Consider the following 72089-nt stretch of genomic DNA (forward strand, 5'->3'; position numbering starts at 1 on the left):
TATCCTGCGGTGTTCCACGGGGATCAATTCTCGGCCCAATTTTATTTCTCTTGTATATAAATGATATTGCTAACTCTTCTAGCGTCTTCAATTTCCGCCTTTTTGCGGACGACACAAACCTTTTCAAAGTTTTTAGAGATAATGTTCTTGATCTCAACAACATTACATTGAATTCCAGAAGGTGTGCAACTGGTGCAATGCAAATAAATTGACCATCAACACAGACAAAACTAATTATATGTTCATTAAAACACCCCAAAAAGCAATTCATAATTGTGGTAACGTTAAGGTTCAAAATAAAACTATAGAGGGCGTCTCGTCTACAAAATACTTGGGTGTGACAATTGATAATACATTTAATTAGAAACACATAGAACAAATTTGTAAAACTATTTCACCTAAAATTGGTATTTTGTCTAAACTCCGTCATTTTGTCCCACGATCTATTCTTATCCTGCTTTACAACTCTCTCATTTTACCACATATTACTTACTGTATTGAAATATGGGTTAACACCTACAAAACCTTTCTTGACAACATTATACTACTCCAGAAAAAATAGTTCGCTTGATAACGTTTTCAGATTTTCGTGCCCCCACGGCTCTCCTATTTAAAAACACTAAATATCTATAAACTCAGTAAGTTTCACACCTGTCTGTTTGTTTTTGATCTTAATAAGAATTCGTTTGTCCATAATGTTGACCACTACTTTAAACCTTTTCCTCATAACTATGCAACACGTCAAGCTACTAATTCTAATTATTATATTCCTAGAATGAATCTTACTACTAATCAACACAGTATCACCTATACAGCAGCAAAAACCTGGAACTCACTTCCTGATTCCATCAAAATTATCAAAAGCAGATACGTATTTAAAAATACGTTAAAACTGTATCTCATGAATGTGTAAACGTGCCATGTTCAAAAGCCTGTATATAATTATTGTTCATTTATCTTTAACTTAAGTATGCTATGCATTTAAATAATAACATCGGTATTATGGGGCCACAGACTAGGGTGGTTTGTATGAACTATATCGGTGGTCCTCACCAGAATTACTGTTATTATAATTATTATTATTGTGTATATTATTTATTATATATTTTCTGGTGAAATAAATCAAACTCAAACAAACTCAAACTATGTGACTGAGCTGTATGATGGCAGTCTATTTGAATAACACCCCCTTGTTACGAAGCGAACGGAGGTTACGCTTGTCTCATACGTCGTTCTGATGAACCCATCTACCCACAAACAATCCTAAACCTTATAAACAAAACATAATTGCGCAATCTATTAAATTGTCATAAATTGCTCATAGTTCCAACTCATTGTTATTTCAAAGGTTATTTCGACTGAAGTATTAACCCCATTAAAATAGTTAAGATTGCAAGTCAGAATGGATTAACAGCACTTAATAGAATGCCAAGTCGTATTGTTGTTGTTATTAATGCTCAATTCATTTTCTCCATAGCTATTATTCTATTGGCATGGCCCCAGTGTTGATGCCATCTACTGGTGTTTACCACACAGCTGTGCGGTGGGCGTATAATAAACGAACCCCCACTAAGTTTCGTATAATGAAGAATTAACACACTTAAGTTTCATTCTAAATTGAGACATATAATTTTTAATTCAGATAATATGCCATGATGATGTTTTACTTATTTTCTTTCAGCTCATATCATGTCACCTCCACAACAAATGCTAGTGATTATTTTTCCAGTACATAAACATCTATACCATGTTTTTTGGATTCATAGTAATGATCAAACAAGATATAAAAAATGTGACCTTAAACAATAATGTATAGGACATGTAAATATTAATATATTCTAATCCAAAAAAGTATTCAGCGGATGTATTCAACATATATTATCATTAACCCAAATTGCACAGGTAAATACATAACTTTAAGTGATTCTCATTTTATGTTTTTAATGACACAATCGCGATTTCTTATTACTATCCAATCAGCAAGCACTTCATTTCAGTAATGAGTCAGTAATGATTTGAAGCCAATCATTATTACATTTACAATTTGTTATAAATATTTTTATAAACTGAAGTACAACTTTGGTAAAGTGTACGATATATATTACTAACGTTATCATATATATATATATTAAACGTCATTATACAGGAGTAACATGAGTAAAACAACATGTTAATATAGTAACGTAATGACCATTATTCGCATGGATTCGCTGAAACCGACTATCTTACGAACCCGTGATTGGTCGTGTCAGGAAAAGCTGTATGTGACCTCAGTTAAATTTATAGAATTGATTGGGCACTAATATATTTTCCATCTCACATACACACATGACTACATGTTCGATTACCGATGGCTATAACACGTGTCCTGGTGTTTCATTTACCATGGAAGCGCATCAAAGCAAGTACTTTGTGTTTGATTTTATCCACACTTAATAGACGTTTATTTTGGGGATTCTGTCACTGTATAAAGGTGAGACGACGCCCGAATAAATCAATTTTGGCTGGCGAAGATACACAATATATAAGCTCAGTCAACAAAAGAAATATATTGATATACTAAAGTAATAATAAATTGATAAATGATAAATCATATAGCTTTTCTTTCTTTTATTTGGCGAATGTCAGTGTCTTATGTTTTATTGACAAAGAAATACACGACATTCTTTAAAATTGGTAACAACAATGTACGTCGCTGTACTGATAATCTTTGTTAAGCCAGCTGCTCTGTCGGTCTTACTATTATATCATGAACCTGTGGTAAAAAAAACATTACTAAATTGTTACATAAATACATTCACTTATTTGCATTCTTATCAACAAATGATTAAGAACCATACTTAGAACCACTCTTTAACGGAAACCGTACATAGATGAGTTATATCGTTGTTATGGCAATCAATTGCCAACATGAAAGTTCAAGTTCACATTAGTAGGTGAATATACCTTATAAATATACTTGTGGTACACATATACCACATATGAAACTCATTAACATTTGAAAACTACGAATAATATTAATCAACTAATCTGAGAAAATTTACCTGTACATGGGGAGGCGACTGTAGTACATATTTCACCATGTCAGCAATGTCAGAAGATTCCAACCACTGTTGAAAATACCAAACATCAAAATTATCGATTGCAATAAAGCAAAGTTTCTTGGGTTTTAATCAGATATTATATTCTGTAGATTTTGTCCACAATTTATGAAATGGTTATGAACGACCTATCTTCCAGGATCAGTTCAATTATGTTCTTCATGAATCATATACTAAGTTTCAGCGTGCCTACTTCGAATCTCGGTTGCATGAAGGCGAATGAACCCTGCTCTACCTTGTATCGATAGTTTCTTCTGACCAACAGAGAGCAAAACATAAATAAATTGAACACAATTGTCCGGAAAGTCCGGCTTAGTTAAATTGTTATGATTGTTGTCTTGTCTTTAGTGGTAACCTTATAATGTGTATACAATTATAATTTATGTACAAGTTTGGGTTCGACTATCATATATATATATATATATAAATAAAAAATACATTATATATGAATACTGTAATGGTAACCATTTATTTTGATCATTGTATTGCCATTGTGCTTTATGGAAAATGTACTCAGCATATAAGATACTAAATATTCTCTAAAGTCAAAAAGTTGTTGTTCACCATACAAAAAAGTTGTTTGCTATCAATACTCCCAATATACAGATATTTCAGCACGCAGTGATCGGGAAATGGTCTATTGTTTCGATTTTGTTGTTATTTTCAATCTACAAAATATTTGCTTTTCTTGTATCAAAACTTTCAGAAAACTTGCATTGCCGTTATACAAGTTAAATTACAGACAGGCTGATGCATATCCACTTGGTTGAATATAGTATTAAATGCAGATACATTATTACCAACAATACGGGATTGGAACCCGTAAACCGTACTCCACCAAGCTATAATTACCTTAAACATTGATTTCCTTTTAATTACTTCTTCCTCGCCCATTTTGTTATGAAACCCGGAATCAACTAATCCAGGAGAAATTGCCTATTGAGGAATATTTCATTATTATATATGTAATCATATTACACATTCGTTTGCCGTGGAATAATAACATTGGTATTGTATCCCACTAACTGACAAATATGAAAAGAAGTTTTCTATCAAACCTATTTCGCGGCATTTGTTGGCATTGTTTAATTGGAATTTACACTCGACGCTCCATGAATATTGTTAAATGTCGTGTTGGTACTTAGTTTAATAAACAATCTGCCCAACTACAGTTCATTGAGAGGGTGTTATAAGCCAAAACAAAACTAAATTGAAGTATATACCAACAAATAAAACAAAAAAACTGAAGGGCAGTATATACCAACACATGAAGGAACACACACATATTTTACATCTATGAACGACCACTGAAACTTTAGCATGGCAGTTTGAAATGTGCAACCAACAAAAACTTACGGTGACCCTGATGTGTGAATTACGACCTCGCAATTCTTGACGTAATCCTTCAGTTATGTGTTTCGTGCCAGCATAGAAACTATAACTGTTACTTCCTTGTGCAATCCGGTGTCCAGATGCACTCAAAAAGTTAAAAAAACACATATGTTTAGGTCAACAAAAAACAAAGAAACACAATGTAGTTGGCATGAATGAAAAGCCAATGCTGTAAACCCCACGAAAACAGCTAATGTGTCTTGGACTGATGATATCGTGAAGAACGCCGTAACATGTGCAATTGGTTCGGTTGCATGCACAAATGGTTCCACACATCTCTTTCTTTTTTCATATACTTCAACGGATTTACTGTGCTATGCGTATACCAAAGAAACACAGAAACAGTGCAGCAGGCCTGGCAATCACAGAACGCTGCAAACTGTAGATGTACGAAATCAGACACGTATAATAACAATTTTATTTACTGTTTGTGTCTGCGCAATTGACGTGATATGTATTTCTTTCTCAAAAAAGCAAAATCTCTCAAAACTACTAGTTTATATAATTTATGAATGTCTGATAAGTAACATTTATTAAAATACAATTATACTACGTAAATATAAATATTTCCTAACCTAAATAACGATCATAAATGTCAGCTGCATAATTTAAAAATATGAATGAAAAAAAAAATAATCAAATAAAAGAACGGTCATCTGTTGTAAAAAATACCTGTTTATATGTATGATATATCCGTCATCCACATTTCGTTCACTCATTTGTTTGAATGCTTCTCTGGTACAAATACACAATGCTATCACGTTTACCTAGACGGAAAATACAAGGCATATAGAGGCATATACGTGAGAAAAGAAATCCAACATTACATTGAATATACACTCACATGTAGAGGGGGAAATGTTTAGTTAAACTTACATCAAGTTCTTCCCTCCATTCCTCTGTCTCACCGGTTAACAGCTGCGCCATATTACCTAGCCCAGCACAATTAACACAAACATCAACACCACCATGTTTGCTTTTTATCTCCTCAAACATGTCCAGTATTTGTTTTTCTTTTCGAAGGTCACATTTTACAGGATGGAGAACACCATTTGCTGAACGTGATTTCAGATCATCAGATAGGTCCTGGAAAGAAAAGATTGGCAATGTCAGATGAGGTTCATCCATGATCAAATATAACAAATATAAGCATGGGAAAAAACTGATATTGGATTTATCAACAAAAGAACATATCATACGTATTTTTACATCGTATATATATGTATGTAGGTGGGTTTACCGCAAGTTAGTTGAGATATGCTGGAATTGTTGCCAAATGTTGTCATGTGCTTTAATTGATTGATCTACCAGGTGCACACAGTGTCGTATATTCCTTATCTGTTATGCTGTAACATTCTTATAACAACCAATCACACTATTCCAATCCACACAAGAGGTTTCTAGCCCTTCCAGTCCCTAATCTGAATACTATTCGTTTAACAATTTTAATCACATGCATGATTGGAGTGAAATGTCTTTTGGTCAGTAAGATAATTTTAGAAAAGTGAAAACCAGAGTGACTGTGAAATAAAGGTTGGTTTTAAATATGAAATATCATGGAATCTGGATGAAACAATGAAAGGAAATTGAACGGGTATGAAAAGGCAGTAAATGTGGCAAGAATGTAAGGTCAGAATCCGGGGGTCAAAATACGTCACAATACATCCAATACATCATCATCATCGGCTGTCAACAACTATAGATGCGGTAAAAGTCTTGATTTGCAGTTTGCGTGAATGGTCGGGGATAAAAGTCAATGTGCAATGGAAATTAATTCAAGAAATGCTGTCAAAGGACATTTCCTTCTAGTAAACAAAACAACCCTGGGATGTTTATCTTGAGAAATTGAGAAGACGAAAATATCTTGGGACAGTCGTTGTGAAACAATGGACATACTTCTCCAGGGTATCAAGGGTAGTTTTGATTATTAGAAGAGGGAAACTGCTGCTTTATAGAAGAGCAAATTTTGAGAAGACGAAAATCTCTTGGGACAGTCGTTGTGAAACAATAGACAAGCTTCGCCAGGGTATCAAGGTTATTTTGATTATTTGAAGATGGAAACTGCTGCATTATGGAAGAGCAAAGTTCAATGTCATTGGCACAGTAATGACGTTTTTAGAGGGGTGACTCGCTAGAAGTATTCGCCATGACTCCGGACTTTTCCTTCCGGGGATATACAACACTTACTTGTTACTATCAAGAAGGTTTAATGTCTTGTTTGTATTTGCACAATGTGAATGAGGGGTTTATTGTCAAAATATATACAGGTGCTTGTATGCCTACTGAAACTATACAAAATTCGACCAATGCACATCCGTTTTATGTGGTCAAAGAACATTGCGATGTTCTCATGGAATTGTTAAATCTTGGTATCATTCCCAACTGTCACCAAACTGTACGTTTTGACGACTCGTACGCACTTCTAGGACTTGTAATAATTTTCTGGAAACTGCACAGCAAATCACATATTTTCCTTATCAATTGTTCATAGTTTTTCTAAATTTCAGTTTTTATTGTTCATAATTATTTACAGTAATAACATATTTGTCCCACACACAATAAGACAGGATGGTATGTACGGATATGTGTGAGTATGTTTCATGGATTAATATGCCACTCCTTTGCTTCAATTCCAACTACATCTCTGGAAATATCACTTGCTGTTTATCGTCCATATTTTGATATCCCACAATGTGTCGATTGCGTTATCTGAAAATTCTAACTACTATTTTGCAAAATTTTACCAGCCTTGCTTCTACCAGTCATTTAAGTCAACTCTCTTATTGTCCTTCACAGTGAAGGTTAATTCAGATATATTGTAAATTATACAGAGGTAACACTACAATAAATTTCCATTTACATTCCTTTATATTACATAACAGTCTTTGAGCTGATGCAGTTATGGTTCTACAACCATCACCAGTTCTCTTGTTGTTTATCTGTGTCGATGCTTTAAGTTACTAATGTGTAAGTTGTTCCAGTGAATCCTGACAAAACCTCTTGCTCCGTTTTAACTCAATACAAATTTGCCTGTCTTGTATGACATTTTCGTTTCTAAGGAACTAGATCGGCAGAAAACTTTAATAAAAAACCACATGATCACATGATCAGAAAAAAATATGTCAAAGAAACCATACGAATGTTTTTATGTCAGCCATGCGAAACTTTTAATGAGGAGCCATGATACCACATACATTTTGTAGGAAATAAACAAAATATGCGATAAGATAACTGAAATGACCCGCTTATGCTCTTCAAAATGCATGTAAGCACACCAAATATGCAACAACAGGCAGTTCCAATAAAATTAAGAACGGTTAAAAAGGGCTCGAAAAATTGATTTGGCAAAGAGACTGCTAGAAAGTTATACCGAGAGTTCAATGTGTTCAAAAATTGTAGCGTTGACTAAGACCGCATTTAAGGCACGCTGAAAATTGTAACATAAATAAATTTGCCAAAAAACTGAAATAAGAACAGACAAGAACAATTAAACAGGCATTTTATGAGACTGGCGGAAAAAGTTGAATACATTTTCATCGATTTTTACCCCGCGTCTACAAAAAAGACCTTAAAAATAATGGCTGATACAGTGACGATAAAATTTACTCTAATAAGCCCTCGAATCGCATACAACCGCCATTTGGTAGTATTTTTTATAATATAATGTATTCCAAAATAATGACTTAGGGGTTAGAATTTTCGTCACTTTTTCTTCCGGGAGCCTAGCTTATTTTCATGACAACAGTGAAAACGATAAATGACGATTCTCGATTCTGAATGTTATCACAGTCACAAAGAGTATTCATCCGAAATGTAAATATAGTTCTTCGTAGAGGTTGTGCACTAAACGTGGATATTCTATCGAAAACTGGCTGAAAATTTCAAGTGATTGATACAAAAAGAGAAACAAAGTGGTGACCCTTGAAATCTCAAACAATAGAGGGCGTATAGAGCGCGACACGCATCCTTGAGGGATTAGGCAGATTGACACCTTTTAACAATAGCGTTTCCTAACCGTTCTTTTTAGTAACCGTGAAATAAATTAAACTACATGTATTTGGTACTTGAACCGGGACCCGGAAGTAAAGTATATATGTCATGGACCTAACTGGACGACCACAGATGATGACGTAATTAATCGCATAATAAGATGGTCATTACCTTAATATAGTCAGGAAATAGTTTCCGGAAGTAAACATTCTGGTATACATGTCATGGACCTAACCGGACGACCACCGATGATGACGTAATTAATCGCATAATAAGATGGTCATTACCTTAATATATTCAGGAAATAGTTTCATGATGTAACAACGTTAGTAAATTCAAATATGCTATCAGTTAGCAACATATCAGTACCACTTCAGGCACCACCAGTATATACCTGTCACAAGTTTATTAACAGATAGAATTAATCATTCCAGTGTCGCATCAGAGATCGAGTTACCAAACTATTCGGGGTAACGCACGATTCATTTTATACTGTGATTACCACATACATGTATGGATCTAAAAAGCCATTATATAAGTCTATAATAACGCATAACAATTTCACTATTATTTAGAAATGTCTTAAATACAAAACATTACAACAACTATAAACACTATTATATATTGCGTGTTCAAGTAACTAGTAACTTGTGTCATGCGCACGTCCATTCAAAGATTGGATTATACTATCAGAAGCACGTGCACGGGTGAAATGTTCGTTAAAGAAACAACAAATTGGACCAAATGCCTTATAGATTATCTGAAGAAAGACGGTAACCCGAAGCTATAATCTTCTCCCTTACAAAATGCATGGAAATGTAATTGATGGTGCCAGAGTCGGCAGCAGTGTACTATTTTGTCATTTGCAGCACCCTCTATTCATTTATGTACGACAAGGGAAATCCTTACTGCATAATTTGCATATACATATAACATAAAACACTGCCCGTTTTATGGGGTATTTTTAAAGTGCCTGTGCAATGCCTACCCACACGTTTCCCATTTTAGATCTGTGTCCCACTGAAACGGGCAGTTATTGATTTATTTGCTGAAAATGATTACTCGTATCCAAGTAAATTTGTGATATTTTCCATGCTGTAGCCACGCCCACCTATACTGAAACGGTCGACTGTTTCCGGATTTCCGACTCTCGCCGAAAGTGCGCCACCAAATGTCAAAATATGAGAGGAAGCCATGCCCCTGAGCCCTGGCTGAAAATTTCAAGTGATTGATACAAAAAGAGAAACAAAGTGGTGACCCTTGAAATCTCAAACAATAGAGGGCGTATAGAGCGCGACAGGCATCCTTGAGGGATTAGGCAGATTGACACCTTTTAACAATAGCGTTTCCTAACCGTTCTTTTTAGTAACCGTGAAATAAATTAAACTATTTGGTACTTGAAACGAGACCCGGAAGTAAACATTCTGGTATATATGTCATGGACCTAACTGGACGACCACAGATGATGATGTAATTAATCGCATAATAAGATGGTCATTACCTTAATATAGTCAGGAAATAGTTTCCGGAAGTAAACATGCTGGTATATATGTCATGGACCTAATCGGACGACCATCGATGATGACGTAATTAATCGCATAATAAGATGGTCATTACCTTAATATATTCAGGAAATAGTTTCATGATGTAACAACGTTAGTAAATTCAAATATGCTATCAGTTAGCAACATATCAGTACCACTTCAGGTACCACCAGCATATACCTGTCACAAGTTCATTAACAGATAGAATTAATCATTCCAGTGTCGCATCAGAGATCGAGTTACCAAACTATTCGGGGTAACGCACGATTCATTTTATACTGTGATTACCACATACATGTATGGATCTAAAAAGCCATTATATAAGTCTATAATAACGCATAACAATTTCACTATTATTTAGAAATGTCTTAAATACAAAACATTACAACAACTATAAACACTATTATATATTGCGTGTTCAAGTAACTAGTAACTTGTGTCATGCGCATATCCATTCAAAGATTGGATTATACTATCAGAAGCACGTGCACGGGTGAAATGTTCGTTAAAGAAACAACAAATTGGACCAAATGCCTTATGATTTTCTGAAGAAAGACGGTAACCCGAAGCTATAATCTTCTTCCTTACAGAATGCATGGAAATGTAATTGATGGTGCCAGAGTCGGCAGCAGTGTACTATTTTGTCATTTGCAGCACCCTCTATTCATTTATGTACGACAAGAGAAATCCTTACTGCATAATTTGCATATACATATAACATACAACACTGCCCGTTTTATGGGGTATTTTTAAAGTGCCTGTGCAATGCCCATCCACACGTTTCCCATTTTAGATCTGTGTCCCACTGAAACGGGCAGTTATTGATTTATTTGCTGAAAATGATTACTCGTATCCAAGTAAATTTGTGATATTTCCCATGCTGTAGCCACGCCCACCTATACTGAAACGGTCGACTGTTTCCGGATTTCCGACTCTCGCCGAAAGTGCGCCACCAAATGTCAAAATATGAGAGGAAGCCATACCCCTGAGCCGTACTTTTATAACACTGCGTCATTCAACCATAGAGGGTCTATGATTCAACATACTTTTAAACGACATACATTTTTTTTGATCGGCGTTTTTTGTCTATTTTACTTTATTTTTCAGTGACAGGTTTTAAAAGTTGGTTTCACAACAAACATTTACGATGGTTAAACTTTGTGTTGTGGGCGGTCGCAGTAATATAGTCATAGTGTAAAACAAGAAAATGTTGAGGTGGACTTACAGCGTCATATGTAGCGTTCACTTCACCTCGGATTCTTTTTTTCGGAAAACTGTCCTTGTCCATGACTAAACAACTAGGTTTTAACAAACCTGGCGCGATACAACACGTTTTAAAAAAATGGATGATCACTGAGGCGGATTTCAGAAGAGAGAGAAGTCTGGCAAGTGTTTCAAATGATTTGACTTTTTATGCGATCCTGATTATCGCTTTATAGAGACCATCCGTGTTTTGTAAAAGGTAGCAGTGATATTGATAGTGACACGAAAACGACCGTCGGACAAACAGGAAATGTTCGGTGATTCGTGTTGAATGAAAACCTCCGTTACCCTTACTTGCAACTTGATCTGCGTAATAATTTATGGAATAAGAATCCGGACTTGGGCTGTCAATGTGTTTCCAACAAATAATTTTTTAATATGATGTCACGCTAAATCCATTCTGAATTTGTCTGTATGTGAGTGGCTCTCAATTATTTTTAGTTATCCAATTAAACGCGCCATTCACGCACTTGTCCCCGCCATGACTCGACGCGTTCACTACGGCAACCGAGGTGGCTCACAACATGGCATTTTATAAAACCATTTTTACAATTCATTTACATTTTGAAAACTCATTTTTACTTGTTGATCCTTTTTTAAACACCATTTTTGGTCCTGGAATCTATTTTTAAAACCCACTTTCGTTTCTGGGCTCTGTTTTTATTTTAAAAACCAATTGTTTAAATCTATTTTCATTTTCAATATCCATTTTTGTTTTCAAATTCCATTTTCATTTGCAATATCCATTTTCGTTTTCAAATTCCATTTTCGTTTTCAAATTTCATTTTCAAAATCCATTTTAATTTTCAAAATTCCATTTTCATTTTTAAAATCCATTTGCGTTTTCAAATTCTATTTTCATTTTCAAAATCCATTTTCATGTTCACATTTTGACCTGTAACCTCGCCCTCTGATCCCATATCACGTGACTAGGAATTGTAACTCTGATTCCGGATTTTTTTCCACCGGTAACGTTTCCATGGTAAGGCTTATTTACGTAAGTTCTTCTTCAGACTATACCCTATTTGGCCGTGATTCCACGGCGTTTTTGGATCCATAGGGGGTTCTTAGCTTCATCTGTCGGCTTACGCTGTGGCGTCGAATGCCTGTATATACACCGATGGCGCTGCCTTGTATACCTACAGTACCTTATCCGGTACGATAACACAGCAGACCCACAGCCATAACTTGTTCTAATCTGAGTATCAACGTTATAGCTGATAAAATGAGCTCCAAGGTTGATTAGAATAAGTTATAGTCGTGGTTTTGCTGCGTTTTGGTACCGGGTAGGGTATTGTCGGTAAACAAGGCAGCGTCGTCGGTAGGCAAGTCTGACCGCAAATGCATTTAACGCCAAAATGTAAGCCAACCGATGAAGCCAAGATCCCTTTATGAACTAAAATCGCCACGGAACCACGGCTAAAGTTATAGTCTGAAGAATAACTTACGTAAAGAAGCCTTACCATGGAAACGTCACTAGTGGAAATAAAAAAAAAAATCTATCAGGTCAAGTTGAAATGTATAAACTTGAAGTTTGTAAATTAATATCATTTATTGAGCTCACCTTACTGTATTTTCGCCCCATTATATTCGAGAATACCTCTGTAAAAAGTGGCTGGTACCCGATTACGGATCGATCAGCGTGACGACTACAATATTATCATTGCAAAGTGCATAAACAATATTCGATAATGAAATGTATTCTATATGCACACCAATTATAATTTCCATAATTACCGATTAAACGTGAATTTTGAAGACAAAACACAATTTGTTATATTCTTGATATTTTTGCATTCCATTTGTCTTTAAATATGACTGAAAGCGGCTAAATGAAGTAACAAGAAGCGTGTTCAACAACAACTTTAATGACTATAGTTTTCTTTTTTGGCAGCCCGTGCAACACTCACAAGTCAACCCTGGCGTTTAGTGTGCATGATTCCGTTTCGACGACGGTTTACGAAAAGGACATTGAGTTCATGCTATTTTTAGAGAGGTTAGATACTGCTTAACGCCATGGCTACACCCTCTCTGCATTTAATATAAAATTGGTTAATGTTCATAGACATTTTTGTATTGTGGGAAATTTGCATTGGAACTGATGTTCTGTCTTCATAAGGCAGTAGTCCTCGGCCTAGTTTGCAGAAGCACAGTAACACACACACACACATACACATACACACCCATTGTCACAGATCCGAAGATTGGCTAAGCACGCGGGAGCACATAATGAATGGTGATGACAAAGTGCATACAGTTAACTAAGCTATTTTATTCTCTAAACCTCATCAACAGATATTCATACTCAGAAATTAACATGAAACTTGTCCACCACACAACTCACGTGAATTTACATAACAAAGCCACCTACAAGACGCATGCAACCTTACATTCCCATTCATACGCAAATACCCACATCATACACTGTAAAAAGCAAATACAACACTTGGCTTGGTTATGGTTAGGCTCGACAAGGTTCGCGCCAATTTTATTTATAAATTTAGCTGGCATTTACATAGCGGAAAACTAGGCTGATTTTCCTACAACACCCATGTTGACCCTTCCATATTCAATATGGAGTTTATAGATGGTGGTAATATTGTACAGTACATCTTACCTGTACAGCTGTAACATTCCTACCGCAACCAATCACACACATACCATTCTCAGCAAGTACTTTAGCCGTTTCTGCCCCGATACCTGACGACGCACCAGTCACTAGCGCTACACGACCAGCCCAGCGTTCCATGTTGCAATCAACAGTGCATGCCGAAACTCGTACAGCATGTGGGAGTTGACACAGACCTTGTGGCAGGACTCCACTTTGTGCAATTTTTTAAAATTATGCTAATTTATTCATGACGTGGCAGTTTCTGTGTTCATGAATATTCATTAATTTGTGGATCAATACATTTTAAAAGGGGCGATATATTATTTTGGGGGGAAGAGTTAGAAAGGAGGATTAGCAATCCTTAGGGGGGTCAATACAAAAGAAGGGACCCATTTGGAGAGCAGCATTGATCCTCGTGTCTGTTGTTGCACGTGATCTGCAGCTGTCAACTGTGTTCGTACTTCGACGACTTCGACTGTGAGGTAGTTTCTTGTGTTCTGTTTTTCTGACTTGAGTTCTTGATATACTTAATTGCTGTTATGTTTTTCTTTTCTTTCATATCTTGTCTTGTAGGAGTGTCCTGTCCGTAATTCGAACTTGCAATCTTCGAGTTCACAGCGCACTGTCTTGTCCACTCTAGTAGTTTGCGAAAAAACACTGGCAGGCATGGGAATTGAACCCAGGTCCTCCTGATCACTATGTAGACAACTAAACCACAAGACCACAACTGATTGACTGGATGTGTTTGCATTTGATAGGACTATATAGTGTGTGTATATATATAGAAATACAACATATTTCTATTATTGAGTTACAATTGTCCAAAAAATTGCCAATTTTGTGTTTTTACTTGTGTAAACTATATGCATGCCATAACCCGTTAGTGTACATCTTGCCAATTGGGTGTTTGCCATTTGCGTTGCCCCAACCCTAACCCTAATGCCAAGACACGTTCTTGTTAATAATTCCGTTGCCCATACGTGACTTGACCCTGACCCTAACCCTAATGCCAAGACACGTTCCTGTTTATAATTGCTCAATATCGATACTCCGTTGTGCACTGTCTGTGGGTAAGTTGCATTGATGTCAAGTGATTAAACAAGACGCGTTTAAGTAATTTCCACTATTAACAAGTGGTTAAATTGTGACAATAAATGTGTGGACAAATATTTGAGATTAATTTTGGTGTAGACAGCTCTCGTTTAATTATTTTACACCATTACAAGTTGTTAAATTGAGAGAATAAATGTATGGACAAATATTTTAGACTTATTTTGGTGTAGACATCTCTCGTTTGATTAATTCCCACAATTACAAGTTGTTAAATTGAGAGAATAAGTGTGCGGACAAATATTTTAGACTTATTTTGTGTAGACAGCTCTCGTTTAATTATTTTACACCATTACAAGTTGTTAAATTGAGAGAATAAATGTATGGACAAATATTTTAGACTTATTTTGGTGTAGACATCTCTCGTTTGATTAATTCCCACAATTACAAGTTGTTAAATTGAGAGAATAAGTGTGCGGACAAATATTTTAGACTTATTTTGGTGTAGACAGCTCTCGTTTAATTATTTTACACCATTACAAGTTGTTAAATTGAGAGAATAAATGTGTGGACAAATATTTGAGACTTATTTTGGTGTAGACAACTCTCATTTAATAATTTTACACCATTACAAGTTGTTAAATTAAGAGAATAAATGTATGGACAAATATTTTAGACTTATTTTGGTGTAGACAGCTCTCGTTTAATTATTTTACACCATTACAAGTTGTTAAATTGAGAGAATAAGTGTGCGGACAAATATTTTAGACTTATTTTGGTGTAGACAGCTCTCGTTTGATTAATTCGCACAATTACAAGTTGTTAAATTGAGAGAATAAGTGTGCGGACAAATATTTTAGACTTATTTTGGTGTAAACAGCTCTCGTTTAATTATTTTACACCATTACAAGTTGTTAAATTGAGAGAATAAGTGTGCGGACAAATATTTTAGACTTATTTTGGTGTAGACAGCTTTCGTTTAATTATTTTACACCATTACAAGTTGTTAAATTGAGAGAATAAATGTGCGGACAAATATTTTAGACTTATTTTGGTGTAGAAAAGTCACATTTAATTTACTTCCACAAATTACAAATTGTTAAATTGAGAGAATAAATGTGTGGACTAATATTTGAGACTTATTTTGGTGTAGACAACTCTCATTTAATAATTTTACACCATTACAAGTTCTTAAACTGACAGAATGAATGTATGGACAAATATTGACCATTATATTTGTGAGTAAATACCTGTTGTTAAAATAATTTCCACCTCTACAATGTTGTTAAATTGAGAGAATAAATATGTCGACAAATATTTTATACTTATTTAGGTGTAAGAACTCGTGTTTGACCAAATCCCACCATTGCAAGTTGTTAAAATAATGAAATAAATATACTGGTATCATTGGATATTTGATTTAATTGTGAAACTTTCTAACAAAATGTTAACTGCTGGCTTCGAACCCTCAATCAACAATTCCGCAGACACAGTATAAATTCCACAACACCACAGAAGATATTCGTCTGTTGCCTGAATTGTTTTCGTAATATAGGGAACGCCATTTTAACAAAACTTACCTTGACTTGGGTCTTGTTTATCTCTTGTCACAATCTGGAAACTGTTGAACAAATTGCGCGTCTTCCAGTTTAAGACGTAAGCTATTTTATTATTCATTCATTCAGTTTTGTATGGTGGAGTTTTGTGAGGTGAGACTCGAACCCACTGTCTTTTCAAGCTAATTTTGTTTTATTTTGATGGCAGGCTTGTGTACCACGTCACGACGTTGGTCGTTAAGTGGTGTTCATTTTTCTAACTACTCCATTGTTCCGATGAGTTGAACCTCAGACTAGTAATAGTCTGAGGTTGAACGGAAAAGCCAAAACGATTGCTCGTTTCTGATTGCTTCGGTTATGGAGAGTGTGTATCTAGTGTTATTCGAACCCATGTCGTTTTGTATTGGGCGTTTTTTTATTTCCCATGTTGGCTACGCCGTAATATGCAACCACTTCCCCAGTTTTATTGTGATTTTGAGAGTGTTTAATGATGTCTTCCTCGCCCGTCACGCCATGACCCAGTTTCAACCACACGGCCATTTTGCAACACAGTGCGTGACCCTCGGCGTCACCCGGCTGACTATATGATCGTTCTGTTCAACTGTTAAAGGGAGCCTAAATGCGGTCTTAATTTATAGTTGTGTATATTATAAACTGTATTTGAAATAATATTGCAGTGGTTTAATTTTGTTTTAATTATAACTGTAGCTTGGATAGGCATTCGAAGTGCTTGCAATTAAACACCATGGAGGCCGTTCATGGAGGGGAATAAATAAATAACGAACGAACATATCTAACATCCAGGTACTTTTCAAAGCTATGACGTTTTAGTGTCTGATCGCATTCGTATACGCCATTGTACATAGCCGTTCATGCTGCCAAGCATTGTGTACTACTAGTATAAACTCAACTTTTATATGCACAATGTGCTTTGTGGAACTTGGGTTAGAGCATTATGCGTTTGAACCACAGTATTCTGAGAGTGGAAGCCCAATTGCGTTAAAGTACCGTACTTCCCCGATCGTAAGCCCCTCTCGAGTATGAAGCCCATCCCTCTATTTTTACTAGGTATTTATCGAATTGAGGGCATTCACGATTATAAGCCCAGAGTGTTTTTACTGGGCTTCGACGTTATTCTTTAAAATATGCGTGAAAAAAGTGTGTTTCATTTCATAATAATCGTGATTGGTACGGTAGTTTGGTTCGTGCTTTTATGAGAAAACTCGCATTAATTTCAGAGTGCATGGCGAACGTACACAACGTGGTTCGCATCATTTCTATTCTGTCATTTACTCAGGATGAACCCCGATGTTGCAATACTGGAGTAATCCATATTTCTTTGAGTAGTAGCTTTCGAAAAGCCAAAAATGTGATCGTTAAGTTGTGTATCTGGTTATTGGGCATGGTTTACTCAGCCCCCCGCTTACTTTGACGCTATCATGAAAGGCCTAGGGTTTGAACGATGTGACATGTTGGCGACCGTGAAAGCAGGTGTTTAAATTCTTCCTCCACAATCAGTTTACCCACGGTTACTACTAACCGTCGTTTATTTTTCGGAAATTGTGAATCGCCAGTTTTGAGGGGAAAAAAATCATCGTTTTGTCGTTGCAATCAGTGCTACAGATCCATTTTAACATTGCGGTAATTCACTTCCGCATTGCGTTAAAAAATCATCATTACGACACATCATTTTGACTGGTTAATGAAAGACATGACCTGTTAGGTCAAAGGAAGTTGTTTCAGGTCAAATCGTGCTGAAAAACCTCATGGTGAAAAATTGCTTCGCGTCGAGAGTTTGCGTACGATCGAAAATATACCAAAACGAAGATAATGATAAATGCCTTCGACTGTTTCCCCACAGACCCTACCCATTATTTCACCGTAAATTCAGACTGTATGTAAATCGTATTGTAATAAAATATGTTTCTTTCTTCATTGTAAGTGTCGTGGAATTCAATGACGCATTTTTTTTCAAAAATAAGTGAAATATTATTTTCCAGAGCCCGGCGTGGTGAACGAATACTTTTTTTGAATAATTTTTCGTTGTTGGCAAGATGGTTACAGTGTTTAACCCCATTGTTCGGATGATAGTTTTATTTCAAATTACACGGAAGTCTTTGAACAATCTGCTGGGTGTTCCTGTGACAATTGTCCCATGATTTTCCAGTGCAGCCCCGTGAATACATGGACGAAAATGTTTCCACCGCCATCCTACGAACTCAAGATTGCATACTCCAGCATCCAGACTTTGAAATAATTTGCACGCCGCACAGTGCAGTACTGGTAATAGCATTTATTAGACAGTTAGACAAAAAAAATGCTTGTCTCGATCAATCGCACATCCATAATGTTGTATGTTGATACGCTTGTAAATAATATTAACGTAAAAGTCGAAACAACCTAGACTAGAAGTCAATTCACCAGTACAGCCAACTATGGCTCCCTAAGTTGTTTATATTTAATCAGATAATCAGATCATCATGCTTTGTTACCTTTCCTGTTTATACCTCATGAGGGCGGTTTTTTTATGACAAGATGGCGCAAACGGAAGTCCTTGGCAGGTTTATGGTTTCTCATATTTAAATCATCATGACTATGAAGATAATCATTTTTTGTAAATTTTGTTTTCAAATTTATAATCAATATACATAACTTGATAAATACAAACACCAAATTAGGCTCTATTTAGTTCCCCTTTAAGCTAGCATTTATTACCGTTATTATCATTATATTGTCACATGATTTGTTTTACTTTATGTGTAATGTTTTAAGTATCTTTATTGTAATTTGTATATATTAATTCGTATATACCGAGGCAACGACCCCGATTGAAGGTCATGTATTCTGTGACGCCACCAATTCGTGTGTAGGTACGGCTTCTAGATCCGTGCCGACCTTGTTTGCAAGTTAATGATTAACAAAGATTATATTGCAGTGACCCTCATCATCAAGGAACTTTGACCCCGAAATAACGTTGCCATAGATGGCGTTTATTGAACAATGATTCAGGGGCAAATGCTAATATGGCAACCTCAGATTGTAATTGTCCACATTGATTGTCAACCTTGTAAATTCAATCTCATAAACTGGAATTTCTGCTATGTAATATAATAATATGCAATTGTCCTATAGAGTGTGTGACGTCTTCATGGGTACTATTGATTTAATCCATCATTACATTGTTATTTGTTTACCATAAATAATTTGTTTGCAAATATTTTAACTGAGACATGACGTAACTGTACCTGACGTAAGATTATGACAGGAAATAGTTACATTATAAGGCTGTGCGTGGTTTACAATGGTGCAGTGAGACACCTGATGTGAATGTGGTAAGTGACACACGTGCAATTGTTTTCGTGACATAATGAAGCAGATTATATGGTGTTGTCAAGATACAAATAATTATGTATTATTATAACATTATTAATATGTAAAAAATCATAATGCCTTTGGTATAAATTAATTATCGGATGTGTTGCGTCTGAGTTCTGACCTAATATGGCCTACGCAATACCGTACCCAGCCTTCCTTGTTCAATGTATCTGTTCACCTCATACATATACAACTTCCCATCTAAAAATATGCGCACTCGTTTAGATGGCTGTGTTATATGGTACAAAAGCTAAACACTGGAATCGTAGATTAAATGACAAACTGTTGGCCTTTGAACGTGAGGTTACGATTTTGAATCCAATTGGGAATGTCGCTTCCTAGTATCGTAACTTCATTCTTTTTTTTTTTAAATATGTGCGCTATTGCAGTACGGGTAGTCGATTTATAATTATGAGTGATTTAGAAATGTTTAGTTTCTCACGAGATGTTATCATGAATGTATATTCATTACCAAAATAAATACATAACATTAAAACTTTTAACAAGTATGTGTAGGTTTGTGGGAGGTAAGAGCAAACTCACATATTGTAAGTCGGTTAAATACAGACTAACATAACTGCAAAACAGCGCACGGCAGGCTTTCGATTGTTTAAGGTAGGCAGTCGTCGCGCTGCGCCTGTGCGGCATTTGTGTTGATAAGCATTGAGTTTCCTAGAATCCATTGCGTTTTGTAATGGAAATCAAAGTATAAAGTTTGACCTGGGCGTGACTTTCACTACTTACCGCCGGCGACTTCTTCAATACCTTCCATTCACCTACAAATCCCTATTTTAAGCAAATAACGTCTCAGTATGTACTCTTTGATCTGCGCAACAGTCAAAGTCACCATCTTTGTTTATATGAGACCATATATCTCGGCATGCGTGGCGAGTACCGCCCTTTAAGCCGCTGTAGATAAAACCTACGGTAAATTGAGTGATATAAATACATACTACTATAATAGAAGGTAGGTAGATAATGTGAACAATGTTTTGCTTAACATCACAAGAGATTTTACCATTTTGAACCGATTGCTCATTGTAGATTTTGCAGTTCAATCCCACCTTCGATAAAAAGTCAAATTGGCGTTTTTTAAGGGGTAAATGGGTATTCACATGGGATACAAAGACAATGTATCACATGATGTAAGTATAATCTCCCTTATATTCACCTATATTCACTCTATTGTTTTTCTCCACAAAAATTTCCCGATTTATATAGCATTATCAGTAACGATGTTATATGAATAATAACATTGAAATAAACATATATATATATTCTGATTAAAACTGCACTAAGAAACCAGATAACTTCTTGTACCACTGGCAGCGGCCAGGCCAAAAAAAACAAAAACAAGATGACCGACAATGCTACTTGAGAGTAAAATGTCTGCAAACTTCGAGAAAATGAAACTAACACTGTTTAGATAATTGATAGCGGTTAATAGAGTGCCAAATCGTATTGCTTTAATTAAGGCTAAATTCATGTTCTTCATAGCCATTATTTTATTATCATGGCCTCATTGTTGAATGCCATTTCCTGGTGATTACTGCACAGCTGTGCGTATTGGCGTATAATAATGAATAATCTATTTCACTACTATTTAGAAGTTTCATAATTCCATAACAATATGAAAACTGGTATTGAACAACAATTTAGGTTGCTAATTTTTTTGTATATATACCTATATAAAAAGGTAACTTATGTAATGTGACAAGCGATTGCTCATTTTGAAACTGGACACGAAGTTGACTGTATGCTTTACCCAGGCCTCTAGACTGACTTGATCAAATTAATCAAAAGAATTAAGCATTTTCTTATCTATCTTCAAATATCCTAGGATTAATTGACCCTCAAACTGAGAAATTATTGTCTCTATTTTCATTGAAAAATCAATCTCCATATCAAACTACCTATCTATGAAAGATAATAAAATACATTCTGTAGTTTAACTATTAAATGCAATAATAACCAGAACATTATTAATTTGGAACTGTTTTATCTATATTCATTCCACTTCCCATCGTCTTTTGCTTGAAATATTTTTTAGCTGTATATATGTGTTGCAATAAAACATGCTTAATTCTAAATCATTGGACCACAATTATATTTTATGATGTAACGTAATTACCCTTTGTATCATAAATCATACTCTCAACATGTGTACAGCACTAAAATTGACATAATCCGAAATAATATCCCGTAATGCTATATATTCATGTTAATAAAAAATATTACTTATTCGTCTATTAATTTTTGGTTTGTGGTAGAACGTGTTTTATAAGGTTTTAACTTGCTCCATCATAAACGTCCGTAGCAAAAGAATTAATTTTCATTATGAGTGAAAATTGTAACAGTGTAATAACAGAACAACAACCCAGCAAAATAAACAAAAATGTTAATACACTAACTAGAAGTGATGCACCGAATCTGAGAGTGTTGAGAGCAGAAGCTGAGTCGATAGCTGTTCCACTCGACCTAACTATTTTGAGTATAAGATAGAGTGAAATTGGGCGTTCACATGACAGGTTAGTCTTATCGTACTGTCAGTATTATGAGCGGTATTAAAGCTAGAAGCTTTAGCTTGATATTGTGATGTATGTGTATTTCATTTCCAAAACAATTGTCTGATATACCTCATTCTAGCAGTGAAAGGACCCCAGTGTGAGTTCTGCGGGCGCCCCTCTCAATTGCAATAAGCAGGTATTACACTGTGACATACTGTCAGTACCCTATTGTAGAACTAAGTGTCTCTCAAGTTGTAGATAAGCAGGTAAGCTGAAGGTGAAACACCAGTAGAGCTTGATTCAACTATTAGGAAGCTTTGGGACTGATAGTAAGGCAATGTCAGAACAAAGTGAACTCAAACTTCGCATTCGCTATTCTTTCAAAATAATGCTGGGCAAAATAAAAATATTGAGTATTATGGTTGAAATATGTGACAGTAGATAATTGAGACGTGTTATGAAAATTGGTGATACCGAGAGGCCTGAACGAATTAGTAAATATTATTCTCATGTATTTATGGAAATGGTTGATCGCAAATAATACTGCAACGTGTGATATCTGCATACGTGATATCATTATAGTAACAATTGTTTCGATTTGTTGTTATCTTCGTTTCACAAAATACTTGTTTTTCATGTATCAAAAACTTGACGATTGATTGAGTATGTGTATGATTGTTTTAATATAGTTTGCCTAAGCATCTTCAATTTTCACATAATAATTTATCATATAGAGGCGTTTGCTTTACAATGATTTGAATTCAGTACTAAATGTACTAGTAAACACATGCCTATGCATTTATTATCCGATAATTTCACTCAATTGGGGATGTGTGCTTACTAAATATTAACAATTAACTGAAATATGTGCTAAATGCACTGTGTAGCATGCATTGTCGGGATCAGCACCCTGCAATTAAAAAAAAATGACCTGGCATATTTTCCCGCCAGATGCATGACCACCTGATTGAATATAATATTAATTACAGACAAATTATTACCAACAAGGGGATCAGAACTCGCAAAACGTACTCCAGTAAGCCATAATTAATTTAAACATTGATTTCTTTTTATTTACTTCTTCTTCGCCCATTTTGTTAAGAATCAACGGAATCCAGGAGAAATTGCCCATTGTAGAATATTTCATATGCAATTCTGATTATTCATCCGTTTGCCGTGGAATAATAACATTTGTGTTGTATTTTACAAACTGACAAATAAATAAAAAGATTTCCTTCCAAACCAAATTGTCGGCATTTGTTTGCATTTATTTAATTGCAAAATACATTCGACACGTCCATTTATATTGGTGAATGTTATGATGCTGCTTGATTTAATAAACAATCTAACTATAGTTTATTGACCAAAAGAGGATGTCATACGCCATGTATCAATCTTACAAATCAATGTCCCTTTTGGTGTTCACACAAAGTGAAAACAGAGCTGAATCTCTGCTGAGCTGTTTTTGGAGTTGTTGCAAAAATGAGAAGTAAATAAAGTGGCTTGCATAGGCCAACGGGCAAGTTGCAGAATATGCCAACAAATGAAATAAAGCAAGACTAAATAGCAGTATATACCAACAACTATTCTCCCTCTATGAACGACCACTGACACTTTAGCGTGACAATTTGAAAAGTGAAACCAAAGAAATTTACAGCGACCCTGATATGTGAATTAAGAACTCGCAATTCTTAACGTAATCTTTCAGTTAAACCAGTCACCATGTGTTTCTTGCCATCATCTCCTGCTTAATTATACAGCATATTTGAGAGATTAAATTGCAAAAAAGAAATACTATCCGTGTCGAGGCAGGTCTATAAGAGGGACTGTGAAGGTACACCTATGATTCTCGTTTCTCATTCCACAGCAATGTTTGCCTTTCTTCCCAACTCACTCTTCTCTTCAAAGTATATTTGGTTTATTTTGTTTAATGTAGGTTTTATAGTATAATTTTCTTCACAGGGATGTATGTACCCCAAGCTAGCGGAATTTTTTGTTGGTGTAGTGGCTGTGCTGGCATGCAGCCACAAGCCCACCTCTTTAACCAGTCATTGTTAATGACATATAGTGAATAAATGGCTTGTCTAGTATCAACAGAAATTAGATGTATTAAATTGAAATATATGGTCAGAAATTAAACAGGATAAGCTATTCTTCCATTTTTTGTATTCTAACTGAATTTCTCTTGTCTGGGCTCGTGTACAGAGATATAGTAGTATTGTCAAAAAACAAGATTGCATGCAGTCAACCATCTTTGACCCGACTGTGAAACTTATTGTCATGGACATGTATTATAACATCTAAAATTTGAAGAAAAAAATGTCAACAATACATCATGAAAAAAACAAAACAAGATGGCTGCCGGTTGGTCATTTTCGATTCAAACACGATTATAACGTACAATGCATGTACCAAATTTTAAACAAAACTGACAAAGCATGCATGATACCACATTTTCAAAAAACAAAATGGCTGCTAGCCAGACATATTGCATTGAATCAGTAAACCACTGTATGTGCATATGTCCTAGGTAAAGTACTAGGCACATACAAAGAATGAACAGATTTGGTAACAGGGTTCTGAAATATGTCTCTGGACGGACGGACGGAAGCCGAATTATAAGTCCCTTTTCCAACTTTGTTCAAACGGGGACTAATAAATCTGGCAGTCCTTAATTGCCAAAACTTATATCTTGGTGTGCATTTTCATAGGTTTATTGTTCATGTTAGTTTTAAATCATATATCTTAATGCATTCCACATTACACTGATTCAAGACAGAAATTCACTAAAGATGATTTGGTGAATATGATTCTTTTTCTCATTAACATATTTATACTGTACGGTGGGAACATCTTCCAAAAAGCTTTGGATAAAAGGCTTCTCGATATTTTTGCAATTATTACTAAAATTTGATAGACTAGTAAAATTCAGCTGAATCTCAGTGTTACGAGAAAAAGTATATATCTAGAGTATGTAATAAGAATACAGAATGGAGGTATTGAACATGTGTTTCTCGTATTTTAAAGAATGCACACGATTCAACACACAATACTCATAAAGGTACCAGTAAAATTGTGTATGTATCACCCTAATGTGGTACATACACACTATCATACATTGTTCTCTTATCAAGAGCTAGATTGAAGTAGAAAAGTTTTCAAACGTCAATTAGTATATATATATATAATTTTAATACATGTACTATCCTTACACCATTCAAGAATTAAGTCAGCAAATTTCATGCAAATGTCTACGTAGGGTCATATATTTTTATATACGCGACTTTAACAAAACACCGGCCTACCCCCTTTACTTTCTGTCCAGTTTCTTATGGTTGTGTCCTTTTCGGATGCAAATATAAGAACTCATAACGCAGCTGTAAACAAAATAGTGTTTTGAAAGGTAGTATGGCGACTCTTAAATTAAAATAACAATACTGGTAAAAGTATAATACAGACATATGTTGAACACAATTTTACTCTAGATGAATAACTGAATATGAGACAAAAATGCATGCAATGTCACATACATGCCGCTATTGAGATGGCCTATTCATAGACCCACCACATTATCAACATTACTATCCCCAATTATAATAAAAAAGAATAAACATTGTTTTGAATTTCCTAATCATATCGAAATCATTGACGTATTCTATAGCAATTACAGTGGTGGTGTTTGTGCGAATGATTTTAGGCGATTCTGACGCGATATTTCTCTGGCTGAATTAGAAATAGGTGGTGAATTAATTATTCTCTTATTCTAGAAACCATAATTTCTTCCCACATGCAAACACACAACAGTTACATGAAGTATATATGATAATAACCAATGGTTTAACCTGTATCAATTTAATTCATGGTTAATTAAAATTTAGGAATTTTATACCCAAGAATTTCATAATCCAATCGATAAAACTCGATTAAATCTCTGAGAATGTTTTGGGGCAAACTTTTCATTGATTCGCTGAATCTGACGTTGCCCCGTTGTATATGTATTTCTGGAAAACTGTATTGATCAGCGATATTGATTAGTTCGAGAAAACATTCAGCGTCCTCAGCAAGGGTTTCAAAGTGCCCAACAAAGTCATAATCGTGAAGGCATAATTTATACCCTACTCTTTGATAGTGACTAGAACTTGGAATACTGGCATTTGCTTTGTAAAAAAGAACCATCTGGGCAAACTCCGAGAATGTAATATTGTAAATATCTCCCTTAGGTTTGGTATGCATCACACTGTGATTTCGGATTCCACTTCTAATAATGAGGTCATCGAACTTTTTATTATTCACTGACTGCCCTGATTTGTAATGCATCATGCCATAGTAGTAAGAAACAAGTCGTTCCAGAGGTTCCCGGAAAAATATTGCCTTTTTATATTCTTCTATGGTCTTATTTAACGTGGTGTTCAGCATTCTATATCCGTACATATTTCCCATACATTGTGGATCAACAACATCATGCAATAAATGCCTCCAAGTCGTGGATGAAACTTTAGGCGTTAGCTCAAACATAAATTTGTATTTGTTTGAAACAATAAACCCGTCTAACTTCCTTGGTTTGTTAGATGGCATTATATTGTTGACCATGCAGACATGTCTGGCAGTTTCCATTCGATGTTGACTGATCTTTGTACAATAATTTGTGTTAGCGTTAGGATTTTCTCTCTCATGCTGTAAAAACAATGATAATGATAATAATAATATTATTATAATCATTATTGTTGTTATGTGTTCATCATAAAAAATGATGGGAACTTATAAAGTAAACTAAATCAATACAGTAATACAACAATATGTACAACATAAAATGAACACACAGTAACATACAATACTAAAAAAACTACACAAATACAGTCAGGTTAAACACCTCGATAAAATGTGTTCAGTAGACTAATTAACCAATTATTTAGTGGCGATGAAACGATGTTGATACGAAGCATGAGTGTGCATTCATTATTTGATGGAATGCGTGAATAGAAGACAAATCTGATTTGTATGTCCCTTAGATTGAACATCATCAATATAAGGGCTATTGAAAATAATTGATTTCGATACAATGTTACCGTTGATTAATGAAAAATGAACAATATTGAATAATAAAAATATCGATATAACGGTAAAACGCATAGTGTCTCCATTATGCACAGCCTTAGTATAATACAGATTGTTCGACACCGAACGCGCTATATATTTTTCATGATTAACATCCCAGGCCGGCAGGCCATATTCTAAAATTGGGATCACTAGCAATTTATAATGACAGAACAGGAACAAGCTAGAAGATTATTCTCCATGCTCGAAACAAACCCAAGCTATCTCTTGGCACGAGACACAATACATATACTGATGTATATAAATTATTTGATACAACACATTCATAATGTTTCTTTTTGTGATGATGTTCCAAGCTGTTGTCAAAGGACACAGTCTTTCCAATTCATATTATATATTCCACTGAAGACGCTTTGGAGCCACAATTCAAATCACGTGAATTAAAATAATTTAAATGAAGTCAAATTCAAATTATTTGACAAAGCAGTTTTTCAGAAGATGAATTTGTTCCAAACATCATTAAAATATTTTCAGCGATTCGAATAAAATAAACACAGTTACGATATAATGTGTATGACATGCTACAATATAGAGTGAATCTAATATACACAACATGATATACGTGCTTACTGACTTCTAATTATGCACAATTGCCATATTAGAAATGTCTTATAATCATTCCCTATTTGAAATGTCAGGTTGGTAGCGTGATTATACTACAAATTATGTAATATTTATTTTGAAATGATCAATCACCTTTCGCAAAATTTCCACAAAGGTATGATTTGTTTCCTGGTCTTTTGTAAGCAATTGCTGATCTCTAGTGCTCTTCTGATAACCTGGGACGGCCAATAAGGCTGAAAGATAAATGAATTCTTTATTCAAGCCTCAGTTATCATCAAAATTACAAATGGTCGTCTGGCTTTATTTAGCAACTGTCTCCATCATTACTGTCTGCCTAAACACATGGAAAAGCTTTTAGTATTGTTATAATACTCCTTTCAAATTGACGTTGTTAATATTTACTTATTGTCACAGAGTAAAAGGTACTTTCCTGAAATTTTAAACCCATTACCCTGATTTCCGTTTGTTTTCAACCAATAATATTTATATTTATCTGTACAAAGTAATAGACTGTTTAATTCTTCACACAGAAATTTGACCTTTCCGTTCAGTTGATGACAGAGACATGATTATCACAGAGCATGTTTTAAGAAGAGAAGGGTACGACTTATCGTAAAATGAATACGGTGTTTTGGCAGTATTATTCGTTCGCCAAAATAACAAAGAAGCGCTCTACAATAAAGTTTTTATCGAAACGTATAACATGACAATTCATATAATATACAGTTATGGGAGCATGCTCGAAAGTTATCAAAAGTGCCTCTCTATAAACAATGATATATATAAATTGAATTATTTTACCTAGATTGACATTTGTTATCCATTTCGTATGATACAAAAGCACATACAACAAAGTTAATATTATCAAAATTATAAGTCGTTTCCTCAAAGGGCTTCTGCGTTCTGCCATTGTGTCGTCTGAGAACAAATACATGAAAATACACTTTTTGTTATCAATGTTAAAACAATTAAAAATAGAAATCTCTGGATTATAATTAAGTTGTATTTTGATTTAGTGTTGCACACGCTGCATTTTCTTGTGAGTATTTCCGGACGCGTGTTTGTAAACACGTGTTTTAATCTTTGGTGGATTAGATGAATACGGCTTTTCGGCCCAAGGGAGTAAGGCGCAAGCAGAGGATTGCTATTATTTGGGTAAGGCTACGAAAACGATTACCTATGTTGCAAGAACAATTGGTTTTTCAGATATTATACTACGGAGGTGTATCGTGTGATACTTGTGATCAAATATGCCACCACCACAACCAATTTTAGTTGTAATCATTGGTCGTAGCACTACCTGTCAGTTGCTAGGGCACCGGGGACGGAGTCGGATTAATTTTTTCCCGGAAGAGCATCCCCCCTTAGTTTTTGGCGCGAGGGATGGTTAGCAGATCTGGCCTCCCATGTAACATTTCGTGCCGCCTCTTCTACCTGACCGTGTTATCATCACATTAAACAACGCGTTCTCAGCTTGTAAAACAGGCTATGAACTTGCAGGTTACCGAGAGCGATCGAAAGAAAACTGTATTACATGATTTACTGGGTTGCCCTTAAAAGCCAAGCTAAGACTGTCAATGCTTTGGGTATGCAAATACGAGCATGGGCACCGGCACACGCTATAACGTGATCAAAACACGGCTACTTACCTATATCCAATTAATTACTTAACAGGAAACTGGTCAAATTTAGTAATATCTTCTGGTCACTCTCTTTCAGTACTCTGTCCTTCGTGGCTAAAGCAATATTTTGAATAGTTGTCACCAGCTGTGCTAAAAAATGTTTATTCTCATAGTATTACTGAGGAGAGTGCGTGTTTAGAAATAACTGCATACAAAGAGTTAGCTAGACTGCAATGCTAGCTCACGAACATGTCTCTTGTTTTGCATGAGTGTGTTCAGTACTCAGTGTAGTGACTAACACTTTTTTTTCAATGAATAGAATATTTATCACGCATATGTATATATGAATATAAACATGCTAAATATAAATAATGAACTGCCTGTATCATGTATCATATATATAGATCTAGGGCTCCAATTTGATAGATGACTCAGCAAACTAATAGTGTTATGTTAGTACTATGAGATAAATAGGAGCTACATTTTAAGAGAACTTCACATCACAAAATTACCACGTTCCAGAACATAACACATAACAGGACAACTTTCTGAGATGGGATTTGACATTGAGACGAGTGAGCAGAAATAAAAAGTAATTGTATTCAAACACAGAGAAACGTATTCATCTAAATGAACTCAGGCAAAACACTTATCGCATCGTTATCCATTCTAAGTATTATTCATGTATACATGGCTTGGAAATGTTGTGAAAAACGTATTATTGGAATACAATCCGCCGAGAACGAAGACAGTGTAAACTGTAAAAAAAAGATGTAGTCAACCATCAATTATATTCACCCATTATAAAATAAGCCCATGGCTTCTAGTGTACATGAATCTTATCAAAGGGCAAAACTTGTTGAACAGCCGGACTCATTTCATCAATGAAAATGAAAGTACACAACATAGTCACAGAAAAAATATAGACTAAGTGGGCAGCGTACAAAAAAATTTTGAATATACATGTATATATGAATGATGTAATAAGGAGTCAGAAATGTGTGGATTCACTGAAACACGTCGTAAATCGATTCGCATTCTGCCAGCATGACCTGATTATCTCATTATCTCGTGCAATGCATTAAGGTATGGTCGCGTTAAAGGGCGGCGGTCGCGCGCCTTTCTTGTGCATGCGCATGCGCTCTTAGAATGGAAATCACGAGCACGAATTTTGATCTGAGGGCAACAACCAATAATTACCACCAGTAACTACTTCGATACCATCCAATCACCAAAGAAATTACATAGTTAAGGCTTGATACCGGTCATCTGTTTTGTTTCAGTGCTCGGACGGTTAGTTTCCCAGTCGGCTGTGTTTCGTCGATTGGTTTGTTGGTTAAACTTGATTGGTTGGTTGATTGAAGGGGTGTGTAATGCAATGACTTCTGTAACTGAGCAAACAATCTTCTTATGTTAGTTGAAGGGGATTTACTGTGAACACTGATCGAATAAGGCTGTGGGTTCTAACAATCAGCTGGACGTTTTGGCCAATCATCTGATGTAGCTAGAATAGGGAACCAACTTGAATGAATTGTATCCTTGGTCAGGATTGCGTGAGTTCTAGGTCTGGTTATATTTCAAAAACAATTAAAACTGTAATTGAGTTTTTTTATTGTGTGTAAGTGTGTAACGATGATAATTTGGACTTAAGGTAGAGATGCAGTTTACCTGACAGGTATTTTAATTAGTTAATTAGGCAACCAAGATGACTTCCCTTGTCCACAAAACTATATACTTTCGGAAAGCTTATTGTATGAATTTTAAAATTGTGCAAGTATTTTTTATGGACACTGTAGTTTGAAATATGCACAAAAATGTGTTTTTTTTGGTCAAAAGTGATTTAAAAAAATTAGCTTCTAAACCATGCCTCTGGTTTACGGATACGTGTTCCACTAATGATTTTAATTTCAAATTTTCACAGAGTACAGATGTTGTCAGTTGTCAAGCAATATGACAGAACAAAATACTTAACATCGGTTTACTGCGACGATTGGTAAAAGGTGGCCTTGTGAGTGCACCCAAAAATAAAATATCCTGTGACTAAAATATGTATTGCGCAGATTAGCAATTACCCGCAATAAACATGTGGCACGTAGTTGAGGGTGGTTGACATGTGATCATTCGTGAATAATTCAGCAGTCGCCTTTTTAATTTGAACGCTGTATGGTATATAGGGCGATGTTATGCATTGTTGGATTGGGTGAGTAGCACTCGTGACCAGTGCTTCAGCGGGCATTGGGGCCAAAACGGCAAAAGTTGCTGCGAATGGTATGTGTATCATAGGTTGAGGTAGAAATGTTACAGCTGTCTCGTCGCAATCAGAAATTTCAAATGTCAAGTACATGCCCTATGAGATAAGAGCAACGAAGCTGGAGAGTGGGATGTTGACGATTGCAAAATAAAATAATCTCCATTGTCATACAGTCAGAAAGCCACCCTCCCCTTTCCCTTATTATAATAAACTTGGACGTAGAATATGTAGCCATCTCAGTACAATAACTAAATTTAGCGACTTTGAAAATGAAATGAAGTGTTTAATTATTTTAAAAGATCATTTTCATTAGTAAATGGCGCCCTCACTCAGTAATAATTAGAATGAGTGGTTGGTCAAACGTTTTATGAGTCGGGTGCATCTATTGGCTAAGCTTGTTGTACATACATGCAAATGATATGTCATTTAACCATTTAATGCTGTAGAGTGTTTCGGGAGAGGTGGAAGATTTCATGTTTGCATGGTGGTAATCTCGTTGTTTTCAGGATGCAGCCTGATATTTGTTGCTTTCTTGGTTGTTCATTGTGGAGAAAATTTTTGTGTTGAGTGGAAGCTTAAGTGTCTTTTGGTTGTAGGTCATTGTTTAGACACCCTGTAGCTTGAAATGGTATGGTCGAAATTAAAATTTGATATTGCGATGTCGTCCAAAAACATGGCATCATTTCTGTTTATTCATTACTGTTGTAGATCCCGAAAACTAGCCATTAAATATGATGTCTGCGAAAAAATGGTATGCTGAAGAAAATTTATCAATTATTGCAGCCAATAATTTAATTAGAATTGTGAGCAAACTGTGACACCAAATCTAATCGTTGTATTGTTATAGTTCTGAAATAAATTCTTAAAATGTCTTGAAACAGATATAAATATAGGGTTATGGATTGTAAAATATTAATTTATATATAACAGTCAAGTATTATTGACACTTACGATCATAGTTAGTAGCAAGGACTTTTGAGATTGAGTATGTCAATGTATTTTGTGGTCATTTGTTCAATTTAAATTTTCAAAAGCAGAATTTGGCCAAGTGCATTGTAACAACAGCCCAAATGACTGTCAAATATGCCATGTCCCCGTCCCTCTCTCCCTCCCTCCTTTTTATCTCGTTCTCAGCTCTTGTTACCGGTCTACCCCGTACTTGATGCTAATAAGCACATTGGTGAATTTATGAATTAATTACACATGTAATTGAGTGTTTTAAAATACTATGTAACACTTTAGGAGTTTTAGTATGCCTGTGAATTGTGAAAGTAAAAATCAAATGAAATCAAGCGAAATACAGCTCAAATTATATAGCAAATTAATTCAGTAACATTTTTTTTACATTTTTTATTTGTGAAAAAATTGGTGTTTTTAAGACTGCAAACAATAAAATACTCATAGTGCTAGGCTAATTCACGGAATGTCTTGACTGCGAAAGTTCATGGTTTTGTGACGGACTCACTGACAAATAAAATAATCTCTTTTATTTTGGAGAGTTCTTTGTCGATGTGACGGTGTACTGTATGAGTGCATACTTTGAGGTATCATCATAATAACGTTATTATTATACATCTTTTCCTTCCAAAGATACATCATGAGAATGCCGAAATCCAAAATGTTTAGAACAGAATCAGCGAACTTCTTTGTGTGGAGTCCGGCCAAACCCTGGTGGCAGCCATGTTTGTTTTTATTATTCGAGGAAGCTTACGCCCGTAATCATTCCATATTTGGAATTCACATTTCCTAATATGGTAGGATGAAAATACCCCGTAAAATACCGTACAATTACGGCACGCTGTAACGAGTATTAATACCAGTTCACTTCATATTCAAACTTGATGAATTTAGAGATTGTACTGAGGTGACTAGATATTCTGTGTCCATGCACGTTGACTCTAATAGGGGATAGGGGATGGTGGATTTCAGAATCTATGACAATAAAGATTATTTTAATTTTGCATTCACCAATATCCCACTCTCCCACCTTCATCGCTCTCACGCCACACGGTTTCCCACTTGCCATTTAAAATCTCTGATTGCGACGAGACGCGGTAAAATCCATCACATACACAATTCACGATTAGACAACCGGATTTACCTACAATGTGACCAGCGTAGATCGGCGCACACCAATGATGTATACGATCGAGTGAACTCAGTACCATATAATACTTACCTGTACGGATGTAACATTTCTACCACAACCTATCACACACATACCATTCTCAGCAAGGACTTTAGCCGTTGCGGCCCCCATACCCGATGAATTACCGGTCACGAGTGCAACACGCCCAATTCAACGATGCATATTATCGCACTATATACTATACAGCGTTCCAATGGAAAAGGAGACTGCTGAATTATTCGCGATTGATCATATGTCCACCACCCTCAACTTCGTATCACGCGTTTATTGTGGGGAATTGTTAATCTGCAAAATACCTGTATACTTATATGAGTCACAGGGTATTTTCTGCACTCATAAGACCGTCTATTTCCGATCGTCGCAGTAAATTGATGTTAAGGATTGTGTGTAGGCATATTTTGCTCAACAACTGTTATATTCAACAGTGGGTTTCTAAAAAAGGACAGATGCATTATCAATTTTACAATCATTGGTGATTTGTTGTGCATCAACATATTTATAATCATTAATTATATTTTCAAAGGTATAGCCAGTTAAACTGGCCTTTGCTTCATACCTAAACTTGGCCAAATTTTATGACCAAAAACATAATTATATTTTTTCCAGCACTATTGTCCCACACCCTCCACTTTTTTCTACTACATATACATGGTTTTGAAAGAGACATTGTCTTTTTTTGTCAAAAATATTATTTCATTTTTGTTTGTAAAAAATGACCAATCCTAACATTAACACCTTGTTTTAAACAATGTGCTTGAGGTTAGAATATGATAAAACTGTTCAGATGGCACCAATATAACTTGTTGTATCATTTGATATAGGCTTCCAACAAAAAACATTCGATTAAAAATGATATGTTGTGGGTTCACATGAGAAGCAGAATGTGGTTATCATTTATTTGTTTTTCATTTTTATACTTATATGTGGTGACAATGACTTTCTACTATCACCTACAATAATATTATAATAATTACATAATATTTACCCGTGCACTGCGCCCGACGTACATTAATAGCCCATATGAATGTGGGATTTCGACATGTGAAAAATATAGTTCATGCGTGCTTTACCACCAGCAAATACAATCCAGCGTAGTAATAACTAAGCTAATTCACTCTATTATATAATAGCTGTATTCAATATAGACAGGCCTATAATATTAATACGTTGCCTTTCTCAATTCGTATATAATTTCGTAACTTTGACTACCGTTAACTAAGTATAATCTGCTCTATCTTTGAATTAACTAACTAACTTCTAAAAGTGCAATATGGACGAGAATAAAGATATATCATTTACTAAAAATGCTGCTTTTGCAGAACGCGCAACACTATTCCTTGAATGAAAAATCGAATACACTAGTACGCATATGCAATTACTTTTATTTACGTACCCCCAAAACAGAGCATATACGTATTCGACAATGTCATTGTTGCATCTCAAATGTGTGCAACAGCTTTGTGAGAATCGTGGTCAATCATAATTCAATATATCATCAACATACAGTATCAAACAAAAAAAATACATTTTCTCGTCCATATTGCTTTTTAGGTACGTATACTGTATAACCTTATGTTGCAAACACATGCTATAAAATACATGACACAAGTTGTTAAAATAATCACAGCTGTATTTTCTTGAAATCATTCATACATAATATATTCACATGATGTGGGGAATGACGTCAGACAAGTTGTTAGGTTTCTTGCTCGATCGGTCTTACTATCAGGTCATGTATCTAAAAATAGAATGTTGTTATTAGAACGGGTGTATTTATTCTGATGGTGTAAAACATTTGTCTCATTTAGATTCACCAGAACTATGTATAATATAATGTATTATTAGATTCACGTGAATTGAAACAACATTTACAAGTCGATATCATGATTGAACCACTTTTCATTGTTCACATACGAACATTGGAGACTTCAACCAAATGTGAATTCAAAAGCGTGTACCTGTACATGGGGAGGTGACTGTAGTACATATTTCACCATGTCAGCGATGTCAGAAGATTCCAACAACTGTTGACAAAAAGAAACATAATTTAATATTAACCTGGCTAAAGCTGAATACAGTTACACAACTTAAACTTGTAGGATATGATGAACACCAACCTCAACCTTCATAGCTTCTTTGGGCCAGTAGTTTGTGATTGTGATGGTATTTTAGTAATTTCTGATGTATTTTGTTTCACTAACATTTTAGACATTAAGATTTTTATCGGCGGTTTTCTATCGGTTTCTCTCATAGACTTGCATAACACAGACGTGTGACACGAAATGGCATCGCAAATAGAAGTCGATAAAAGCAGAATATTTTCTCGCAACACACCAATCGATAATATATTTATTAAACGTTCACTCTCACTTTTCCCCTTGATAAATGCTCTGAACAACACGTAGCTCCGGTAAAATCCATTTCTTTCAGGTCGTACGAGAAGAAGGTATTCCTGAAAACTTGTTGGATACTTCCGTAAAACAAACTACTCATCTTCGTCTACTTCAGAGGCATACTAATAAAAGCAGACGACCATTACCTGGCGTTTTATTAATTTTGTCCTCGTTCGACCTCAAGAAAATGGCTGTCACTTGAGTTACGTACGGTTTAGCGAGCTAAATCTCGGGGAAAACAACTTCAAACGGATAATTTTTGTCACGGTTTTCGCGCTGGTTAGTATTTAATAAACATATTGTTGATAGGTGATAGTTTCTGTGCTATATGAAAATGGTGATTAATTGCGACGTCATTTGGCGTGCCATGCAAGTCTATTGGAGCAACCATTGCTCTTCTGTGTCGATAAAAATCTTTAAATAACAAATTAAATGACACAAAATACATCAGAAATGACTAAAACACCATCACAAAAACTAAAGAGCGACACAAAAAGAGATATGCACCCACAGCTACGGCGCTGAAAGCCCCGATAGCGTCCTCTCAGTCGTATTCTAACTATCAATGAGTGTGTTCTGATAACAATTTAAAATCTTCTATAAATTACTTGACAATGTATGGAGTTTTAATTTCTGGGGGAAGTTGTCATGTATTTCGGCCTGTCCATATACACAGTACAATTAGTCATATACTGAGCATGAGTTATTTTCAAAATGACCATTTTGCCTAATTAGTATAATCTAGGGTATAGATAGTCTGTATAAACTGATAATGTTTATGAATGGCATATGTCTAGTATGTTTACTTTTGTCAGATATATTTCCGCTTGCTCAGACTTAAGGCGATCTCGCTATCATACAACTCACGGCAAACTTGCATGCTTTATGTTTAGTTACAGATATTTTTATAATGTATATGATAACCTTATATTCTGATTTCATTTTCTCGGCAATTTCGTCTCCGTACATTCTGTTAGCAAACATGGTGTTTACATTTCCCGGGGATATAGCCTGTTGGTAAAACACAACTTACGTTAGTCACATTATATCAATTAAAACATACTTCGAGTTACTTCCCATAACACAAAATCCAGGTCTCAATAAATTAGAAGCCTTGTTGTGGATGCGGAAGATAAACACTATGCATTACAGCTATGTTGAATCCAGTGTATCGTTATACAATCTGTCTAATATACGCATTGAACTATATATAACACATAACTGTGCAACTTACAGTAACTCTAATATGAGACTTCAACCCTCGTAACTCCTGACGTAATCCCTCAGTTAAACCGGTCACCATGTGCTTTGTACCGACATAAAGGTTAAGGTCATAGTCTCCCATTGCAACACGGTGTCCAGAAGTGCTTTAATTAAAAACATTATTGAGAATAAAGTAGACATAAAAATATGTTCAACCTTAATTATACAAGCCTCACAGGCTTTGTAGCATAACGAATTATCATTTGACCATTTGAAGCAAGGGTGTCGAATATGTCGTGCTTGCATCTATTGGTTTTCACCCACTGTCGCTATCTGTATTATGTGTGGAATAATTAGAATGACAGCAACACAAACACACACATATGTATAGTAAATTATTTGTAATGCTCCCGTCTGTTATATAGTAATTACTCTATCATGTGATAACAACAATAGAACGTATCCTACCTATTAAACATGCGAGTTGGGGATCTTCAACAAGCATAAGTTAAAGTATGTGGCATGGTTCGACAGAAGTTTCTCCAAGGGAATTGAACTGTTTAATATCCAGACTACTCTTAATGCACTTGCCAAGAGTGCAAATGTATTTATGTGATGTTGTCTACCTCTGATAACAATCTGTGTGTTCCAGTTTATACATTTTTTAAAAATCGTTTACCTGTTTATATGTATGATATGTCCGTCATCCACATTGCGTTCTATCATTTGTTTGAATGCCTCTCTGGTACAAATACACAATGCCATAACATTCACCTAGCCAGAAAATATATTCTTATGAGAACATATGCGTGGGAAATACGATCCGGCATTACACTGTAAACACATAGTTGGAATACTTACGTCGATTATTTCTCTCCATTTCTCTGTCTCACCAGACAGCAATGGAGCTACATGAGACATACCAGCAGAATTAACACAAACGTCGACACCACCATGTTTGTTTTTTATTTCCTCAAACATGTTCAGTATTTGTTTCTCGCTCCGAAGGTCACATTTCATGGGATGGAGAACACCTTTGGCAGAACGTGATTTCAATTTGTCAGCTAATTCCTGAGGAGAAGGGGAAAGGTAGACGTCAACACCACTCTCGTTCAACAAACACACTGTACATTATATGTCGATATACTGTCAAAACACAAAAAAACACGTGTCTCAATTTTATTTAGGTAGACGAACTGCACGATCGCAGACCGAATGTCTGAAAGCGCGTTGCTGGGCGCGAAACGCTCGACTCGTTCGAAGTCGCTATAAAATCCCAGTTTTCTTTCCAACAAAATAGTCAAATAGTGAACGCAAACCTGGCAAACTAATCAATTCATAAATATTGCTGCGTATGTGTTTCCCTGACAAGTTATTGGCGTAAATTCAGGTGGAAGGTACTCAGATGAAGATAGACAAACGAATATGGCAGCAGGTCGGCATACCAATATGACTACCTGTAATGCGCTTCTCTGATTGGCTGTCATTGTCATGAGGTATAATAATAACCAATATGAACTTGACGGTAGATAAATCAATATCACGGCAAAATTGTACAACAGAATTTAGTACAGTTTATTGAGTTCACCTTACTGTATTCCCTCCCTCCATTATAATCGAGTATACCTCTGTGAAAAAGTGGCTGGTACCCGACTACGGACCGACAGCATGACGACTGCAGTATTATCACTGCAAAGTGGAGAATTGATGTACATAACAAATAATTAATAACAAAATGAGTTCTATATGTACAACCAATAATTTCCATATTTACCGATTACACGTGAAATTTATTATATGTGTTATTATTTTTTTATTTATTTGTCTTTAGATATAACTGAAAGCGGCTGAATGAAGTAAGAAGCAGCGTGTTCAACAACAACTTTAATAAATATGATTTACTTTTTTGGCTGCCCGGCAGCACGCATAAGTCGGTCCTGGCGTTTAGTGTGCATGATTCCGACGGTTTATGATATGGACATTGAGTTTATGCTATTTTTAGAAAGCTTATGATACAATGACTACTCTCTCCGCATTTTAATACCAAAATTATATCGTGTTCATAGACATTTGTGTATTTGGAATCAAAATTGATGTTCTGTGTACATAATGTTGACACTTATGTTAACCCTGCCCTATTTATTCAATATGGAGTTAATCGATGTGTGGTACTATTGTGCATTGGCTCTTACCTGTATGGCGGTAACATTCCTACCGCAACCAACCACACACATACCATTCTCAGCAAGAACTTTAGCCGTTTCTGCCCCGACACCTGACGACGCACCAGTTACCAGCGCTACACGACCAGCCCAGCGTTCCATATTGCAATCAGCAGTGCTTGCCGGGACTCTTACAGTATGCGGGAGTGGATACAGAACTGGTTTGCGAGTTATTAACAAAGCTTATAGTGCAGTGACCCGCATAACTTAGCTATTCACAGTTTTCATAAAGAGGCGCAAATTCAGTCACGTGCTATTTTGCGATCGAAATCGAGGCTAGTGAGTATAGCAACCAGTTTCCCTAAAAATTGCGGCAGTCGTTGAGGTAGACGTAGATAGATATTCAGTTTGACCAATTTTCTGCTTAGTGTACACATTATTTGGGTCTGGATACACAATCTTTTTGTCTAATTTCTTTTATTTACCATGAAGTGATTTATCTTTTTAAAAAAATCAAACAGTTTAATTGTTTAATGCTTTGTTTCTTGGAACAGAGAGGTAAGGAAGACATCACATTTTAAAAATGAATGTTGTCCTAGAGACAACTTATGGCTTACTGGATATATTATATTTAATGGATAATGAAATAATAGTACAGATGTGTGTAATACGACTATTTAGCAAAAACAATGCAGGTAATAACACCACATCCTGCAAATTAAAAAAAAAAATGCAGAACTTACCGAGCAACAAGCTCTGCTTTTGTCCGGTCCCCACGACATAGCAACCAAAACCTCAATTCATCATTGCAAAGCCTTGCAGGGTTTCTACCATTCAATGACGCACCTGGAATATCATTTTCTGACAGGTCCGAGTCCATATTTTTTACTAGATCTACAAGCATAACATTTTATACACAATTTTGAATGGTAGCTCTATAGTGTCTTCATTTACACATTTTTGAAAAAATAATATTTCCGTCAGTACCGATCACGTCCATACATCATACGTGAATGCTCATCGCGTATACTTTTACCAACTTGCGCCGCCGGACGTCAATATTTAGAGGTTATGAACGGCACGCGATGGTATTTGGTAGCGGATATAAGACCTCTCAGGGGAAAATTTGCATATTTAGGTCGCAGAGAGGTGATTATGTAACCCAAATATGCTAATTTTCCCTTGAAAGGTCTTATATACGCTACCAAATATCCGAGCGTACCGTGTATAACCTCGTTATAATACGAAGTGTGGGGAGGGATGAATTACCACGTTCTGGGGTCTCGTCATACACTCTTTCAATAGAAATAACTTCGAGACACGTTCGCACAGGCATGTAATTCCAAGAGAAAACGATAAAACAGATTATTATAAATTTGCAAATGTTCAAGTTTATTACTTAAAATACATCGTCAATAAATAGAAAAGGTTTATACAAATATAAAACAGGAAAAATATACACATAAATCGACATTATAAATATCACGGATTAATACATTAACATTTGTTAAGAGTGGTAAATTTGAAAATGGTGGTTTGAAATTTTTCAAGTTTCGAGGATTTTAGTTTGGTTTTGGAGAAATATAATTGTTAGTATACACATATACAGAGCCTCCGAAATTGCAGTTTTTGAACAGGTTTTCTGTGGCGACTGAGCTTGAGCATACCGTTTCACTTGTGGAGATATTTCTCTGACACTTTATTTGAGCCATGACCGATGTTGAAGGCCGAACGACGCTGGAACCGCGGGCCATCGGAAGGTAATTGTTACCACGCTCATCGACGGTAGGAACACCGACTTTTGACATTAAAACACGTTTTTGTTCACTAGAACTGTCGCGACAGTAACTCCTGATACTCCCTTCATTCCGATGCCTACTTAAATTCATGATTATCCGTGTTGGTACATGTTCACAAATTAGTGTCTAATGTTCATGTACCTTCTTACTATTCAGTGTCGAGGATGTTGAAGCATATAAGTTAATCATTAATCAATATGGTCACATGATGTATATTTGTGGGAAGTAAGAGCAAACTCACATTGTAAGTCGGTTATATACAGACTAACTCAACTGCAAAGTAGCGCACGGCAAGCATTCGGTTGTTAAGCCATCATTGAAAAAATAGCATATATAATATCAGGTAGGTAAGAAATGTGAATATTTTTGAAAGACATTGCAAAAGATTTTAACATTTTACACCGGTTGCATATTATCGCATATTCGCAATATAATTTCACGTAAAAAACATATTTTGCATTTTGTAGAGGTAAATAATTCAATGTTTAAATATTTATTTACGTGGGATGCAAATACAATGTATCAAAGACGTATATATAGTCTTCCTTACATTCACCGTGTGGTTGGCTCTATTATGTAGTTCATACAAATTGTGAATATAACTGTTACGTCCATTAGCGGTAAGCTGCACTTATATTTCAATCTACTGATCCAAAATATAGCAGTGTGGAGATTTCCTGATGAAAATATATAAATATCACGTCAGGTAGACAAGAAAATAATCCACATTGTATATTACAAAGAGCCTGTCAGATTTCAAAACCTTAGTCTCTCCATTGAGATTGACATCCAGGTTATTCTAATCAACTGTCGGTCATTGTGACATTGTAATTGGCTCTATAAATTAAATTTTGTAACAGCTCGTTAGGCATATTAAGGAACTATTTTGAACATACAAAATATATGAGAAATCAATTTTCATATTCAAAACCAGAAACAATATAACCACAATTGAACACACAGTAGCACAGATTAATGCCCAAAACGCATAGCAGCCGTTCTACCAAATATATATGTGTGAGCTACATAATATGTGTTTTTAATCAAAGTAAAATGACCATTTTGACGATATACGATACATCTGACTGCTGTCAATAAACTTCAGTTGAATAACGAAAAGCCCAATCAGTAACAATAATTTTCGTAACAGCGTCCTCTGCGTCAAAAACTAAACGGACAAACAGAATTTTAAGACCTAAATCACAATCATGAAAAATCTGTTTCACTCAAAATGACTCATTTAAGATAAAAACAAATTATAGAAATCATGTATTTAACACTTTATTTTATTAGTTAGTATTCACAATAAGTTTTTTTTTCAGTCATTGAATTTTTTTTAAATTATGTCATTGTTGTTGACGTCATATTATAAAACATACTAATCTAATTGTGTTGGCATCAAGTCAATTTTGATAGAATTATAAATTAAAATATGAAAATATTGCGACATGGTTAAATTAGTGATGATAATTATTCATTGTCTGATTTTAGTGATCATATTTTCATTTTCATTAAATAACATTCTGTTTGACTTGATCCGATTGATTTGGTACTTTAGTTGCAAGTTCGTTTGCTGCCTATAGAGGGCGTAAAGGAACACCATGTTTAGTGCACTGAGCAAGCCTACGTGTACACAAATAATCAATCGACGTACTTAAACAATTAAAATAATAATAATAATTTTAACAATGTTTTAAAACACGCACAATAACCAAAGAGCGACACAATATATATACACAATGATTCGGAAAATGCAACAGCAACATTTGAGAGTGGTAATTTTGCACTGTGTGTATAATGTGTTATAGACCGTTTTTATTATAAATTCTCATGGAACAATAAATGATTAACACCGACTCTTGTCAATGTAGTTTATATTAGGAAAGCTGTATGTCCTTATGTTAAATGTTGATCACATTAAACATGTTATCCATATTTATGCCTTTCATATGGAAATATAAGTCTTCCGAAAATGGTCTTCGAATGGATTTTCGAATGCTAACATGTTTTCTTCTTTTAGTTTCATTATATTAAAGTTTTGCAGGATATTGGACAAATAAAAACAATTATTGCAAATTGCAGTTTCCTAAAAACAATATAGCTAAACTGTATGCACAAATACACACATATTGTGATTTCATTGTTTTCGCACATTTGTAATGATAACATCACGTACACATTAGACAATTAAGATACATAATATATTTCATATTTTCACTGGTTGGAACCTACCTATCACTAATTCATTGCTACCTGCCATAAAGATTGAATGAAACGCTTACTGAAACGTGGTACAAGTATCTGTATATGACAATATTAAAAAATAAAATTGCCGTTATTTTGAATGTTTATCGCATCAAATAAGCATCAGCAGGTGAATAATCTACCCTGTCCTTTGGCTGAATACGGATGTTACGGCGAATGTTAATCCGTTGATGGAAATATTATAAGTAAACATCTTACATATAATATTGCATTCAGTTTTCAAGAATCATAGTGTGTTGGTGAGTCTATATTGTGTTCACCATGCCTGCATAAGATGCTTTCATTCAGTTGCAATTTGATCCTTACCCTTTCTGTGGAAATGCTGGCTCATTATTTTGGATATAAGGATATCATTTAAAGATGGGATAATGAAATCAGTAATAAGCACGAATGCTGCTAAGACTCTATTATATCGTGACCATAAAGGTTCTGTATTTTACAGATGTTTATTACTTACGCTATCAACGTATGTATGCTGTTGTAATCTACAAATTACAGATTGACACTCGCATAATGGCACATTGAAACAGAAATGTTTGTAGGTGGTCTAATCCATGAGAGTACATCCCTCGTCTTTGTCAGTTGAAATGACATGCTTGTATTTAAACACAAATACACTAATGTGCTTATATTCGTGTATAATATTTTATATTTGAATATTTTGTGTAGACGTAATAATATACCTTCTTTAAATGAACTAAAACTGTGAATTTTTAATTCAGTTTTGTAATTTTAATCAACAATGATTTCGAAGGAACATTCTCAAAAAGTTGCAGAGCTATTGAAAATTATGGTTGGATGTTTACATGATGGCGTTTCCTCTGTCGGGAGGAACATTCAGGAACATATTGTGGAAGGAAGAATACAGGCACAAATAAAGTATATACTATTTAAATTACTATACAAGACGCTAGCTATATAACATGTTATGTGATCAACATTTGAGTCAAATCAGTATGAGGGTAGATTCTACAGAAATTATGACCTAATATACGCGCAGAATTTTGATTACTTCACTTTAGTGCCAATATGGGATTTTTGACCATCGTATGGTTGTCACGTCATCGGTATCACAGACAATGCTCATGTGGTGTATCAAAATTAATGTTATGATTAACAGCAAGGTGTCATTATTTTGTATATATTTATATATGGTTGATGTGGTTACCGCTATACCACATATATACTTTCATTACAGTTCGCAGGGCAACTACGAGATAATAACACATCCGTGCATTTGAATTCTACATTTGGAGTCGAACGTGTACAGGTAGAATAATGTCCTCTGACTTCTGGTTTTATCCCGCCACGTCCATTGTGATAACAATCAGTAAGTCTCGTCAACTGTGATATACAAACACTTTTATTTACACGATGAAATAAGGTCAACATAATCATTAACTGATGAATTACTAGCGTTTTAAACCATGGGCACTAAGTTTAATAAAGACATGAGCGTTGGGTGACAAATCGGAGAGAGCGAACAAATAGTACATTACCGTTAGTCGGTTGGAGGATAATAATGGCGTTAATAATGTTTACTCAGTACTACGCTGATAAAGTATCACTTTTAGAACAATTTAAGGATTTATGACATCAGCTATGTCATTTTTCCCAATAAAAGTTTGAAAGTGATAAGTTCATACATATTTTAGATATAGGTGTATTAATGTTTTTTTTAAATAACAGAGCTATTCATATAACTCAAGCTGTGATAGTTGCCTGCCTGACAGTAGCTTGTCTGTTGATGTCGTTGGCATCGACTTTATAATTTCAATTTTTATTCTAAAAGCGCATGGTTGATTCTATCACTGACTTGCTCATTTGATTAATTCTATATTTTAGTGATTTTTTGTAGTATATATCGCTACACCTCGTCCGATATTTTGTTTAGCACTAAAGAGTGAAAAAAGTGAAAAATTAATTTACAGAAATTAGTCAGTAACAACACTTACAATTGATTTATTGCATCAAAGCCTGCTCACGAATTAGGTACCCAAACTTGCGTTCAATGCATTTTAATGTAATTTGAAAGAAGGATAGAATCTTATTAAGGTTGTTCAATACAGTTTCACGAACGTGGTTGTGTTTTAAATGGACGCACATACCAGTTTTCAAGTGAAAATGGAGCAAACAAACAGAACTCACAGTAGAGAAGAGGTTTGTTCACTGCTACAATGGGGGTAGACAAGACAATAGTACTGGGAATGAAATACACATACACCAAAATATCAAATTAAAGCTCCTGGCTTAATACCTCTCAAAATATTTACAAGAAACAAAGCATAGCCACATATAACGAATAAATTCACTAAAATAGGGGATTGCCTAGAGAAGTGTGCATTGATTGTCACTCATGGTTCCAGGGTGTATGAATGGATGACAGTCAATGACGAAGAGTTTTGCTTGTAGAGGAACGCTGTTAGTCTGAAGTGCACCGTTGATAGCAGGAGATCGCAGAGCAGTTTATACAAGTCTCACAGAATGATGATTAAAGCCTGTATCACTTGTCTCACAATATCGCAGCAGTCTTCAGTCAAGCCTATTTATAGACATAAATGGCCCAGATTCAGGGACACCACCTGGGTTTCCACATGAGCTCATTAGAGTGTAGTCTTGCTAGCAGCTGTCTCACGGAGGCAACTCAGTAGATTGTTAACAAGCACACTTGGTAGATTCCAATTGTCCTTCCACAGTTGTAAACATCTTTTGTTATGCAAATCACAAGAACATCTGGTAGATTCTAATTTTCCAACCAAAGTTGTAAACAAGTATGACCTGTCAATCTCCTTAATGATAGTTTTTGCACAACAATGCACACCGTTTTTTCCCATAATTGCATACACACTTCTATTTGCAGGGTTTGAGGTAGCATGACGAAAACATAGAATAAGAATGCTGATAGTATGGTTATTTGATTTGTTGTGCTACGAACTATATAAGTATTACAAGGTTTTCAGCAAGTTCTCACGTCACAGTGGGATGTGAAATTGAATAATTTGTGGATAACAGTTCCAGTTGATGTACGTTAGCATTCTAACATTTCATAGATGCATAACAATAAATTATAGTTTTTCCTTGCACAGCATCACTTCTTAATCAGTCAGATTTAGTCATATCAATGCTTGCATTGTTTGGCAAATAAATTAAACTGAGGATGTACAATGAGCACATTCAGATTGTCATATTTCGAACAGTTTTCACAAAAACAATTTGTCAGGTCATTAAACGAGCTTGGTTTTGTAAATTGTAGGAGGTGACAAAACGGTGACGTCACAATCACAAACTCCGTAAGAGGAGCAATCAGATTTGCCGCTCAGGGGATGTCTTATGGAAGAACATTACAAGGCTTTATTTCAATGCTTCTATTATTATACAATGTCTTCTCATTCTAAAAGTGTTATATATATTGCTGTGTTAATATTAATATTTGTAATATTATAATTTTCCTTATTTAAAATATATATATGATTTTATCATTCCAATTTTAGGGCGTTGAGTCAAAATATATTGTTTATTTATTTTCCTAATATATTCCACATTTACATGAATGCGCCAGCCTCGTTTTCCAGGTCCTAAATATTATGTATTAAATTTTAGTCATACCCGATAGTTAAATTGAACATTTTTGTTTTACGACGCTGTGTTATGTAAGGTAAAATCCGAAAATCGAAATGTTGTGAGTAGTGACGTTATGCAATGTACAATATAGACAGATGTATATAAATTATAACAATATGTAAAAGATTAAGGCGTCTGAACGATATAATACAAAAAATATTGTCGTAGTATAGAAAACACACACTGGGGAGTACGCAATCTGCCATAAATTTTAGTCGAATGAGAATGCTACATTGAATTGAATGCTTTGATACAATCACGATGTAAACCTTTCACAAAACATTGTAGCTAGTTTTTAATAAATATAAATATAATATCTTTGAATTCGCTCATAAATTCAGTGCTAATCAGGTTTTGTGCTTTTTGAGCCAATGGTGCCTCATTAAAACTGGCAATTCAAATAACGTAAGTCACACAATGACACATAAGTGCAGAACTATATATACTACTTATAAACGTTTATGACAGAACAAGTCTCTTTCGCACAAAAGAGATATTGTATTACTCCTACTTGTGCGGTAAGTCCTTACTCATAAATTTCAATGTAATAAGCATGTCTATGGTTCTTTTGAGACACGCTTTAACGGAATACCTGACACAATTGTGTTTAGACGTAGCGTCTTCTCTGAATGAACTTCTAGGAGTTCAAGAAAATATTTTGATTTGTCACAATAGATTACCTTAGTCGGAAGAATTGTTTTTGAAAGAAAGGATTCAAGTACAAACATAGCTTATATTATTTTTTCTTATTATATAGAATATTTGATTGTCTTAAATTCGTTATAAAACATATAATGTGACCAAGCAAATGTGAGTCAATGATCTTACAGAAACTATTTTTGATTAGTTCACTTCAGTGTTTATCTGGATTATAAAGTGCTTATCTTTCGCAGATTGGGTACGAGAAGGATGTGAAGTGAAAATTATGACTTCAGTGTGAGGTCCTTATCACATAGAACGTATTGAATTGTACGTAGTGTAACGTACTCGAGATTTGTCTTCATCTTCAGACGTATTACTTGACCAGGACTAATCATGGTAAATATATGGTTGCTTATGTGGCTACTATGGAACTGCCATTTTTTGCGTTGTTGTAAAATTAAATCTTAAAGGCTGCCACTTGGTGGGACAATTACTTTGCATTTACCTTAATTTTAAGGATACATGCAAAGAAGTCGAGCGCGTATATATCTGATGTTTGTGAACATTTACAATGTAGCCGACACCATTATAAATAAATGGTCATTTACTTTCGTGTCATGCACGAGGAACCGAAACATCAAAAGGGCTTCAGTTACTAATTATCATTTTAATATTATCTAAACAATTTAGCAAGTGGATTGAACTGAATATATTTAGACGAATACTCTACACCAGGATTACAAGAATGCAAATTCATCTTCGATTGTGTTTTTTTGAATTTGCTTTTTTTTTAGTAATTTAATACGTCATAATGATTTATTTGAAATTATCAGTATTAAATAATTATTGACTGCAATTAAATACAAAGTGTGATTATATATAGTTATTTCGTTTTTATGTAAGTGAATCTACAACAGATATAAATAATGACAAATATATACGAACTTTCTATCTGGTCTAACCATGTGAGCTAAGAATAAAAAAAAAAACTGCTACTGCAATTTAAATTTCTGTTGTGCTAACACTATTGCTATACATCTAGCAGTATTGCTTATCAATTAATCAAGCTAAAGCAACATTTTGCAACCTTCTTTCATTATCCTAGACTAAGCGGCGCCTCGTAACACACACATGCGCAAATCAGATTTCACATTCGAATAAATGTGGGTGCTGTTACCATCAATTTAATATAAATATCGGTTCCATTAAAATAAATAACTACAATTATATTATAGCATTGTCAATACCAGTGGATTTTATGACGTCATTGCAGCAGATTATTTGCGATAATGTATTAAATTATTGAGCATCAAGGCCCTGTCCCATGGATATGAATACAATGTTGATTTCGAAAACGAATAAAGAAGAAACTATTGAAAAAGAAGAAATATTGTATTTAATACCACAATCGACATCAAATAAAACGGTCCATAACCAATAACAGCGGATTTTAGTATCGAAATCAGACAATATTTTGAAGGCATCGTCGTCTGCTCTGTATGTTAACGCGCGTTCGGTCGAAACGTTCCATCTAGTACGCGCTTCTAGATTCCGCGACTGACCTGGTGGCCTCCTGAATAGTTTGCCTTATCGTGTTGTTGAAGTGGAGGATAATTTATCCAAGAAAATGCGATAAACGAAATGGGGGTACAATGTATGTCTACGATAATACAGAGAAATGAATTTGTTCTGTTTTTGTACTATAAAATTTGCGAAACGAGATCGACGAAAGACCGACGTGACTCTTATTTCCCCGGCGTTGACTCCCGGTAAATGTAACAGTCCGGGCACAGTTTGTATAAATAAATGAAAGTATCCGTGTTCCCAGGTGTGTATCTGTTTATTTATACAGTGAGATTAATATCACTGTTGGTTCTCCTTCTAGGATGGCTAACACCCACTGGCTTTCCGGTCATGTTCGTTCGCCTGCTACGCTACGTTTGGCTTCATAGTATTCGTCAAATCCCCGCTCTCCCGTGAAATTTAAAATAACTATTACACAGAAAGAACAGTTGCCAATAATATCTACCTTGATTCTTTGAAAAAACTAGTGGAATAGGGTAACGATGCAACTACGTACATGTGCCCAGGTACGCATCCCTACGCACAGTCGATCCAGCTGGACCAAGGCGGCGATCTAGCGTAGTGTAGTGCAAGCAGCGGTGGACACCGATACGGCGTACCACTCCCCGGTACCAGTCACGGTGTGCCGTTCGCTCGGGCGATCACTCTAATGCTACTACACATCACACATCAGTCACTCATTCACTCGCAATGTAAATGAGTTCAATACAATTATATTTGATGGATTAAAACTAGTTTCTTCCTTAGTTTGCCATATGAGATTGTGGAAACAATTTTCAGAAAGACATTTTAAATTATTCAGATTCACGGGCCAGTGACTTTGAAACTGTTCCGTTCACTGTGGATTTTTCTCAAAATTTTCCGCTTTTTAGTGGCAGCAAATCCACTGGTAATGACAACGCTACAAAATAATAACAATAATGAACTTCCTGACAACTCATAATGGACTCAAGCACACGTTGTGCTCCATATATGTACTCGGCTAACGCCTCGTACATATAAGATAAGATAAGGTAACTTTATTGACATTATTCTTTCTATAGAAGATGAACATAGTCAAGTGAAATAAAAAAAAACAAGTAAAAAGGAAAATTAAAATAACAGATTAAGTAAAAGGCAATTAAAAGGTATGTCGCACAAAGTAAGCTTTCGCCCATTATGGGTTGACGTGTCGTTCATTATTGTTTAAATATAGTACAACTATATAAAAACAATATAACGATTAGACTTTGACGCAGTTTTTTTTTTCCATTTCAATGTGAAATTGTAAATTTTACTGCCGACAAAACATGTGACGTTCTTACCAAACTACACTATCGTATAGTCAATACGATTCAGTATCTTGTAAAATATTACGTAGATAGGAATTCTACCTTCAACATCGATAAATGGGATTTAACAGCAGGTAATTTAATTATGCGTCTTTGCTGGCAAGTATACTGAAATGCATCCAATAGTTTGGACAAATTTCATCCGAACTGAACTGGCACCTGATAATTGTTTTCATAAACTCGAGGGACGATTCATTTGTTTTGCAAATATAACATTACATCGAATAATATAACATTAGGGATTGGTGAGGTAGATTCACCGGTCCCGATAAAGGTTTGTGACTTCTTCTACGATAGCAAAGATCCTCGACGTCGACAACTCTAATTTGATGTAAGGGTTTCTGCATCATAACCTCTGTCTCCCAACAGACACGACCTCACTTTAGCAACAGTTATACTTGGCGTTGCAGTCTTCAAACAACGTTTTTCACCATATAGGGAGTCGAGCGCATCCGAATACTGCCAGCTTTTCTTGTCGGGCTATATTAGACCCTAACACTGACGCGGTTAACTTACCGCGTACAGTCGAATATGCGACCATGGTAAAAACTGAGATCCCCGACAGACTAGTTCTGTCAAACATAGAGAAACTATTTTCTCAAGTATCCCGCATATTATGTGGTTATTAGGAAGATACCTCAAAGTATGTACGAAGATAGTATAGCGGTAGTATCTACCGACGCGCAGCGGAGGTCGATGCTACGGCGTACTGTCTGAGTTCATATTTGAGGTTTCCTCGTAATAACCTTATTATTATACATTTTTTCCTTCAAGGATACATCATGGGAATGCCGAAATTCAAAAAGTTTAGAATCAGTGAACTTCTTTCTGTTGAGTAAAACCCTGGTGGCAGCCATGTTTGTTTTTATTATTAGAGGGCGCTTACGCGAGTAATCATTCTATATTTGGAATTCGCATTTCCTTATATGGTAGGATGAAAATACCCTATAAAACACCACAAAATTACGGCACGCTATAACTTATGGCGTTACGATGACAGATGTATAATAATGTCTTTAAATATTTTGCCAATATATAATAAGTCGCAAGTACTTCAGGGCACATATATTTAGTCTGTATGCAAGCGTAAACTTTGATGAGATAGCCCTTTTCACTGTGCGGGAATAATGGACAAATGCTAGTGATCTGCAATATGCAAAATAAAATGACTTCAACAAGCGTTTCCATTTCAGGTCTTTATTTTGCCAGGTGTGTTTGCATTCGACGAGTTTGCTGCCCCTGAAAGATTGAATGTGCTGTGAAATTGCGGCGACTCTTTGGTTTGGGATATGGATACATTGTTGCAATATTTGGTTTTACCTTGTTTATTTTATAAGCAATATTGTTTGATGTGTAGAAATATTGTTAGCAAAAAAGCGATATAAATTTCAACATTACTTAGCGGACTATTCTCGCGATGACAGAAAACTACTTGAAGTGACACTAACCTTAATTTCAACGCTACATTCGAAGAAGTCGAACGCGTACATATCTGATCTGGTATATTAATGTACTCAAATCTAGTCAAAGGCTCCTGGCATACAGACCAATTTTCGTCAGCTTTTCAAATCATATGTTATAACATATATTATGGAAACAATGTAATAGTGGAAACTAATTAAATAAATTACTAATCATGGTTACAGCATGTGTATTACATTGGTGAACATTTCGTTTTAACATATAGCCGACTTCATTGTAAATAAGAGGACAGTTACTTTTGAGTCACGCACTTGGAACTAAAACATCAAAAGGACCACATTTACCTATTATCATTCTGATATTATGTTAAATTGTGCAAGTGGATTGAATGTATATAGAAATATGCACTATCACGTGATCACAATAACTTATTTATTTAAGTGTTAATTTATTATAGATATATATATGCAATTATATATATGGTATTATGACAGAACCCCACACCCTCCCCGTGGCTTTTGTTGCTTTTGGAAGTTATTTTCACGAGTGATGTGGTGTATCCTGCGGCCGTACTTTCACGAGCGAAGCGAGTCCCTGTTTGTTTGAAATTAAAATAATCAGACGTCTAATCTGAATCACTGTCCGAATAAATAACTCGTTGACGTTTAGTTGGGACCACGGCAGAACCAGAACTTGAACTGGACGACTATGATACACAGTTTATGTTGAAGTTAAAAGTTCCGCCACAGAACTGTGCATTGGCAAACATGCCGTGCAACTGCGGTACTCCACAGACGGGATGACTTTTGTCGACAGCGGTTGTCGCTTAGCTGCACGCTACAACTTCGTGTGTGATGTTGCTTGCTGGTCGTGGATTAACTGAGTCTTGATTACCGGTTAAAATGTTGTTCTTTTGGCGTTGGTAATTTTTATTTGGAATTGAGTAACGCCGCAACGTCACCAGCAGAAACCTGGTATCTCGATGCTGATGGTTGCGGCTGCATAGTAATCGCTGATTTTACTGCTGGTGGATCTTCTGAGACCCTTCAAGGTTTATAAAACGCAGTTTCCAGGTGGTCAATATACATTAAGTTCTCCCAATCGTAGTATTCCATGTGATGTACACCTGACATGCCAATAATGTTGTTGGACGATTTGAACTGGATAAAAATAGCAGACGAAAATGTGTTTACAAAATAAAAATAGTTCGGTAGCCAATGAAAAAAACATGTTAATTTGCATATCGACCGTGAAAATACCGAAAACATTATTGCATGGGTGATATGCAAATTAGTTTGGGCCAAAATAAGTGACTGTCTAAAAAGTACCATTATTGTTGTTCAAATTTCATTTCACTCGGCAAGTATATTCATGTACCCCAAGAATAAAATATCGTACTTCTAAATATTGTTTATTCCGAAAAACTGTACTTCTGAAGGAACTACTTTGCTCTCAGACCTCAATGGCATATGGGTTGTGGAAATACCGATTTTGATTTCAGGGACGAATCAAAATAAACTGCAGTACATATGTAATAATGTACATTACATCATTTGCAGATTAAACTTTACTTGTATCCAACAAATAATATTTCATTAATAATATGTATGCTATTTTGAAGAATAACAAACAGCCTACTTACCCGTGATATATATATACAGATGTGTCAACTCCATAATAAGTAAAATATTTTAGTAATTGTTGTTAAAAAGTGCAATAAAATACATTTAGGCATGATGTAGACTATAGAGGGCGTGCTGTACTATGCCGTACATTTTGTGTTCAATTATCAATAAAGTTAAAAAAATCTACATATGGGTATCAAGGGAACTGCACATTCAATATACGTGTTAGCAAGGTAATTTAGTGTTAACTTACCTACTAGCTGAATCGCCTTGGATTGTATTTAAATTAACGAGACATTAGGTACATTACCTACTGACTGAATGACTGACTGACTGACATACGATTCTAAAATCAACTGGTATCTACATTTATATGTTGTAGAGATACTAACGATTCAATGGTGGGTCGTACACTATTAAACGTAAAAAACATTTCAAAGAGTAGGCTGTATTGTTAAATAATAATTTATAATGACGATTCTATATTGTTGTAAAGTACAACATTGTCGTAAAATAACACATAGAGAAGGAAGATTTATATGAAATGAGGTGCTGTCTAAGTAGGTAGCTTCTTGCATTAACCCACGTCACATTAGTCTATTGTGCTATGATGAAACCAAAGATAAAATTGACCTATGGAAATTAAACATGCATATTTATCTTTATCTGTATTTTTAATGTGCCCTTTTTAATAACACAGTGCGGTATGCTGCTTTATTTAAATTTATCAATGTTGAATATTTATCGAGTGCAAGTAGATACAAAATGAGATTATAATACCATGTTTTGTAAATGAAATGGCTGCATTGATGTATAACTAAAGCCAAATATATATATATATGACTATTAATTAGGTCTAGTATCTAATCTGGTGAAATAAAAAGTAAAACAAATATATATATATTTAAATGGGCGCTGAAAAGTATATGTCTCAATGGTTTTTAAGAGGCTTGCCTGGGACATTTCCCCTAACTATATTGCATTGAAAAGCAGCATCTCAGAAAGGCGCTCTTTACTTAGGTTTCGTAGGATAAGGAACTAACAAAAAAACGCTCCCCACCTATGTAATTAGGCGTGATGTCACAGGCAACTGGAATTAAAACGATTGGAATCGCTGCTCGAATAAGATTTTAATCAGATTGGGTAATCAAGTATTTTACTGCATCTCAATATCTGATATTTCCATATATACATACGTCATTCTAGTTTGTTAAACAACATGTTGTCTCTATGGAAACAATCTTCACAATTCTATTTATACATTCTTTAGTATAAATATTGTGTTTATTAAACGTGATTTCACTAAATTTAAATGCATGTCCAGGGCCCACGAAAGCCGTAATGTAAGATCGTTCGTAAAATGTAAAATGATATTTATACAAATATAATACAATTATTGTTATTTGTGAGTGACGGAACATAAATAGCATCAACGAGTAAATAATTTACTATTGCTTTCTATAAAATACCAAATACGGGAAACGTGAATCCTTTAATAGATATTTCGAAATAAATCTGGGAAAAAATAGTGTAGCTATTTTCCGATAATAATAGAGTCACTCGTTTGTATTCGTTCCTAAATTCATCGTTAATCTGATTCTTACCTTTCTCGTGCGAATGCTGGCTGATTAAAATGTCAATAAAGATTTGTTATAAAGGTACACTGGGATTCAGTAATGAGCACGAACGAAGCTCGAACACTATTATATCGCGGAAGAAAGGATTCAGTACTTCTCGAGTGTAATTATAGATACACAATGTATATATGTTTGCAATGTGCTGTAATTTACAAATTACAGATTGGCGCTCACACAATGACACAAGGAACCAAACGTATATGTCTATATATTTCAATCTCCGATAGTACATGCCTAGAATCTTCCAGTAGCATTGAAATGCCATGCATTAATAAATCTGAATTATGCTGTCCATACTCAAACATAAATGCATTGGTATGCACTCCTACAGTTCTTGTCTGGCGCGAATATAGCAAAATATGATAACATTATAGAGATGTGGTAATAATGTTATCATGTTGCTGAATGAGCTGCTGCATTTTGCAAGATCAGTGACGTTTTAGTTCATTCACCTCTAAACCTTTGACTCGGATGACTAGGGAATCAGATCTCTTGAGATGCTAACTTAATCACATATGTTGAGCTGTGATTGCTAAATTGCGCTCATCCAGCGTAAAAATTATATGTTGCATATGCCCAGCTTAATTTATTTCATTAACTTATATCATTTCATTATGTACATGTAGCTATCACAACTAATTACTGTTGTGTCACGTATATATGCGCCTTCACATAATATCATAGCTATATGTACTGCGTTGCGAGTTATTACTGATAACAGTATTGTTGCTAAGATTTGCTCTATGGAACCAGTATTTGAGTTATATATATATATTTCGCTGATCCCAACGCAAAATATAGATTACTACTTGGAGATACGATATCAGTGCAAGTACCTGTATTTAAAAGCACTTACATTTCAACTGTTCTAATATAATAATGCAAACGCATATCTTCAAATGTAGTAATAAATCTCTATACTTTCATATCACGCACATGCTCTAATGTAATATTAGATATGTTAAACACACTGCTGACATATTATAATATTATATTCAGCACTATGAACACGTGATCAAGAATTTATATTTGTTTGTTAGTTGAGACCTATTTTCAAACCTATTTTTTCATCGACAATCACAAATTATGAGTCATTAAAAAAATTCCGTCAAAAAATAGATATACAAAAAGTAGTCGCACACTTGGTGAATGACCGCATTCATTATACAAAAAGTAAATAAAATCAAATAAACATTGGTATCTTCCATTGTTTACTATTGTAATATATATGCAATATATGTAGTATTGGTCACTACAGATATACTCCTCTTGTATATTCTATGTAAAGTACACACTGCTTTATTCTCTGATTAAACGTAGGCATTATATATTTAATTTGTGTCATTAATGATACATTAATATACACATTACTTTTTTAGGAATTACAGTAAAGCACTACGGAATACAACTCATTGTTATTCAAGTTGCGACGTGACATCAAACCTTAGCTTCAGCTGTGCGTCATGGGATGTAATTGAAACATTCGAAATCAATACGTACATGGTACGAGGTAATTAATTATTTCAGCAAAATTCATGGATATATACGAGCGAATAGCAAAGCAACTATCTCCAGGGAGTAATACACATCTTCTGTTTCACAATTCAGTTTTGTGTTTTTTAAACAAATATTAGTATACAAACTATACATGTTAATGGATTTAGAAAGACATGTGGAATTGTCTAAATATTAAGATGGTAATATTTTCTAATTGTTGGAGGTTGGATATAACTAAATTATGCAGAGCACATCCGAATTCAGTGCATTATGCATATATACAATCAATGTGACTTCTTCACGCAATGTATACGTTCCGCTGGTCCTTTATCGAACATAACACAACGTGAGGAGTAAGGAGTGGGATCAGCTACATGTGGTATTACAACGGGAACGTTCAAGGTCAGACGCTGGTCACAGGCAGCATGGTGAGCTTCGATGAAAATAATGAATTGCCAAAAGAACTAAATCAGCTGTTACATAGCGTAATATAATCCTTTCATTTTTCGCTAGTCATCCCATACGTTACATTACGCCTTTGCATAGTCTTTAGTATAGTACAAACTATTAACGTATTGTAGAACTGTTTAGATAAATCCGAATCTTCAAAACACTGTTTATTTGGTTGCAATTGAGAATATGTAACAGATTCGATTATTAATAATATGTGTTGCTAGTAATGAAGAATATAACTCCAGTGTCTCAAAGATCAACAGAATGTACTGCAAAGAGAATTAAATTATTCGATTTTTACAAAAATCAAGCGATGGAATCACATTCCTTTTCACAATTACCAAGGAAATCCGTCGTGATTGCCGATCAATCTGGATTAACATTGAAAGAAACAGTGTAAGCATATATTCAAACCATGTGTTAACATGATACTGAAATGCTACATATACTACCTGTTAACTACTACCACGCACAACCTTGACCTGTATAGACATTCAGTGAACGACTGAAATCAAATTATCTCAACACTGACGTGAGAAATAATTCAAACAATTTGGGTAATATTGTTTAGTAATAATTCCCTCTGACAGTTCCTATTGATATAATGTACACTACGTGTGTCTGTAATAAAACACGAAGACTCGTATGAAATGTAGTGCCTATTAGATTTTATCTCAAATCACGATCATGGCGTCACAACTTGGCAAATTAGAGCTAGGCGAGCACACTTGGGAGTTGCATCAAGTACTTATATAATTTCCCACTGGACCATATTTTTTATCGTATTTCTTCTTACTCATTTTGTCCTGAAGTATGGTTAGAAATTGTTTTTTTTTTTGCAGATCGGTCAGGGCATACAGTGAACAATCTACTGACGATGTAATTTAAAAAAAAAAAACGTCAATAATATAATACTATTACTAGATTATGCAGTAGTTTTTATAAATCCATTACATATCTCATACTGTTACATGTAAATTATAATTTCAGGTCATTGTTGTGTGGTCAATGTTATATTAATGATAACTATATAACTATTTTATTTGGGTGGATATTTAATCCCGATGAATACAAAATAGAAAACAAATAATGTATTCGCAAACAAAACTACATAGGCCACATTTAAATCTCGTAGCAATCAATCAGAGTCAATAGCATCGATCAAAATTGAATTTGACCGGAGCCAAACACTAGAATGTAATTAGCGTGCGGCTAATCACATAATTGAACCGCTTTCTATATTTAAATACGCAAGTCTTACTTTCAAGACCCAATCATGTCTCAGTGGAATTAATTCTTATCATTATGCAAATACATTGTGTATCATAAAACTATAAAATTCAACTGAGTTGAAACCATTAACTTGCACATATTTTTAAAAATTCAGATGCTCAGCATATTCAGAGCATAAAGCGTAATGTGATGTTGTCATATAATATTGAAGAAGTGACGTCACGCAATGTAAACATATAAACAATAATATACTAGTATATTGAAATGTCTGAAAAATATACACCATCGCCATAGTTAGGCTAATAATTTTTATAATTATAATAATAATTATTATGTTATCTTGAATGTTCCACCTCTCTTCACCATGAATCGGATGCGTTCATATATTGAATACTAATCTGCTTTTTACGCTGCTCGTACAAAGGCTGACTCAGACTCATTAAACTGACACGACAAATGTTGTTTAAATATGTACCGGGATTAGTAATGAACTCGCCTACTGTTTAGACAAAACTATATCGTGACCATCACTTACGCAATCACTGTGGCCTTATCAATACAATCTATTATGTTGTAATATACAAATTACAGAGTGACACTCACACAATAACTCATTGGATCAGACATGTATGTATACATTGAAGGGACATGCAATTGTTACGCTGTACATCCTCAATCACAACTCAAATGGCTGTATAGTATACACGTCTAAGGTCCCTGTCTGACAGGTATACATCGAAAGATAAAAAAACTCATTGTTTGTAGACGTGCCACGAGGAAATGATAAACCTTCTTTGGATGAACTATGTATCATACAAGAGTTTCAATTATTTGATTCTTCTTTGTACTCTCTAAGCAACGATGATGAAGTTAGGATTTGGAAGGAAATTAGTTTTATTTTTAATTTTGCATTTTAAAAGCAAGTTTCAAAATTGGAGAGTCACATAGCTAAAGAGAGGGAAATTAAATTTGATTGTTTATATGATGGTGTTTTACTCGTCGGAAGGACCTTTCAAAAATATAGTGAGAAGAGAAGTGCAAATATAAATGAAATAAACTCTTGAATCATTCCAGTGATATCCCATTTTCTATAATGCCTTGTACAGAAAATTTATGAGATATGAGACTGTGACATAATCATATACGCATTGGTGTGTGTTAGTGTACTATGCTTACCTGGATAAGCAGGGCAAAACGGGTTCACGCGGGTTGTCTATGGTGTTACGTAACTATTCGAGATTACAAAATATGAGACATAGCAATATGTATTACACCGATGCAAATGAAAAATGTCTAGCTGCTATGTTGTAAAATAGGTGCATTGCTGTGAGTAATAACAGTAATCGCCTAAATGTCAAGGCAACGCTACATTCGATCTGATCCGAGTAGAGTTCAAGTCCCTAGATGTGCAGAACATCACACTTCTGACTGTATTAGTGAATACGCAAATGACATTTTGACACATATATTATTTTACAAATAAAAAAATGTAATGTCGGAAAATAATTAAAACTAGCCCTTTTACAGATTAGTGTAGCTAAAGTCGTTATATATATGCTAAGTGGATAACAAATAGTTTTAGCATAAAGCCGTCGGCGTTATAAGTCTAAAGTTATCTCCTTTCGTCCAATGCCCTTGAAACATGGAAAGAACCATGATTGCCAATTACCATTAACCAATATGGGCTGTTCTACTTACAAATCACGTATATATTTGCAGGCTTATTAGGTCTTGCATATCGATGATCTTGATTGATCTTGATGCGCTAATTACCATAAATAAGGTTTTACTTTCCTGTTAAAAGGAAGCCAACTATGTTAACAACTGTCATTCCTCCTTATCTGTGTCAATTATTGAATGCTATCATGTGTACAACAATCATAACATATATAAGTAATGATATATACTCAACCTAAATAATGATGATTTGGCAGATGGAGCAAACATGCCAATCTTGATACAAAGGGAAACGAACAAAATTAGAATGATTCTGTCAACATTGAAATTTGTAGGTTAATTTTGATAAATATAACATTATTTTAAACAATTATGAAAAGTAATTTAGATATAGAATCAGCGAAGCACTAGAATAACGTAGTTATGTTGAATTTAACAAGCTCTCCAGGTTCCTTGCCATGAAGTATCTAGCCACCCGTGGAATAAAAGCTTATAGAACCCGTTATCACGTTTGAGGACATAGATATTGTGAAAGTATCGCAAAGCCACAGGGGCCAACAGTGATGATAACAACAAGGCTATGTTAGACGAATATGGAAGATTATAATTATGTAATTATTCTAGGAACTGTATTTTACTAAAATTACTGTAATTCATTTCATTGAATAACAATAATTTAAAAGTAGGATACAGCAAGCACGAACAATTGGAAAAGACTATTGTATAAATATGATTTCGGCTTCGTTTGGCTTGACAGAATGTGGATGATGAAAGCGATTTTTTTGATGCATTTTGTTGTCGAGAAGGATGCCACATCAAGTTTAATTACGTATAGAACAGGATTGGGGACAGCGCGTTTCCTAAATCTGTATGCGAGTAATTACAATTTGACGTACATACGCGACAGCGTTTTCTTACTTTGTCTAAAAACTCAATTTTGAAATTGGCACACATGAATTGACCAATTGCTCAAAGAATCCGTTTCCTGCAGAACGTTGGGAATTTCTATAGTAGGAACCGTACTTTATGTAAATGTGTCAATTTTACAACGGTTTAAGAGACAATCTAATCCAAGTTTTGATAAATTAGCTCCTTTCTTTTACTCCACCAACCAACACGTCATTCATCGTCCAATTTTGTATTTGTTAAAATCTTTCAAACGCCGAGAAAGATAATTTTATTTTATGTCACGTTATTTAATATATATACCACTGTAGGTCATGGAACTCATTGTTCTACCAATTGATTTATTTTTTTCAAATCCACACATGTGTTGTGTCTTTATGCTAGTTGTATACCAGTCATACCTGTATTCATATGTACAGTGTAATTTCTACAGTTAACCGGCATTGTATTAGTGTAACAATACATCTTTAGTGTTTATGTAAAGTAACACACGTCCAACAATGTGCATTGACAATTCAATAAATTTCTGAATCAATTATATATTTTGTTCGTCGCACATGTCCGAAATCCACACTCGAAAGTGTGGGCTTATATCTGTATAACCACAATCTATTCGTGTTAGTACTAATACATATCGCTTCTACTGAAATCAGTTAATTGTGACTTTATTAATACAGCTCATTGGGAATCGTGCGATCAGACCTACGAGCCATGAAGTGCGTCGTGGGATGTAAATTAAATACTAAAAATCTTTAAATCTCGACGATGCAAGACATAATGAAGTACTCTCTTTTGAAGTGGCATGAACAACTCACGTCAGTAAATGTTACGGATATAAACACGAGTGAATAACAATGACTATTTTCCTGGAGTAATAAATCTAGTGTCTACAATCTCTATTTCAAATTATGGCGAGCAAATTGCTTTTTGTTTCAGTTTTGTCTTGCAATTAATAGTATAAAGAGTCAAGTGAATGCCATCTCATTTCACTAAAAAATATTTTTGCCATTGATATATATTTAGAAGTCCAAGCCCTTTATTATCGTTCTGCTTGCCATCTTCTTCGTCTTCCTCTTCTGGAGTTTTTTTTCGTCAGCTTGTTTGAAAGAACCGCTGTAAGAAATTATATCAAACTTTCTATACTGATGTGAACAAGCCCCCCCCCCCCCTCACACACTTTCATATTGGTGTGAAGCAAAACCGGAAATAGTCAATCGAACATAGCGACGTGAAATCATCGGTGTTATATGCTAACTATATACTATTATTATATACTATAATTATTGCATATCACGTGACCTTTTTCAATATAATTTTATCCTAAAAATGACAATAAATGCTTTTAAATATTCTTCAGAACCACCTATCATATTACTCTGAAACGTTCTACGTATCATGTATGAACGAGTAAAATTCAAGTTTGAAAATGTTTTGGCAATTGGTCGTGTAGTCCCGAGGCCATGCTGGATTTGAGACAACCTGGACGTGATGCATATATCACACTTCCGGGGGTCTCAGCAAGGAGATTATTTTGTCATGGCATCACCGATATTTGTTCTACCAATACCATAAATACAAAGTATACAATGCCACGCGATAATTAGTTTTATACAACAAAATTGCATTAAATGCTTTTTAATCTTTTGCTTTAGAACAACTAAACCTATTACTCTGCAATTTGAAACTCTGCTCTATGTTTTATACAGGGTAGAGTTGGCGCTCAATGATGTGAGATTGTTGTTGTAGATGTCACAAAATCCAACTATCATGTGTTTTCATGTTTTTGTTGTTGCGATAAACGTTTGAATAAATGTTGCAATCTATTGTGGAATGTTGTGTTGACAAAACATGTGGTGTAAATGGTCCTTAGGGAATACGCTTGATACCCTTGTTCTGAATTAATAGGATTACTGTATTTACATGGGAATGCCTAAGGTTCATGATCAATAATGCAGAAGACCATTGCCTCGTGTTTATTAATTCTTTATGTCACATGATAACGCGTATACAAAATAAATCAGTATACGAACACTGAAAAATGGTTTAATTAATGAAAAATGTTGCAATACGGACCTGTGAGATTATCATTTGTATATAGTGACTTGAATTATTCAATGATGTGAATATATCGACGCGCCAGATTGTTAAAATGGGTATTCACATAAATTCCTTGCTGAAAACGCCATTTTGAAATAATAAAAGAACCTGGAAGGGGGTCGACCGTTGTTTTTCTATAATTTATTCAAGACACAGCAGACGAAAACATAATACAAAAAATATGTTTAATGGACTTATTGAATTAAACACACTACCACTTCATGGTGTCAATTTACCGATTGAAAAGTACGTATGTGTCCATTTATTTCCAATTTATATGCTTTGCATTGATGTCTATTTATAGATTGTGCTGTAAATTCTAAATGCAGGCGCAATTGTACGAAAAGTATGAAACACTACTCATTTAAGTGGAAGAATGGAAGGAGGTATAACAAATACACAATTGACAAGCCACATTACACAAATAATACATTCATAAATTAACTATAATTATTAAATGCGTTTAGGGGAAATTACCTACGATTGTTCACGGGGATAGTGAAATATGAAAGTCGAAAAACGTTTGGCACGCAACTGACGAAGAGAAAATCCCAGAATATAAGTATGTTGTACAAGCGTTTTAATACCTTATATATGTAATACGTAAATTTAAAGCAGATCCAAGTTAAGTGTTCTAGAACACCGTATAATGGGTTGGAAATGCACCTATGTATTTATTTAAAACATCACTGGAAAATATACGTTTGTCTGTAAATAGTGTTCATATAAAACAATAACAAAAAATAAAATATAACTAAACCGTTTGTTGAACATATGCTATCCAGGTATATTAGCTTATTCGTCTTGATAAGGCCACACTGATTTAATTTTATGGATGACATCCTCTGAAGACCCCAAAACTAATGCGAGAGGGCAAAAAAAAAAAATTCGGCCCCCCCCCAAAAAAAATGCTGCTAAAACCACAGGATTACGGAGCTATTATTACGAATTTAACCACTGTGTATCAAAAAAACAACAAGTCTTTATTTGTAGGAGGCACATGTTGATGTACACATTTCGTACTCTATTACTGTCACAGGTATCATCACCTTTGATTTTGAAAAGGCAAGAGGATAAGGCAGATGTTAGCTTTGCCAAAGGCATACACATCAACTCAATAATAAAGAAAAACTTACTGTGTTGTATTGGAAAAACATTTAATTAAAAATGAACAATATGTTTGTCAACAGCAACCTGGAAATTAACTTCTTTGACATTCAAACTACAGCTTTTAAAGTGACACTTCAGATAGACTAAATGTTGACACAAATGCTCTAGAACTACTTCAACAATGTAACAAATTAGGCTCGATATTGAAAAAAAAACACCAACGTCACCCCGTAAGGGGACTTCGGCCAAGGAGCTTCTGCTGCTTTCGTTGCAGTTTTGTCGACTTCAATGCGGACAAAGCAACCGAACTGATTTGTCGCCTGACCGACTTTTAGGCCACCATACACCTCCACTCCTCTCCCATTTCTCTCATCATTGCAGAAGAAACACGGGACAGCCACTCTGGACAATATGTTCTCAAAGTTGTCTGGGCGAAACACGCTTGCCGCTACCGATCTCTCGTATATAGTGTAAACGTCTCCCTGGCCAACGTCAATTGCGTACCAGTCTACAACAATCCTCCGTTTCACCTCTGAACTTTTATGTCACGTATTTTGGTGGTGTGGTCGCCATGTTGGATCATTTATGGCAAAATTTGCATGTTTTGAGCCAATCTCTTTGCTTTACGTAACGCGCATCTAACTGTGCGGAGTTTGGTTTTGAGGTAGTCCAAAACGAGTTTTACGTCAAGTCGGCGCTTTGCGACAATATGAGTCGGCAAGTTCCGGACAGAAAACCGATCTGTGGAGACTCGTCGTCGGAGAATTTTTTTTTGTTGAGAACAGGCGAAAACTAATGCGCGCGCGGATGTTTCACAACTCAAATCATACTAGTGTCATTAAGGGTGTTTTTAAATCGTAAAATTCGTGTATTTGGTTGCCTTCGTTAAATTGCAGACAGAAAAACAGACTGTGTTCAACAGAAAAGAACGTGTTTAGAGGCGACCTCATTTTCAAGATTGGGCACCTCGTCGGAATTGTATCTAAAAATTGATATGCGAGTGTCAAATATTGTGTGTATGATAATCAGTAAAAGCTATACACGTCTCTCGTGTAATATATGCTCTACGGTGAAGAATATGTGGTTGCGTCAATCATTCCAATGCATATAAGAGCATTCCAGCTGTTAATCTCACATATTGCATTCTTTAGGTCGCATTGAGCTGATTTATATTTTGAAGCTATTCATTAATATAAGACACGCCAGAGCGTCGCCAAATGTGTTATTACTGGACATGATACGAACACTGATATCTGGAGGTTACAAAAGAGCAATTTTAAACTTAACAATAATAGAATGGTAGGTATTATATTACTGCTTTTTCTGATGTTCATTTTTACAACCTGTTTGATATGAAACTTTTTAGAAAATTTTTAAGCAACAACTATTTCACAAAAATAATAGACATATTTGCTAACATCTATTCTCTATTCTCCATAGTAAGTAGTTTGTATTTCCTAGCAAATATTTTCTAATTATTAGTCTTTGTCAGACGATGTTTAAAACGGGAACGAGTAATTCGGTTTTATCCAGGCGGGCCTGTGTCTGTGTCATTTCTTAGAAATACTTTGACCACTTTGGATATTATTTTGCATAATAATTAATCATAGTAGTTTACAGGTACACGTCATGTGTGATTCCATTAATTCTTAATGAACGTTGGCTGTTTCGTTTTAAAACGGTGCCTGAGCAATACCTTTCAAACTTGGTACGAAAGTTGTAAATATTGGCATTTTGATGCCCGTCATTTTTGCTGGTGGCCATTTTGTTTTTCAGTTGTGTATGTCTGTAGTCAGTTGGTTCGAAGTTGGGTTCAAAGATGTTGAACACGCTTGTATTACCTGTGAAATTTGCATTAAGCTGTGTTGTATGTGGGTATGCCCTCTCTCAAAATCATATCATGTGCTGAACACCAAAAATTTGAGTTGCAAAAAACGGGCGGGAATGTGTCAGTTTTCAAAAAAAATTGTCAATAGAACATTCAGCTTTATACACTCGCAAATTGATATCCGGCTCGCTTTATTGTACGTGTTTTCCCGATGTTTTAACTTAGAAATTATGTATGTCATCTCTGTCAATCCTATTGAAGTAACCTATTCCAATAACGTTGTATTACTATAAATATTACTTCTATAGGAATCACAAAACTTTAACACAAATAATTGATATTCATGTCGCACTTAAGTACTATTAAAAACCAAGTGTCCCGCTGTGCATCAAAGTATATCAGTGAAAAGGTTATAATCAGTACGTCTAGACGAGCTCAATAAATTAAATTTCTTCCCGTTAACATTGGTATGAACTACATACTCCTGTAAATAATTATAAAAAAAACGAGTAATTGTCAATGACTATCTCCCCGGTGTAAAAAACTAATGTCCATGATATAGCTAACCATACAGGGAATCAATATTGATGTCTTGCGGATATCGCCTAAGTTTTATTTTTGTACTTTTCATGCAAATGTTTGTGAACATTTTGCCATTTCATTTCCCTTAAAATTTTGGCCCGATAGTGTTCATGTTTTACGAGTTTAACTATAATATTTTTAGCAATTTATATTGCCTTAATTTATATTTGCAATTATTATAAAAAGTCTCGATCGAAATTATTAAATAAATATTTTCTTTGAGCTTGAGTGTTAAAACTTAAGAATGCAAACTCCATCACTCTTTATAATTCAATAAAGTCTCACATATCAACATCTCAAGATATCTTCCTATCATATTTGCAATGAAGATTTTGGAATATTCAATTTTGTCGACATTGTGTGTGTCATAATATTTCAACTTAATATTAAGCAGTTAAGTTCAGATTTTGGGGACTCATAATCCTGTAAATAATAATGTTGCAAATCATCGACCAAAACTTCCCATGAGACATTACCAGATATTTTGTATTCACAATTTAATTATAACTACATATATACCTTATATTCAGGGAGTAGTTAGATGTGTTATTAAGTCACCACTTTCAAATATTGTATTAGTTAGTAATCGTTCAGAGTACCAGATTGTGGGAGAAATAATTTTTTGTACCCTTATATTACATTATTAGAACTGAAAATCGAGACGCGAGGCATTTTGTCCTCAAAATTGTTCAATTTATACAACAAGCAAACACACCAAAGATGTCAAGTCAAAACACCAGACTATAAATATTTCTCAAAGTACTGATTTATAAAACACATTTGTGTTCATGAGAGTAACTAAACCACTATTTTGGGGGTGATTCAAGAAAGAAAACACATGTAATTGTTTAACGTAAAACAACCGACTATAAATATTTCAGTGTGTATGTACAATATTTTAAAAAAGTTGCATATGGGTAACTAGAACTGTTTTAAATCACTTCAACCAACCTGTCTGCCAAAAAATCTAGACTCATGTTCTGCATACCTTTTGGCAAGTTCGTCAGCTTTTTTTACTGTCTTACTTTCTTTTACAGCTTCTGCATATTTGAATTTTGCACGTAATTTTCTCATAAGCTCTTTTTGTTGATTATGGTTACCTCGCCACAGTATGAAATCATCAAGAGCCGTATAATGTTAGTCTTTGACATAATCATTCCAACCTAGAATACATATCAGTCTTTACTAGGCTAGTTAAATGATTTTATTGAATTCCTAAGTCAATGCTGATGTGATCTCGTTGTATTGTTATTACAAAAGGAATAGGATGGGCTTTAAACCCAACGTCTATAACATAAGAGGGAATGTCAATCAATAGTTATACGTCAATTTATCACAGGTGAACATACATTTATCACAAATCCTTGATCAGTCTATGCGATTTGAACTGCTATAATTATAATTAAAATCGGGACCGATGTGAGATAAACTAGTCAGACCAAACTTTGCGAGCCAAAGATTTGTAATAAATAAAAGTCATTCACCGGTGGCTGATTTTCATTAGTAAATTTAATAGCTATCTATGCATGTCTGCAATAAATATCGTGGTTACAAACATTCAAAGATTGGATAGAAGATCTATTCCACGACAGTTATATGTTGTGACTTTCATCTTTATGACAGTGTCGTATTATCTTGACTTTCCAAAAAACAAAAGCTACAAGAATTGACTTCGTTATACTTCGTAGTATTCTTGCACGATGCACATAGTTTGGCTGAAACATACATAATATATTATATTATTGACATCATTATTATTAACAAAAAAGTGTCTTATATTTATATTTCAGATGTGAGCGACTAACATAACGTTTAGCGGTATAAGTTGTATTTACCGTCTTCAGACTGTTTATTGGTTTCTCCTGCGATCAGTAATAATTTCACGATTGAATTCACCTTTGACTTGATATTTATTACTAGTTCATCTCTAAAAATCCGTTATTGTCTGAGACCGAGCTGCAGCTTTTTACTGTATTCTGCTTCAACATATTGCTGTAACTAATCATACGTTTCGTATGCACCACCTGCTTGGCTATTGTTAGTTTTGTTTGTATTGCACTTATTATGCACATGTTTTCGAACAGCGCCACCACTACATTTATTATGCAGCATTACGCAAATATCAGTGTAAGTTCGACCTAACGCCGGTATTCATAATCGTAGTTTTCATTCCATTAAATGTCACAGGTTCAGGTAGAAAGGTATACTATCATACGCAATATCCTGATGGACATGTCAAAATATAGCCTTCAATGTGCTACAAAATATATATTACAATGAGGCTCAATTATCCGGAACAACCAGATGTTTTGGTGAATGACTTATTAATTATGTTAATTTGAAAAACAAATGGATATTTAAAATATTTGCAAAGGAATATCAACTACTGCTTGTACCAATTTTAATGGAGATTTATAACTAATTATAGAATTGTATGGTCCAAATATTTTACTGAAATACTATTTATATAACATACCCCGGAATAAGTTCGACTGCACTCGATCTCTGGTAACAAAAAAGATGCATAACTATTTAAATTTCTGTACAATTTATATGTGAAATGTACATTTTTGCATCTTTACGATACGACATCAAACAAAACGGGGACATTATCATCCGATATGAAAATGTCTTTCCTGTTTGACGAAATTAACACATTTTAATGACAGTGTGTCGGATATGCGTACTGAATTATATATATTTATGTCATGGTAACCCGTCCAAAGAAATATATCAATGTAGGATTGCGGTCACTTGAAAAGATCTGAACGGTCGTGAATACAGTGGATTATTAATAATTACCATTACTCGACAATAAATTATACTATTACGATTCTGCACGAATATAATGCAACTCATTCAAAACACAGACATGTTCAGCAACATGTCGATATCTTATCGGGTACTAACGATATAATAATTGGCTGCACTAATTATTTAAATTTTTAAATATATGTATTACAACTAGTGTTTACTCTTTTGTTGCAACACATGCCCACAAATTAGTGTTTCAAATGGACACCTCGGCAAATAACTTTGTTTACCAGGAGCAATATCCTGTATACATCCCCAAAATTTAAAAACATATGTATGTTATAGTAACGAAAGAATGGACGAAATCATCCGATATGAAATGTGTTTCTCAGTTAATTTGACGAAAGGAACACATTTTAATGACAGGGTGTCGGACATGCGTGCTGAATTATGCGTTACAGCATGATTATGTCATGGCAACCCGTCTAAACAAATATATCAATGTAGGATTATGGTCACTTGAAAAGATTTGAATGGTTTAAAATACATTTATTAATTATTTAACCATTACAAGGATAACTTGACAATTAATTATACTAAATGTGACATTAAATATCTAATGACGCAAGAAACCACGGCACCAGACTGATATGATGAACATTCAAATGACTCTATAATATATTTACGTCATGGCTATTAGTGCTTTAATATGAAGTAGACAAATAATGACATTGTTGACTACAACACAATACTTACTACCCAATGTGAATGCGAATTTTCTGCTGTTAAATATATCGAATGTAAATTATGTATATTTCCATTTATTTGAAAGCATTTATGTGTATTTTGAGCTTTTGTTGTGAATTTCAAATGCGGACGGACTTCTACGACTATAATGAAACGCAATTTATTTAAGTGGGATGGGGAACTCGGGTGAAACAATGAATAACTGATCAGCCCAGTAACACAATCAGAAGAAAAATCTGCCTAAGTAAAATGGTTAAGGTAAAATCTCAACTGTGAATTTTAATTCAACACAGCGTGTGTAGGGCCGAGTTTGAATATTGATTATAAATGTAGGTATCCAACTGTTAATGTAGTACTCTGTGGGAATTGTATATACAAGATATTATTCAACTATAAGGTAAAGTTGGCGCTCCGCTCCGCTAGGATTGCTCTTAAAATCACTGATTTTTAAATAGCTTCTCGCCAAATGTATCTTCTCCTACAAATTTAGGACTAAACACCTCCGATATAGCCCATTATACTCAGCTTAAGTGTGGGCATAAAATTACTATTTGACTTGCTGACATTTTTTTAATTACCGAAAAAAACAGTAACGGTTCTTTAACTCGTTTGTGATTTTTTTAGGCTAGACCGATTTTGTTCATATTGGCAGGCAGATCATACCGTCTCTAATCGGAAAAAATCCTTGCTCACCGCTGCCATGGAAACAGCCCAAAAACTAATTTTGTGAAGTGACTTCTGAAAACTGAATGTTTTTTAGGAACTTCGTATACGGGGCCCGGTTTTAGACATAAACCGACGTTAGCTTCACGTTCATGTCTTAAATGGCAACATACAAACACATGTTTTTGTTTTCTTGAACGGAGCGAATCGCCAACCACCCCTAACGACTTGTATTTATATTAATCTATTCAGACTATGCACGGCTCTCGTATTGATATGCTAAACGTTGTGTAGATGTGTTTGACTCTTCATTAGTTGCGTCTTATAAAGCCCCGTTGACTAAAACGGCTGGGTATAATAGTGCAATTTCCACCTGTATATAATCTACATTAATATAACATTTTTGTTAAAAAATATTGAAAAATAGAATTGTATAGACGAATAATTCCGCTGGCACATTAATTATAAAGTAAGCTCCGAGCTGAACATGGATAAATCCTATTATAATCACAAAAGGATGCGTGACTATTTTTAAATTCATGGATTTTCTACGTGAAATATACTTTAGCTGTCTATAAATCTGTTTTATAAAGTACAAATATGTGGAATATACATTGAGATACGTGTGCTTTTTTCATTGCTTTCTCTTATGTTACACGCCCATTATTCGTGTAAATTGTATTACAGCCATACATTAATAATGTATTACAATATAATAATTCAATAATTTGTATTCTTATTGATAACCCCACGACATTTTCTGCTGCG

At 34.7% G+C, this 72089-nt stretch overlaps 3 protein-coding genes across 5 annotated transcripts; all 3 read right to left on the minus strand.

The window, feature by feature from the left end:
- Positions 1-2595: 2595 nt before the first annotated feature.
- Positions 2596-14094, minus strand: LOC100375283 (dehydrogenase/reductase SDR family member 11-like). The gene is made up of 7 exons (XM_002737647.4): positions 13908-14094; positions 5370-5579; positions 5166-5260; positions 4458-4578; positions 3954-4037; positions 3045-3110; positions 2596-2755 (listed from the first exon to the last, which is right to left on the minus strand). Exons 1-7 carry the CDS (start codon positions 14037-14039, stop codon positions 2714-2716), a joined length of 750 nt encoding a protein of 249 aa, XP_002737693.1. The 5' UTR covers positions 14040-14094; the 3' UTR covers positions 2596-2713.
- An 11464-nt stretch (positions 14095-25558) lies between these two features.
- Positions 25559-34322, minus strand: LOC102806715 (carbohydrate sulfotransferase 11-like). 3 transcript variants are annotated; one of them, XM_085495545.1, is made up of 6 exons: positions 34121-34322; positions 30891-31081; positions 29718-29835; positions 28870-28986; positions 28201-28301; positions 25559-27063 (listed from the first exon to the last, which is right to left on the minus strand). In XM_085495545.1, the coding sequence occupies exons 4-6, from the start codon at positions 28976-28978 to the stop codon at positions 26257-26259; spliced, it is 1017 nt and encodes a 338-aa protein (XP_085351671.1). In that variant the 5' UTR covers positions 28979-28986; positions 29718-29835; positions 30891-31081; positions 34121-34322; the 3' UTR covers positions 25559-26256. The 3 variants fall into 3 exon arrangements, with proteins under 3 accessions (XP_085351671.1, XP_085351673.1, XP_006820093.1); XM_085495547.1 differs by lacking the exon at positions 34121-34322 and adding an exon at positions 31763-31992; XM_006820030.3 differs by lacking the exon at positions 30891-31081.
- Positions 34323-35699: 1377 nt separating this feature from the next.
- On the minus strand, positions 35700-40079 carry LOC100374990 (dehydrogenase/reductase SDR family member 11-like). Its single transcript, XM_078011716.2, has 7 exons — positions 39879-40079; positions 38548-38757; positions 38366-38460; positions 37718-37850; positions 37408-37494; positions 36049-36114; positions 35700-35828 (listed from the first exon to the last, which is right to left on the minus strand). Exons 1-7 carry the CDS (start codon positions 40008-40010, stop codon positions 35787-35789), a joined length of 765 nt encoding a protein of 254 aa, XP_077867842.1. The 5' UTR covers positions 40011-40079; the 3' UTR covers positions 35700-35786.
- Between the last annotated feature and the right edge of the window lie 32010 nt (positions 40080-72089).

This window comes from Saccoglossus kowalevskii, chromosome 22, assembly GCF_978046115.1.
Source record: "Saccoglossus kowalevskii chromosome 22, keSacKowa6.1, whole genome shotgun sequence".
Lineage (NCBI taxonomy): Eukaryota > Metazoa > Hemichordata > Enteropneusta > Harrimaniidae > Saccoglossus > Saccoglossus kowalevskii.

Bases quoted from the DNA above. Each gene is read 5' to 3' on its own strand.
- LOC100375283 (XM_002737647.4), bottom strand. From the start codon at position 14,039: ATGGAACGCTGGGCTGGTCGTGTAGCGCTAGTGACTGGTGCGTCGTCA. The intron at 4,038-4,457 runs GTAAGTTTTTGT...ATTCCTCAATAG, and splicing joins ATTCACACATCAGGGTCACC to GCAATTTCTCCTGGATTAGT. The intron at 2,756-3,044 runs GTAAATTTTCTC...TTTTTACCACAG, and splicing joins AGTCGCCTCCCCATGTACAG to GTTCATGATATAATAGTAAG.
- LOC100374990 (XM_078011716.2), bottom strand. From the start codon at position 40,010: ATGGAACGCTGGGCTGGTCGTGTAGCGCTGGTAACTGGTGCGTCGTCA. The intron at 38,758-39,878 runs GTAAGAGCCAAT...CCTTCTCCTCAG, and splicing joins GGAATGTTACCGCCATACAG to GAATTAGCTGACAAATTGAA. The intron at 37,851-38,365 runs GTAAACGATTTT...TTTTAATTAAAG, and splicing joins CATATCATACATATAAACAG to CACTTCTGGACACCGTGTTG.
- LOC102806715 (XM_006820030.3), bottom strand. From the start codon at position 28,978: ATGGCAGAACGCAGAAGCCCTTTGAGGAAACGACTTATAATTTTGATA. The intron at 28,302-28,869 runs GTAAAATAATTC...TTTATCTTTCAG, and splicing joins GATAACAAATGTCAATCTAG to CCTTATTGGCCGTCCCAGGT. The intron at 27,064-28,200 runs GTGATTGATCAT...TTGTTTTTACAG, and splicing joins TTGTGGAAATTTTGCGAAAG to CATGAGAGAGAAAATCCTAA.